Below are 71,850 nucleotides of genomic sequence, written 5' to 3'. Positions count from 1 at the left end.
TGCTCCGGAAAGACATCTTAGACTGGACAGTGGGCGATACGGGCCTGTGTGTGTCACAGCTGGTGATGTCAGCTCAGGGACATCCTCCAGGCAGCCTAGGGCACTTTCTCTTTCAGCAGACGGCACAGGCTCTCCTATGTCAGTGAACCAGGGTACAAGAGGCCAAATTCCCAGAGCCCGGCACACCCGGCGCCCCTGCTGTTTACTCCACAGTGCTGAGTGAGCTGCAGGGTCAGCCCCAGAAGACGCTGTAAGGGTGGAACCACTACACCTGGGCATGCTCAGACTTCCTCTGTAGCCACAGCAGAGCAAGTTTACCAGGTAGCTGGTGCCATGCCAATGCCTGGCTTTATAGTCACAACCTCACTGACTATGGGGTAATAGACTGTGATCATAGTCTATTGTTATACCCATTCACAGGGGAGAAGACTGAGGCTTAGCAGAGCTGAAGGACCTGCTCAAGGATGCATATCTAGCCGGTGGTGGAGCTGAGATTCTAACGCAGACAGAGCCTCCCTTCCAGGAAGTCTGCGTTCTCCCTCAGGCACCTGCATGTCTTCATAAATGTGATGAGGAAACTCCTTTCTCTGCAGGAGGCAGTTGTTGCAATGGAAAGAGATGGACAGACACAAGTTTCTGGCTCTGCCTCTTAACCTTTCTGAGTCTCAGTTTCAAATCTGTAAAATGGACCATGCTGCCCTGGGATGGTTCCAAGGATTTAAATGAGACTGCATAATAGGGACCTAGTAAAAATGCTTTGCCCTTCTTGTTCTAAGTTGCTTGCAGATCCCTGCAGTGGAATTTAAAAGCTATGTACACTGATAGAAATCCAGACTCAGCATGGGAGCCACACACTTAGATTATTCTGAAGTATTGTGTGACTAAAAAAAGAGAGCTGCCCTTGTGCTGTGCACAAGGAGTTAACCTGCTGTCTCCTATGAGTTGTGTGTGCGTGCGTGCACATACATCTTCAACTTCTCTTTTCTTTATTGTAATAAAAAACATTTTCACAGGGAATTCCCTGGTGGCTTAGTGGTTAGGATTCTGGGCTTTCAGTGTTGTGGGAAGTCATTCTGGCTCATACATGAGCTAACTTGAATTTTACGCTAAATAAAATAGCTTTTGTGTGCCTATCAAACATACATTGTACATCTGCTTTGAATATTTTTTAAAAAGGGCACATTGACCAGAAGTAAAGAATGTCCATGTTTAAAGTGTAGATTAAACGCTCCCCTTCCTAGGACACCAATGCTAATTCTCTGATGATAAGAGTCACTTCCCAGGTACCAAGGCCATACTGATTTGCTGTGTACAGGTTGGTCTGTGTTTTTATTTTTTTCTAAAAAAAACCTTGAAGAAATGTGACCCTGACTTGTTTAACTGTCTTATTCTGACGAGATATGAAACTGGTGAAAACTCTGCTTCTCTTGGGCAGTTGCTCAAGAGTCAACTGGGAAGCAGGCTTCTGGCTAGTCTTCAGTTTGGCTCAAATAAAACTCTTTTCTATTCTTACTTTTGATTGTTTATTAATTATTTTCATTGACAAGTGCTCCTGAGCAAGTCCATTCTGGGCAGGGCATTGCAGGGTCCGAGCCCAGCCTGGCCTCCCGGTGCAGAGAGACTCCTCTGCCAGGCTGGAGCCTCCAGGGAGAGCCAGGCTGGAGCCTCCAGGGAGAGCCAGGCTGCAGCCAGTCAGCCAGCCCGGGTGGGGGCCTTACACTTGGGTTCAGGGTGTGAGAACTGATTATTTTTACCCAGCCCCAGTGGGATGTGATGCCACTCTGGAAAGGGGGGCTGTCAGCTTCTCCAGAGAAGTGGCCTGAGGCTGAGCCATGCAGCCTGCCTCCCTCCCTCTGCTTCACACCCAGGCCTCCCCTTGGCACACAGAACTCTTGATAATCAGGGCGGGTGTGGAGGCTCCAGCTCTGGTCACGGGCTCCCTGAGCCATGGCCCCAGAGGAGTCAGCAGAGCTGGGCCTGCATAGACACCTGAGATGGGGCCTTCCTTAGGCTGCAGAGACTAAGTGGGGGATGGGGGACAGGAACCCTGGGTTTGTGTCAGGCCTGGTTGGCTTTTCCCCTGGGGACTCTGCCTGCTCCAGGCCCTAGGACCTTCTACCAAAGGCCAGCCAAGGTTCAGTCATCCCAACCTTGCATCCTGGGTTAGGCAACTCCCATGCATCAGCCTGCCCTGCCTGGTGCCCCAGTACTGTGAGCTGGGAGCCTGTAGCCCTCTGTTGGCCTGTCTCCTCACCCCTCAATCCCCCTGCCCCCCAGGCCTTGTAGGAGAGGGCAGCCTTGTTCTTCGAGGCCTCATCCTGGCAGGGAGTCCAGCTCTGCACCCCTAGCCTGCCGCCTGGGATGGGTGCTGCCTGCCTGCAGCTCGGGACTCCTTGGACCTGTGCACCCCATCCTCTCTGCCACCCCACCTCATGGGCCAGCTCACTCACCAGGCCAGTCCTGCCTTGGCTCGTAGCTTCTCTGAGCACCTCGCGCTCCCCATCTGCTCTGTATTCATGCCTGCTGTTTCCCCTCCTGCGCCATCCCTTCCACACTCCTCCTGCCAGTTCCTTGGTCTTCTTTTGGGTCTCACAAAGGTTGGCCCCTCTGATGCCTCCCACCCAGGGTAAGGACCTTCTCCATCCCATTTTCTAATTGCATCCTGTTCTTTCTCTTGAGGGAATGTATTCAGTTCAAGGTGATTAATCTGTTGACTTTTTTTGAGGGGGGGGCAGGTCAGTTTCCCCCACTAGACGAGAAAGATCCATGAGGCCAAGATCACGTCTGCTCATGGCTTCTCCACAAAAGGGCCTGATGCCAGGAATGGAGGGCGGGTGGGCAGGGGACGCGTACACAGCCTGTCCCACGGCCTCTGCAGAGCCTTTCCTTACCCCTGGGCAGTTGTGTGGTGCTTACCTTTCTGGGTCATCAGGTCAGGGCCAGGAACTCGGGGGCAGCAGGGCTTGCCTTTTCCGGGCTTGGCATGATGCCTCAGTTGCCTTCTCCCTGAGAGGGGACAGAGGAACAGAGTCCCTCCCTGAGCACACCTGGGGACACTGGGGACAGGGTCTGTGCAGGAGTGACAGGAGGGAACTTCGGGCCCCAAGGCCAAGGGCTTGGGAATATTTATTCAGGGAACCTCAGGATGGGTCAGGCTACAGGAGGATCCAGGGAGAGTGGGCCTTGAGGCTCTCTTTTCCATAAATAACAAAGTCAATGTGGGGAGATACTCTGCCCTCAGAATATGTCTTCCTCATCTTCCTGCCCAAGAAACAGTTCAGCACCATTACTCAGAAGTATCTATGCCCCTGGGACTTCCGTGGTGGTCCAATGACTAAGATTCTGTGCTCCCAATGTCGGGGACCCAGGTTCCATCCCTGGTCAAAGAACGAGATCCCTCATGTTGCAGCTAAGAGTGTGCAGGTGGCAACTGAGACCTGGTGCAGCCAAACTAAAAAAGTAAATGTTTTTTTAAGAATCATCTATACCTTTTGACATAGTAATTCTCTCCCCTGGGCAATCTAGGATAATTAGCTGAAATATAGGAAAGAAATAAATACTGGAGTGAAAAACACCCATAATTTCATTACTCAAGAATGGCCATGTTCAACATTTTGTTTATTTCTTTTCAGTATGCTTACAAGCATCTTTGTAATGGATATCTCTCTGTATGTTTGATCTTGTATCCGTTTTATTTATCACTGTATTATTATAGTCACCAAAAATATTTGCAGTTGAAATCTGGAAGCATTTACACCAGAATGTCAACAGCAGCCATCTCTGCCTGAGCAGTAGGATTATCGAAAGTATTCACTTTCTAAAGTTTCTGCAATGAACATTGCCACATATACAACATGGAGAACAGTGATTAGAGTTCCTATGTAGACCCATGCTTTTTACTGTATACGTAAAATAGCTCAAAGTTGTGAATCATTTAAATATCTAAACATGTAAATTCATCACAGTACATTCATGTAGTGGCAAGTTATACCTAAAATTATTTGTTAAATAACCCCATTTTGGGGAATCTGGTAGAGACATTCCTAGGATAGGAAGCTTAATGAGAAAAGACATTCATCTTCACTGAAATGTCAAGGCAGCATTGGCAATCTCTAACATGTCCAACAGAAGAGGTCTGATAAATCATCTTGCTATGGGCTGTGTTTATGAGGAACTCTAATCACTGTTCTCCATGTTGTATATGTGGCAATGTTCATTGCAGAAACTTTAGAAAGTGAATACTTTCGATAATCCTACTGCTCAGGCAGAGATGGCTGCTGTTGACATTCTGGTGTAAATGCTTCCAGATTTCAACTGCAAATATTTTTGGTGACTATAATAATACAGTGATAAATAAAACGGATACAAGATCAAACATACAGAGAGATATCCATTACAAAGATGCTTGTAAGCATACTGAAAAGAAATAAACAAAATGTTGAACATGGCCATTCTTGAGTAATGAAATTATGGGTGTTTTTCACTCCAGTATTTATTTCTATATCCCCAAATTCAGATAAATGTTAAAATAACCATAACTGTTAAAAAAAAACAAAAAACACACAGTAAGCAGTTTTTAGAGGGTTAGGCAAGAGAAAAAGTTCAAAATATTCAGCAATCTGAATTGAAAAAGACAGGAGCGCTAAACACTCATATCCGTAAAGGTGCAAGGGCCATGTGCCCCAGTTCTAAATGAACATGCCTCCCCACCACATTCTCACCCCATCTGCACAGGTGTTTGCGGGGTGTTCAGACCAGATGGTCTACTAATCAATTTATTCACTCGTTCAACACGGATTGACTGCATTATTCATGTGTATCAGAGGGGCTCCAAAACTTCCAGTGAGGTAGGAATTAGGCGCAGTAGAAGCAGCGTGCTCACCACACAGACCCAAAACCTCTTCCTTTTACTTAGTGCGTGTGTGCGCGGGGAGCTGGCACTGTGGACAGATTGCGGGGTTTAAGGCTTCTGAGCCTCCCTCTGGTGCTGCTGCTGTGAATAGAGGCACCATATGGGTTCATGGGTGACGTCTTTCAGGGCCCAGGACTGCCTGCCCTCCAACATTTCCTGATTCCCACCATCCCAGACCAGAGAATCCCTGCTCAGACACCGGCACCCTGGGCGGGACAGGGGAGAGTCCTACCTTCTGCGGAGAAGACGGACAAGCAGAGAAGCAGGATGCAGAGCAGGCTGGTGAGGACTAGAAGCCTCATGGTGGTGAGCCAGGAACCTCGTGACCTGGGGAGGCTGCTGTGCTGCAGAAGTCCTCCCTTGGGGCCACCTGGGAACTTTATAGAGCAGCAGAGACAGAGGTGTTTCCCAGTGGGTAGGGCACTTGGAATTCTCATAAAGGGTAAAGTCAGCCCCTCCCAAGAGGAAAAAACCCAAACCAGCTTTTCAAGAAGTTGAGAGCATTTCATGAACTGTAACACGCAAAGCTATAAATGCCCAGCCCCAGGAGGGAGCTCCCAGCCCTGGCTTCAGAAAGCTCCTCCTGGGAAGGAAGAGTCATTTCCTAGGGTTGAACATTAACTTTTAGTGTCAGTAATCATTCTATCAAACACAGATTTTCCTGTTTATTCCTTAGATGTGGCAGGGAGAACAGAACCATAAAACCCTTTGCAAAATCTCAGGGGAAGAGTCTTGAGCAGTGAGTGAAAAATAGGGAGCCCAGGGCAAGGAATCAGACAGCCTGGGTTTGAGTCCTTGGTCTGCCACATATCCATGGTGTGTCCTTGAACTTGCCATCAAATGTCTTTGAGTCTGCTTCCTATCTGTGAAATGGGTACACTGCTCTCTTTCCCACAAACCTGAACAAGGACATGTGTGAGGAGCCACCTGAAGCACGGGAGACGCTTGTACAGCTGGGAAGGAGATGGATTGGTGGCTGCACCTTGACTGGTATTTAAGATAGTAATGAAACAAAAGAACACGAGGGTTAAGGATCAATGTGAGAAAAGATGTGAAGGAAGAACATCTTATGACAGCAAGCATGGGGGAAAGTTGGTCAATGGTACCAGTGGCTTGAGAGTCACCTACTCACTGGATACACATCATGGGCTCGGTTGTGTACCAGGCCCCATGGACACAGAAGACACTGTGACCGGCTGGTCTCAGGGAGCTTCTGTTGGTGGAGGGGGTTGTGCAGACGCACAGAATTGGCATTTGCCCTTGTGATATCATGTCTCTCTGTCCTTTGCCTTAATAAGTCTGCCCTTCTAACCAAAGAGCTGGCTCTGGTTCCCAGCGTTGAAGGGCATGTGGACAGATGGTAGTATCAGGTTCAACTCTCTAGGATCATACTAGTTTCTGGCAGTCAGTTCAGACAATCCCCACTGCCTGGGACTGGCCCTCTTCTCTTGCTAGAGATTAGAGATTCAATTTAGATCACATTCTCAGACAGCTTCCTGAGCAAATTGCTCGGCCAGGGGATTTCTGACAGTCAGCCTGTATGCTTTGATGTGTTTTCAAAAACCTTTAAAACCAGTCCACACAAGGAAACTAGTTGGAGCCACTGGGCTCAAGGACCAAATGTCATACTACGTTAGTCACTTGCCTGGCCCCTGCCTGATTCCCTTTCCAGGCTGTGTTCTGAATCCTGCTGGCTGTGCTGAGTGGGCAGTGGCAGAGGGAGTGATCAGAAAGACCCAAGGGGTCTACCAAGGGTGGCTTCAGAGCAGGTGCCCAGGAGAGGCATCGTAGGAAGGAGAGGCCGAGAGAGGATGGGGCTGGTCTTGAGGCTGTTCTTAGATTGCTTCTTACAGGTTCCTAAACTCAGCAACATTTCCTGAAGATGCTTCCTAAGATTGAGATTACATCCATGACCCACATCAAGTACTTTACCACTATTTTATCTAATTCTTATCTGGGGTTACTTGGGGTGCCACCGAGTTCTCTGGGCAACAGCATACCTTTGGCTGCCACTCACCCATTACCTGATGAAATAGGTACTCTTTGCATTGGCATGGTTCCTTTTTCCTTTTGGCAAACCGTCATCAGAGGTGAAAAGAACAAGCCACTTGGCAGAGGGAGTAGAGACTGGCCAAGCTGAACTCTCACTGCTTAGCAGTGGTGCAGAAGTTAGGAGAGAGTCAACCCTGAATATTCATCGGAAGGACTGATGCTGAAGCTGAAGTTCCAATACTTTGGCCACGTGATGGGAAGAGCCAACTCATTGGAAACAACCCTGATACTGGGAAAGATTGAAGGCAAAAGGTGAAGGGGGCAACAGAGGATGAGATGGCTGGATAGCATCACTGAGTCAGTGGATATGAATCTGAGCAACTTTGGGAGATAGTGGAGGATAAGGAAGCCTGCTGTTGCTGCTAAGTCACTTCAGTCGTGTCCGACTCTGTGTGACCCCATAGATGGCAGCCCACCAGGCTCCCCCGTCCCTGGGATCCTCCAGGCAAGAACACTGGAGTGGGTTGCCATTTCCTTCTCCAATGCAGGAAAGTGAAAGTGAAGTCGCTCAGTCGTGTCCGACTCTTAGCAACCCCATGAACTACAGCCTACCAGGCTCCTCCGTCCATGGGATTTTCCAGGCCAGAGTACTGGAGTGGGGTGCCATTGCCTTCTCCGTAAGGAAGCCTAGCATGCAGCAGTCCATGGGGTCGCAGAGAGTCAGACATGACTGAGCGACCGAACAACAACAACCCAGGCTGGTGAAGAGATTTGTTGAGATTTACGCTCTAACTAAAGCCAGGACTTGGGTAATTTTCTCAGAACCCTCAGCCACTCAGCCAGAGAGTCAGAAATAGACATTAGGTTTTCAGTATGGCTTTTTTGTCACCATAGAACAGAGCCATGGGGGCACTGAACAGTTAAGAGCAAGAAAAACTGGCAATCTCAGGAGACTCTTACACACTCACACATACGATTCACAGATTCTCAGGTGTTCCTGGGACCATATGTTTAAAGAGAAGAGTAGATTCAGATGTCAGAATTCCATCTCCTTTTTAAATGCTTCTAAAAAATTACTGAAGCGATCTCTGATGCATTCATTTGAATAACACAGGGTATTAAGTATAAATTCCATCTGTAATCCCACTCCTCAGAGACAATTCCTGTTCACAGATTTATCACCTGCTTTTTTAACATTTCAAAGATAGCTGTCAACTTCTTTAAAAAAGGAAGAAACACCTCTGGCTCTTTAGAATATTTGAAATCTCATGTCGAACTGAGAGAGGTGAAAATGAGAAGCATTTTAACAGGAACACCTGTTAGTTTTTAAGCACATGAAGTTTGGGTACAAAAATAATCAAATTTGAGGCTTTGAATCCTTTCCAAAGATGAACTGGAACACTTGGCGGCCTTCCTGAGAAATAAGTCTCCGGAGACACACCTAAGACACAGGGAATTTACAAGGAAGAAAATATTTTCAAATTAAGTCTGTGATTTGTGAGGTCAATTAGGAGAATGCCTGAAGCCCTTTATGGTAAGAACATTCTGGCTCGTGTCCCTCACTTCACTCTTGGCCATCACGCTTTTCTTCAAGGATGCTTTATGGACCCCGTGATTGATCAGAATTGATCCTCCCTCTTTTATTTGCCCAGCAAATTGCAGGTCAGTTTATAATATAGGGAGGGGTCAGCATCTGGTGTGGTCCTTCAACTGTCTTCTAATTTAATTCTCCTCCCGCCTTAGGGATGCAGGCATTTCATTTCCATCTTGCAACAAGGGAAAGGAAAGTTTTCTTTCACCTGAACAGGTTATGGTAACCTCTCACTTGGAACCAGTCTTGTGCCTCCAAAGCTGAGGTTCTTTCCTGACTTGGTTCCACAAGAACTCGTTGGTTGGAAATAATCCACAATGTTAATGTTTAGCTTACGTGCCATCCTCAAACTGCGCCCAAACCTGATACTTTCTCTGTGTTTTTACAGCTAATCTGAACTTCCTCATCAGCCTCCAGCTCACTGGATCCTGCCTGCCTCTGGGTTGCTCTGCTGCTGGGGTCAGGACTGGTAAACCAGGGCCTGCTGCCTGCACCTCTGCCCTCCCTGGCCCCCTCGGTGCTCAAAGTTGCTGTGAATCCTTCCACCTCTCCTCTTGCCTCTCTCCCGCTGCCTGCCCCCAGTCACGGCTGTGGGCTGCCCTGGCTCACCATGGTGGCTGCTGGCAGACCTGTTGGCTCCTCCATGGGCACACGCCAGAAAATGATCTCCTCTCCCACACCATGAAGCCGCCCGAGGAGACTGGAAGGCGCCGTCTTTCCCATCCTCTGGCCGCTCCATGCTGGCGCTGCAGCACCCGTGAAGGCACCGTTGCTGAGTCTCTAATGGGACCAGTCCCTTGGCTTTCTGCTTTCTCACTGGAGTTCCTGGCCTCTCGCCTCCACCCCTTCACACCCACCACATGGTTTTAGTCTGGAGTAGGGGACTCAGGACACTTGCGATCGCTGTCTCCCTACCTTCCCCTACACTTGTGAAGAGCCCAGGCTCTACAGCCACGTGATCCAGGCTCTAAGCGGAGCCCTGCCGTGTGTAAGCTGTATGACTCTGGACAAGTTGCTCAACTCTGTTCTTCAGTTTCTTTACTCCTCTGTAAAACAGTAGTTGAAGCTGGAGAGGAAGAGATCCCTTTGATGAAAGTGGGATGGTAAAGCATCGTGTTATATGAAAAGAAGTTTTTGTTCCATGAGGCAGTCAGCTGCCAGCAGTGGAGTGCAAAGCTTTCCCTTCTTTTTTCAATAGCAACCTGTCTCCAAGAAATACCAACCTCCCACTTGTGTTCAAGAATGTACTATGCTTCAGTGCGAAATGATGACTATCTTTTCTTGCCACGATTCAGGGCTAAGAAAAAATAAGCACACTATAATTCAGGTCTAAATGACTGACCACAGACCCACTCATGAACGAGGACCTTGATGGGGAAGGGTGAAAGGACCAGCAGAACGGGTGCCAGGAACTTGGGCAGCAGGGAGGAGGGGGATGCCAAGATGTTCCGCTTTTGCCGGCGCTCGGAGCTGGAGGATGGCAGGGAGGGTTGGGATGGATCCTGTTTGTCAGCATCTGCTGTGCTTTGCAAGTTTGGCAGCAGGCTTCCCAGAAGAGAGGTGCCACCTTCCCTTACGCTCACCCCCACACCTAGCATCACCAGGACCGGTGGATGCCTAAGGTGCGGCAAGAGCTCTGTGTCCTGGGCTAAACTTCAACGCTGACATCACTGCAGACACAGCACATCAGCGCTTCAAGGGCCTTGAAGGCTCTGGGCCAGTCCCACTCAGGTGAGATGGTGCCAAAGGCCACAGGGTGGAGAGAGGTTCTGCTTTCCCACTAAGTTTCTAAAATCCGAAAAGCTTCTTTTAAAGTGTTTCAATGTATTTTCTCTGCCTATGGACTTTCCATTTTAAAAAACTATTTGTTGTGATATTTAGTTGCTAAGTCACATCTGACTCTTGGTGACTCCATGGACTGTAGCCCTCCAGGCTCCTATGTCCATGGGATTTCCCAGGCAGGAATACTGGAGTAGGTTGGCACTTTCTTATCAAGATCTTCCCGACCCAGGGATCAAACCCATGTCTCCTCCATTGGCAGGCAGATTCTTTACCACTGAGCCACCAGGGAAGCCCCCCAAAACTATTTAGGGGCAGATATAATATACTGAAAAAGATACTGAACACCCCATTTCCCTTCCAAATGCCCATTTTTCTGCCACTCAGAATTAACAAGAGTGAAAATCTTGTCATAATTTCTCCACCTTCTTTTTGCCATGCCTCAGGGCATGCAGGATCTTAGTTCCCTAACCAGGGATTGAACCCATGCCCCATGGCGTGGAAGCTCAGGGTCCTAATCACCACACTGCCAGAGAAGACCCCAACTTCTTTTTTAAATGCTTCTTCTACTTAAATGAGGTAGGTGATCGCACTTCCGTCTTCTCTGAAGCAGCCAGTACAATGGTGACATGACATGTGAGCACACAATTAGTCACCGACACATTTGGTTTGCAGGCAGAGGCTGCTGCTGCTGCTGCTAAGTCGCTTCAGTCGTGTCCGACTCTGTGCAACCCCATAGATGGCAGCCCACCTCCGCAAAAGAGGTCAGGATACTTCCCATGATGCCTTGTGTGGAGGCTGCCCCAGACATGCCCCTTCCCATCAAAGCTGGGGGCTCTCAACCCTTCTGTGGTACGCAGGACATGTGTGTTCCTGTGAGCACTTACATAATTGCTGTCTCTGAACTCCTGGCGCGATCAGTCTGGATAATGCTTTTGTAGTTTCTGAATAATTACTTCACAATTACCTTGGTTTGTTTGTTGCCTTTTCTCCTAACAGCTTGCTACCAAATAGAGTGACTCTCTCTTCACCTAACTTCTTAAAAAAGTGACGTGTAAAGATTAATGCTGTGGTGTACAGCCCTGAAATTTCCCACCAATGGTAGGTTTGTCTCCAGTGTCCCCTGCTTAAAGGTCACCAGGGCCAGGGCCAGGGCCAGTGGCTCTCTCTCACTTTGGGAGCTCTTCTGGCCACCACCCATTGCCTCTGCCCATCTGATGCTGTCTTCTAGCTGACAAGTTTGCAGCCAGGCTTTGACAGGAGGGCAAGAACGGGTCTCCTTCATCCTGGTTTGTTCCCACAGTTGGTGCCAGGAGGTCATTCCTTCAAGGAGTACCAAACTGAACCAACTTGTTAATTCCCTACTCTCCTTATGAACAGATCATACCAAAGCACAAAAGCTTTCTTTCTCAGCCACCACTGCCCTTTCTGTTCAGAAGTCATTCTGCATTGCCGGGAAATCAGTCCATTCAGCCTCTGTTAAGTACATGACTGGGTGGGGCTAGGCTGTTCTTACTTTTCTTGTGGAAGATTCCCTGTGAATCATCAGATCCCTGTTCTTACAGGACAATAAACTATGAGAAACAGAAAACAAATCATTGAGAACTACCATTATTTCTTCAATTCTAAGATGCCACTGATTTAAAGATAAGCGGTTTGGTTTTGCGGGGAAAAAATTACAAAATCAAATACACGTTTCAGAAATGAAGTGTGAAAAATACTGCATCTGAGAACAGGTAGCATGACTAACACGCCAATACATCAAGACATGACACCTCCTGGGAGATCATCATTAGAACCTCAGGTTACCAAGCCCTGTGATGCTATGTAAAACTGCCCTGGGGTGCACAGGTGAGCAATCCACCTTTCCAGGCACATGGAAGGTTAGGCTGGAAGGATGGTCATCTGACACCACACTTACTGGTCATCAGGCAGATTTTAACAAGCGCTTAGTGGAAAGCATTTAAATATTTAACAAATGTCTGAATTTGCCCAGTTATGAGAATGAATGTCAGGTTGGTCCTGCCAGAAAAAAATCAATCCTGTATTTCTGGGTGTAGTCACAGAGACCCTCCCTTCCCCCCCTCAAAGGCTTTCAGCTGTAGCCCCAAGATTGCAACACAACTTCTCAGTTGAAGGCAGAGGGCTGAGAGGCCCCTTTGGAAGGCTGATATTCCATTAGGTGAGGAAGCAACACAAGCAATGAGCAAAGCAGAGTGGCATGCTGAGGCTGAAGGGAACACACTGTGCTGGTCCTGCCATGTGCTAACTGGCAGCAGCCCTGCCTAGTACCAGCTGAGAATATAAACCTCCTTCCCCATCAGACTTTTCACTTACTTCATCTTTGCTGAAGATGAAAAGGAGACACAAAACGCTCCTTTTGCTATTTTTAAGTATTAATAATATTGAGAGGACTTTCTCCATCTTCCTGAGCTGTTTCAAAAAATACAAAGTGGTCAAGATCATAACTTTCATCTTTTCCTGAAAACAGCTTCCATTTTGAGTGCTAGTGAAACTGAGTACATTTAATAAGGAGGATTTCATCTTACTGATTATTACATCAACCTTCAATAAATGGCTTGCTTTGTAGCTCCAAGTGGACTGGGCAATACAAGAGAGTTTCTGGTCCTCTATATAATAGGATCTAGGAAGTAAAACATCGATTACCATCCATTTACCTTTCAATATCAATGCCTTTTGATAAACACTAAAATTCTAACGTTCTATTAAACCTCAACCTATTTAACTAGTACAGTTTCTGATTCTCAAATAGGACTTCAGCTCTACGGCATTCATCACAAACTTACCAGTATAACTGGTTAACTCTGCCACTTTATTTTTCCCTGCTATGACCTTGTGCAAAGACAACCTGTGGGCTTTGGTTTACTCCTGCAAAATGGGGGAAGCAGTGCTTGGCTCAAAGGAATGTTATGATCACACAAAGGATAGCATACAACATGGAAAAATATCAATTCAATCATTAGCTTTAACATGCCTGGATCCTCCTACCCTATTCCAACAATACAGATCTTGGGTGTATCAACTCCAGGGACTTTAATTGGGACACATCCTACACAGATGAACAATTTTAAGGAAATCATGCCTTTCTTCCCAGATCCTAACAATCAAAATGCACATAAAATACTCAGAAGTCCGGGGCCCTAGGCCCAGCACACACCACCAGCTGTGAGCAGGAAATCGGGCTTCACATTTTGCCGTCTGCCCCCGGTCTCTGCCCTGACTCCACTGTATTGCTGCTGTGTAAAATGCCCTACCTTTTTTATGTGCTGTAACTATGTTTACTCTTGAAGACTTCCTCCTTGGACATCTTAGAGACACACTTTGTTCACTTCTCTTGTACCATTCATCACCAATAGACTATGGTTGTTTTTACATGAGGTTGCTGTGCTTTAGAAGGCAATTTCTACTTATTATTGTCTCTCCTGGGTCCAGTTAGCACGGTGTCTGCTATATTCTCGCCCTCTGAATGTTCATTAGATACCATTCTAAGCAAACAAATAGGCCTTTATTACTTTGTGTGATTTTTTAAAATCATGTATCTCAGTCATCCATTAACACTGGATGTTTTAGAAAATGAGAAACATATTTTTTCCCCCTAAAGCTTATCAATCAGTAGGTCTCCACTCTTCCCTGTGAGTCATGTGAAGAGAAAAAAAAACCCGGTGGTATTGTTAACAGGAGCCAGAGAACTAGAGATTTTCTATTATCATTTTAGACTACTATTTTAATTTATAAGTATTCATATTTTACATCTCATTATATTGAAGTCTTATCTACAATAAAATGACCCTCCCCCGATTTTCTAGATAAGCCTTTGCCTGACACCCAGTGTTGAGATCCATCATTTTGCGTTGTGCATGACACCATGCAAACATAAGCATATAAACTGTGAATTCTAAAACATGACTGACAGCAGGACCTGTAAGATTACACTTTAAGACGTAGACAAGGGAAAACAAATACAGATCTTTCTTAAGAAGAAAAAAAAAAGCCCTTCAAAACCAGCCAGCAACAGCAGGTAAAGCTCAGACAGTGTTTACTAAGTGCCCGTACATTTCACCTTAACCCTATGAGGCAGTTCTGTTGTCATCTTCGTTTTACAGACGAGGCAATGGGGGGAGGGGTGAAATAATTTGCCTGCAGTCACAAAAGGAATAAACAGAAGAGCTAGAGTTCAAATAAATGCAGTTCTAGCTGGAAGTACCATGGTTATCATCATGACATACTGTAGCTCAGTGGTCAAGAACCTGGCTGCCCATGTAGGAAGATGCAGGTTTGATCCCTGGGTCAGGAAGATCCCCTGGAGAAGGAAATGGCAATCCACTCCAGTACTGCTGCCTGGAAAATCCCACAGACAGCTGAGCCTGGTGACCTACAGTCCATGGGGTCACAAAGAGCTGGACATGATTTAGCGACTAAACAACAACTACTACTCTATGTACTATGTCAGTAAGAGAGTCATTTGCTTTCTCAAACCCCTATTCAATGGTACATATATGGTTCAGCTGGAAAAATTACAGACCAATCACCATCTGACTAGAACCTTTATTATTCAGAAATAAACATCCTGAAGTGAGGTGGTTAGATAGTTTTTTCTGGATTACTGTAATAAATATTTGTCGACACACCATCTCAATAATCATACACTTTTTTCATTCTTAGGAGCTTCCAGAAATAACTCTTCTGTATCAAAAAACTTACAAAGGGCACAAGATAACGGTCTATGCGGAAGGAAAATTCTGGCGGGGGAAACTCTAATGAAGTGTTTTCTCCATTACATTTTTGATCGATACAGTTCAGGAAAAAAGCCTCACTTTGCCTTCCTTTTTGAATGCAAGAAATCAGATTAAAGGGAAAAACTTTCATAATCAAGTATAAATCACAAACAGGTTTTTCTGATAAAAGCTTTAAAGCTTGAAGAAATGAGAAAGGCAAGCATGCATTTCTTTAAGCATCTCAGTAATTTGCAAAATTTTTCAGCAATTATGCACATATTGTTTCTATACTTAAAAATGCAATAACATTCATGCTTTGAGTATTTTTTCCTGAGTGTTTTAAGGATACTTTGTTTCAGGTGATTCAAAAGTAAGACTTACAACATACACATTATATAACAGGAATTCTCCATGTGGTTAGCATTTTGAACTCTGCTAACAGCGTGAGACAGCAGGCAGTCAAGCATGACCCCATCTGTACTGTAAGGAGCGCCTGGAGAACCCTCGACGTCTTTGTGACCTGCTCAGTGTGTCTGGCGGCTCTGCGGAGATGCAGCCATGCCTCGTCTGCCCATGTGCAGACTCCCTGGCTTGCCGCGGCCATCGCCTCAGTGCTGAGCGTTCAAAGAAACACTGCAGGTGCCCTTTTGCTTCTCTCTGGTCCCTTCACCAAATCCTTTCATCACTTATGACATTACTTGTTAATATTCCACATTCCAAAAAGGAAACTGCAGGTACACAAGTTTGTGAACTTTCACTAAGCCAAATAAATTTTAAAATAGATAAAACACTCAAATTCCTGAAAAACAAACCTTGGTTTTCACAATCATTTGAACATTGTAGAATTACTCAGACACAAGAATTGAAAATGCATGTGCTATCTGGAAGAGAACTACTGAATTTATTCTCCAGGAGAAAAACAGACCTGAAGCATCACATTACTGGAACGTTTGAAACACGATGGCAAGTTCTTATCTTCTAAACGTCAACGAAAGCTGCTTGTACAAACTATTTAATGAATATCTGCCCCTATTAAACAAGCCAGATATCTGATGTATTGAGGATATCAGAAGCTGAGTCACTTCACTTCTTCCTGTTGCCTCCAGTTGCTAGAATAGTAGCAACACGCATAAATATGTTTAATGTATCCATGTAGATTCCCAGCATCCTAGAAAAGAAATTATGTCCATTAAATATGATGTAGTTCTTATAACAATGACAAAAACTATTCCTTAATGAAGTAGAGAAAGAGCAATACTGATTATGCGTCCTGCTGCTGCTGCTGCTAGGTCACTTCAGTCGTGTCCGACTGTGTGTGACCCCATAGACGGCAGCCCACCAGGCTCCCCTGTCCCTGGGATTCTCCAGGCAAGAACACTGGAGTGGGTTGCCATTTCCTTCTCCAATGCATGAAAGTGAAAAGTGAAAGTGAAGTCGCTCAGTCGTGTCCAACTCTTAGCGACCCCATGGACTGCAGCCTACCAGGCTCCTCTGTCCATGGGATTTTCCAGGCAAGAGTACTGGAGTGGGGTGCCATTGCCTTCTCCAGAGATTATGTGTCCTAGGTATATGAAATGGAAATTTTAAAAAAGATGTCAACTAAAGAAATCCTGGGCTTCCCTGGTGGCTCAACGGTAAAGAATCTGTCTGCTAATGCAGGAGATGCGGGTTTGATCCTTGGGTCTGGAAGATTCCCTAGAGAAGGAAATGGCAATCCACTCCAGTGTTCTTGCCTGGGATATCCCAGGGAGAGAGGAGCCTGGCAGGCTATAGTTGGTGGGGCTGCAAGAGTTGGGACACTATTTAGGGACTAAACAACAAAAAAGGAAGTCCTAGACTAGCAAACTGTCAAGATTTTCTTTTGGCAGATTAATCTTTGTTTAAGGGCAGTTTTTAAAAAATCTTTATATTCTCTGGTACTCTGAGTACAGTTATTTTGTTAAAAAAAAAAAAAAAGAAAGGGTGATAGACAATGAACTAATCAAAACAAGACCAAAGAAACACCTTTACAGAAATATGTTAGACACAAGTCTGGCATTTTAAAATATACTTCCTCATTGCCTCCCTGCATCACCTCCAAAGAAACTTGCTACAAATCTGTAAGCATTATAGGAACACTTTAAAAAAAAAATCATTATATTAAGTTTTAAATAAAGAAAAATAAGTTACTTTTAGAAATGTCACAGACACTGTGAAACTCATGGAAATTAATTACTTTGGTGGAGACACCAAGGAAACGAAACACCATCATTATACAACAGTTAACATCAGCGTGTAAGCTGAATATTTCCAAAATGGAATTTTCAATTTTTAATAAAAAATTTTAAATTGAAGTGTTCTCAATTTTTAATAAAACTGGCTTTTCTATAAAAAATTAGGTCAATCATGTACACTCGCCAAAAACAACACTTGACTAATATATCTTTTCTTTACTTTTAAAGTCTGTTAAATATAAACTACAAAAATAATTTACCGACAAGAGTTTTATAAGGCTAATTAGCAAAAATAGGTACAATACTCTGAATTAACTGAATACACACCTAATTATCACACTTAGTTGCCATATAATCAAATGTTTCATATACATATAGCTTACTAAGGACAGAGACCAGACCAAATGTTAATAGTAATAAAATACTAAAATTCAACAAAGTCATTGTTGGAGGCTGAACTCAAAAGATATGTTCAAGTCCTAATCTGTGTGAATGTGACCTTATTTTCGGGTCTTTGTGAATGTAATTAAGATGTGAATTAAGAAGAGGTAGGACTGGAGAAGGGTGAGTCCAATATGATGGGTGAATCCAATTGGATGCCTTAGTCCAATATGGCATCATTATGAGAGACATAATACTCTGGGCAAGACTGACGGCAGGAGGAGAAGGGGACGACAGAGGATGAGATGGCTGGATGGCATCACCGACTCGATGGACATGAGTTTGAGCAAGCTCTGGGAGCTGGTGGTGGACAGGGAAGCCTGGCGTGCTGCCGTCCATGGGGCTGCAGAGTTGGACACGACTGAATGACTGAACTGAACTGATGAGAGACAGAGATACAGGGAGAATATCACATGAACACAGGAGCAGAGGTCAGAGCGACAGAAGCTAAGGAATGCCAAGGATGGCTGGTCACGACAAGAAGCTAGGAGAGAGGCATGGACCAGATGCTCCCCTGGAACCCTCAGAACACACCAGCCCTGATGATACCCTGATGTCGCACTTCTGGGCTCTGGAACAGAATAAACTTCTGTTGTTGTGAATCACCCAGTTTACATAATTGTTACAGCAGCCCTTGGAAACTAAGAGTCAGAAAACAAAATAGGCCAAACCAACACAAACGTCCTTATGCAACGAAGACAGGACATTCAAGGCTACTTACGAATTGATGGGATCGTATTTCTGAACTCCATACATTGGTACTACTTCTGCACGCTTGATTACTTTCTGTGTATCATATAGAAGAAACATGCTGAAAAGAACTAATCCACCATAAACCGCCACTGAGTACAGAGTGGCACCAGCCACAGTGGTAGGTGGAAGAAACATCGATCCTGAAATCAAAATGGGAAAAAAATTGTTTGAAAGGATTTTTCTGTAACTGGGATTTGTAATCAACATTACTCACAAAACTTTTTCTTTGGTATACTGCACAGGTAAGGAAACATTTGAGTAAGCGCACTGTCTAATTTTAAATACATTTAGTTCAAAACCCATTATACTCATTCCTGCAATGGGTCATCTGCCCCCATAATAGGAAGGTTCCTGCATCAGAGCAATTTTCATGTTCTTCAGACCAACTTTCTCATTTTAGATGTATTTGGTTAAACCAGTAATAATGGTCTGCCATTATGCCAAATGAGTAAATCCAGTCAAACTGGCATATATCTTTAAATCAACTTAAATGACACTGACTACATTCTCTCCATTAGAATACCAGGGTATGTTAGATGATTTCAGGACACCAAGAACCAAGTGTCAAAGCATAGCGGCTTACCTAGGGAGGACACAAAGACGACACCGAGGCCCACACCCAGGGGAGCCCCCATGTTCAGAAACTTCTCGCTGGGCGCACACATGGCCACGGTGGAGAGACCTCCCACAATGCCCGCCGTGTACCACGCAGCTCTGAGGAGAAGAGGCCCCCCTAATATCGTCAGAGGGGCCACCACAGCACCCATCACACCTGGAGAAAGAGCAAGGGGGCACTTAAGCATTTACCACACAACCATCAAAAGGAAGATGCTTCAACTAACCTGCCTTGTGAACAAATTAGAGCTTACTGTTAAACAATAGGACTACAAAGTTTTCTCCTTATTTAGCTAACAGTAGCCACAAAACTCCTAAGCTAAAACTTACACCTATCCAATTTCTAAATCACAACAGTAACACCATTTCTAGCCAAATAATCAACACTCACAAGTATAAACACTAGTCTAGATTTTTATAACTGTCAAATTCAATGTAGCTCACTATTTGGGTCTGAGTCTACCAAGTCTTTATAACAACATTCACATTTGGAAGAAATGAGATGAAGAAAAGGCTTAAAATAACTTTTTTTAAAAAGCAGCAAATGCATACTATGTTATAAATAATTTTCTTCTTAAAAGCAGGATACTGGTATTAAAAGAAAATACTGGGATCACTGCCCTCCCATCCACTAAAGTTCCGTCCTGTAAAGCTCCATGGAAAATACCTATGGTTGAATACCTAAGACCTAATGGGAGAGAGACCTGAAAGCCAACGTTGGGAAGTCACGCTGTCTCATATACACCCAAAGACAGCACATGAATATAAATGATGTATTTCACACTGGAAATGCATCATATTGGGTGTCCAAAGCCTAATTTCCATGTACTAACCCATGTTAAAAACATTTCAGTCTCTCTCCCTGGAAGTTTCATGGAAACGCTTATAGAATTTGTCTTATTTTGTGGCAGGGAACACGCATCTAAGAATCGTTTTGGTTCTGCACCTGCTGGCTCTCTACTCAACCCAGAGGCAGATACTTGCCATGGAAAATACTTTTTGTAAGCAAGCCATGTGCCATTCCATAATTAAGGAGACTATTACAAGTACCTCAAAGAATATTAAAACTGTTCCAGAATACCAGGGTTGGACAGCCTCTGCCTTGCCTTCAGTAACTTTGTGTCAAGATCTATCTAAATATCAATCCAGCTAATGGTGTCACATTAGCTGTACAGAAGTACAGCTAATTAGAAGTACATTTCCAAAGATCTTTTTGATTGTTTTCTTCCCTATATTCTACTGCAAAAACCTCTGCTCTTATTTTTACCTCCTCTGTCCCTGGTGGAGACCTTTAGTTTTTTATTTTCCAAAAGATACACAGTAAGAACAATTCTCAAGTGATGTGTACCAGACCTGAAATCTTTCTGGTATTATACAAAATACATAAAAAGAAACCTCTGCCTACCTAGACTATTACCAGAGAATAGTGTACCACTGGGGCCGTCCATGGTCTCAGTATCAGAAACATTAACTCGCCAGAATGGAGCTCTGGCAATAATACAACCAGGAATAAGTGCAGGATCAGTGTTTAGTAGACCAGAGGCTTAATTAAACTGTGTGTGTATCATTTACAACTGTGAAGAGCCACCAAAAAAGGTAGTATTTAAGACTGTTTAATAACAATTTTAAACAACATACCAGAATGTAGTAACCAAGCAAGGTGCTTTGGGCCTGGACTCTGCTCGTATGATATTGACTGTACCAGCATTCCAGCTCCAATCATGGCTGCAAAGGTTGCACCAATAGTCTGCAAGACATGTATTACTAAGAAAAACGGATCCTCACACAACAACAAGTAGAACCCACAAGTTCCAAGTTCAGTTAGTCCTTCCAATAGACTATGCTTAAAAAGATGAAGAATAATAAACAGAATCCTTTATTTTTCTAGCACATTAAAAGGCCTTGTGCTTACTTCAGTTTGATCAAACTAGCAAGAGTGCCCCCTACTGTCATACATAAGGTATTGCAGACAACTTTAAGTAAATGAGTTTTCATTCTGGGCTTCCCTGGTGGTCCAGTGGTTAGGAATCCACCCTGCAATGCTAGGGGACACCTCTTTGATCCCTGGTCCGGGAGTATCCCACATCCCACGAAGTAACTAGGCCTGCACACCACAACTGCTGGGCCTGTGTTCTAGAGCCCAGGAGCCACAACCACCGAGCCCACACACCTAGAGCCCGTGCTCCAAAACAAGAGAAGCCGCAGCAATGAGAGGTCACGCACCGCCAACTGGAGAGTGGGCCCCACGTGCCGCAACAAGGACCCACCACAGTCAAATAAATAAATGTAAAAATAAATCTTTAAAAAATTTTATTCCTGTTAGACACAGGTGTAACAAAACCACTTTAACAATCCCAGAACATTTATTTTAGATTATATTTATTTTGGCATAGCACTAACATTAAAAACAATTAGTGATGATATACAAATTAGAACATATATGGCACACTGCCTTAAACTCTATTCTTTAAATGAAAACTTGAAAAATAGGAGCAAATGAAAAGACGAGAAATAAAGTCTTCGCTTCTATCCTCCCAGTTTTTTGGCTGAATTGGCCCTCATCCCTCTTCTTTGCCTATGTTAAATTTCCACTGTTATACATTTATATATTCTGTGTGCACAAAAAAGAAATGTTTGTAATGCAAGAAAGATGATAATCTTCAAGATTTTTAAGGCAGAAACTGCATACTTGCAGCCCTATGGCAAGATTAGGCAGCAGACATTTTGTTTGGCCAACTATTCAAACAAACAAACAGAAGTGAATTCATTTAGTTGGGAAGGCTTTCTCTGGTAGCTCAGACGGTAAAGCATCTGCCTACAATGCAGGAGACCTGTGTCAGATCCTTGGGTCAGGAAGATCCCCTGGAGAAGGAAATGGAGACCCACTCCAGTATTCATGCCTGGAAAATCCCATGGACCGAGGAGCCTGGTGGGCTACAGTCCATGGGGTTGCAAAGAGTCGGACACGATTGAGCGACTTCACTTCACTTCTCTAGGTCCCAATAATCCTGTGTAACATACCAGGCCTGCCTCATTCATCTGCCTCATCTGCCTGAACCAAGGACACCTGAATGGTCAACCCCTGTGGTAAAGTACAGGTAAATGTAACAGCTATTTCTGCTGAGAACGGGAAAGCCTTCACTCCTAATACAGAACAGCACACTGGATTCTACTCCAACATCTTCCAATGGATAAACAATTACTAAAAGCTACTTCATGGATCTCTGCATTTTCAGGATATTTAACACAATTGTGTATTTTTCTTTTAAAATCCTTCATGACACAGGTCCATTTTTTGCCTTTTACCTTCCCATACTGTACACTTCAGCTACACTGAACTGGTATACTGCAAATACATCCCAGTTTCATGCCTCTTTAATTCTGTTTATTGTGCCAAAAAATACCTGTCTTCCTATCTGGCTGACGTATTCAAGGATTCCTTCCTTGAGAAAGTTTTCTTAGTAAGTACTATGGCTGTTATAAGCAGTGTCAGATGTCTCTACTCTGTTTCAAAAGCAGAAACTTTGTGCTTGGTACTTTGACATCATGCGTATGCCTGTCACCTTCCAAAGGCTTCTTCATCTCTGTAGCACCTGTCTGGCTTTCTTAACTATTTTACTTAAGCAGCCCTAACAGCAGGTGAGACTAATCTTATGCCTACAGGCACCTGAGAATATGGTTCAAGCACAAAACTTCCTTTAAGTCTTATATTTTAGGGATTAAAGTCTTTTGTATATTTTAATCTTTCATGTTTGCTTTATTATAAAAGCACTGCTTTAAACTGTTTATCTCATTAAAACTGACATACCTGATGAGAATGCAACAAGCTGATTTTGTGCCTTCAATAACCTCGAGGCTAGGAGATCCTTACACCCATCTGAGAAGCAAGACCCTAATATTCAAGCGTCCAAATGGCTAGATAACTGCAAATGGTTCTCTTTTTGGAAAGTACAGTATAGTGGAAATACTACAGATTTGGAAGTCATGGGGATCTGGGTTGCCAAGAGAAGAATGGAAAGAATCAGTGGGAAATTGCCATGAGAAGTCTGTAAGTGTATTAGATAAACTTTCCCATCTCCCCTTCCTTTCCAGTCTCACACTACTGCTTTAGTTTGTGCTCTTATCATCCCTTGTTTCAGACCTCGAAGAGACACAGCTGGTACACTTGCTTCTCATCTCTTCCACATCAGCTCTTAAAGCTCAAATACACATCATACTTTTGCTGTTCCAGTATCTGCAATCGCCTCTGTTAGGCACTCTGCTCAGCTTGGCAATCAAACACACCCTAATTGTGTCTTCTTAACACCCCAGACCTCAAATACTCAAAGTTCACTTGAATGGGATTATAAAGTCACTTGTAGTGACTACGTTCTCGCCTCTTTCCAAACTATTTTACAAAACTGGACTACTCTGTCCTCTGAACTGAAACTCTCATTGAATATAAAGCCTTATATAGGTTCAAGGAGAATTCAGAGTAACAGCAGCAGTATTATTCTACTCTTAGAGTAGCTTGGGTTTTTGTGACAGCTATTTTCCTTGATCTCTAAGATGGATTTTCATCTGCCTTATTTTTTAGTGAACTTCTAGAAAATAGAGCTGTGTTAAATCTGCTACTAGGTAAGTAGGACGTTCCCTGTAAGTTTAAGTTCCAACACCTTTACTGCTACTAAAATACATATTCAACATGGAATAATACCTGACTTGCCTAAGAATGTATATCCTACTTTGTTTCAGCTGCACCCACAATTCATATATTACCTGAACAAAAACATATTTAATATAGTAAGCTATTCTTTCCACTTAATACCCCTCCTCCAATCGTTTTCATCTAATCTTTTGCTATTTAGTGGCAAAGGAAAACAAAAACAAGCCGACTTACTATCCAAGAGCCTCTCATCATGAAGTTCATGAGGGCAGGAGTTCTGCTCACTGCCACGGCAGACAAAGCTGTTAAGCCAATACTTCCTGCTAAGTACATGTAAGTGGAATGAATTCTATCCTTCACATACTGAGGCCAAATTCTGTAAGAAACACAACATGGTTAATTTACAGGATTATGAATGTGAATCTTGGTTGAATCATTTACTGGCTGGGAGACCTGGATAACTGCTCCAAATTTTATTCCATTATCTAGGAGATAATGATGTGTATGTTGGAGTTACGATAAAAAGTACCAAAATACATATAAGCACTTGGCATACATACAAAACAACACATTTTCTCCTAGCTTAAACACATATAACCATGGTAAAGATTTCTATTTACTTTGAATAAATAGGTGCAAAGGAAATAAGATTGTTTTTATTCATGTATATCTCCACACAGTTAGAACACTGGACATAAAAGATTCCAAAAGTGGCAAAAGATGAGAAGAAAACTGGAAGCTTTAAGGCTAGACTTGTCTGGGAACAATTTACTTACACAGCTTTTTCAATAGCTCCGATCTCATTAGACATTCCCAATCCATAGTAGCACAAAGCTCCAAGACCAACTGCAGCCCCTCCAGCAATAAACCATCTTCCCATCTGATCAACTGCAGAACACAGGAGGAGATGCACAGTAATTGTTGTCTTGACTAACATGATCAGACTTAATTCATCTGTAATTTCACTCTAACAAAATTTGAGGACACAGTGTTATCTGCAGATGCAGGGGTACTTCTGTGATACACACTATTTTATTCATAAGAGATGCATATTCTCATGGCACTCTTAGAAAGTAAAGATGAGAACATTTTCAGTCAAATGTTATACAGTGCTATTAACAAAGATGATTAAGAACAAAAGAACCAAAGAAAAATGTAATTAGTGTTTATGCAGCTGAATCAAGGGAGAGGGTGCTCTTGTTTTCAAGAGTACTGAGAAAGAAACAATTTATCAACTCTTAACTGGATGGAGATATTAACAAAGAGCCTCTTACTCCCTTTAGTCAAAGTCTGTTCACTAACAATGTTACTATGGACTGAGATGACTCATATAATTTGGTTTCTAGGGCCAACTGACCAATAGAAATGCCCTGAGGAATGCCACATAGGGCTGTCTCCCATTTGTATACAGATGGTCCCCAACTTAAGATTTTTCAACTTTACAAAGATGCAAAAACAATATGCATTCAAGTGGAAACTGCACTTTAAATTTTTAATGTTGATCTTTTCCTGGGTTACTGATAGGCAATATAATAGTTTCCTGTGATGCAGGGCTGTGACAGTAAGCCACAGTGCCCAGCCAGCCAGTTGACTGTGCGGGTAAACAACCCATACACTTATAACCATTCTGTATTCACCCAACAAGTTTTTCACCTTCAGGATTCAACAAATAACAGGAAAGAGTCAACACTTTATAAAATAGTTTTGCCCAACTTTAGGCAAATGTTATATATTCTCAACACATTTAAGGTAGGCTAGGCTGAGCTATGATATTCTCAAGGTTAGGTATATTAAGTGTATCCTGAACTTCAAAACATCCTCAACTTATGATGGGTTTATCAAGATGTAACCCCATTTTAAGTCAGGGAACATAGGTATTAACCTTTTGCAAGGGTGTTAAGTAGAGTTCTTTGACTTTGGGTAGATGACCAATCAAGATTCTGAGGTTGCAAAGCTGAAAGCCAAGCTGTGAACTAAGCTGACTTCATTAAGGTATTGCTTCCTGAGAGGCCCTAAATGGGCCCTTCTTGAACAACCAGGTTTTTATTAACACCTATGTTTTGGTGATTTATTCTTGGCCTGAAACATATTCAAATATTATGTCTGAGTAAGAGTCTACACAACTTCAAATGAACTTCATTAACAGATTATAACTTAAAATTATAGCATAATAACTAATAATCCTTAAAAAAAAAATGGTGGAAGTAAAATTTTTTTCTGGGAGAAATCTGACTGGGAACCACTGAGCCCAGAGCCAAGTAGCAATCTTTCCAGGGTCATCAGATCCCTGAGGATGACTGCCCTTCTTCTCACAAGATGCACATACACACACGTTTGCACACATTTTAAGGAGGTTGTTCAGGGGCCTCTTAAGAGTTTACTAAAGGTTGCTACCTACTTTTAAATATTTTTTCCACCGATGGTTCCAAAGCTGCCTCCTTGAGTTCTTGGGTTGTTTTTCCACGTCGAATCCCAATTCTTGTCTTGGTAGCATATTCCTGACATAAATGAAAACAAAGACACATACCACCCATATAAAAGAATGTTAACAATAAAACAGAGGATCTCGACACTCCAGGTAACTCTGTAAAAAGTAGCTTGATACTTTTTATGTGTGTAACTTCACTATGAATGAAGGTTAGCTAATCTTTAAAAAATTAAATGTAGACCCCACCTGTACTCTAGCTTTGAAGTGATTCACTAATTCATTACAATATAACTTCTGAGTTCAAGTTTCAGAATTACTTATTTCATACACTATAAATTTTATTTATACCTCTAGACTTATCATTTTAAACACTAACTTTTAAAAGATATGCATTCAATAAGTATTAACTACATTTCTCTTATGGGAAATGGGCTCAATTTTTCCCTCAAACACAAAGCCAAAGGGAGAGAGGACTTCTACCTGTATTTCAGGTTTTTCAACAGTGAAACAGTTAATTTTAAGAAGAAAAAAGTTGTCCCTCTTAGCTTCTGTACATTTCCATCTACCTCACATTTTAAAATTTATTCTCCTAATCTGAATGCTAGAGCAGAAATGTAGTATAAAAGGAAACGGGTTTCTCTTTAACCTGACAGATTTTATTTTACCACTCTCTAGGCAAGAGCTGAAATGACATGGTTAGCAATTGGTCAGCCAGTAATATTCCCAGGGTCTTAAGCTTTTGACAATAGGATCCACGATTTCTTTGTTGAACCATATAGCTCTCAATCCTTCACAAATTACTCTAAATTCTCTGAATGAGAAACTCCAAGAGCTGTAAGTAAAGGACAAGTCATAGGGGTTCTTTTTCATATGTGATAAGGACGGAACAGAATGCTAAGAAGCCAATAGAGAGTGCTGATTTGGGGCTTTTTCAGGGTTGTTTCAGTTAATCACTAATGATAGAGTCGGGAGCTTCATGCTTTGTCCAAAAAAAAAAAAAAAAAAAAAAGGCCCAGGAGCATAGAGACAGACAGACAATACAAAAATATTATCTTTACCCTGCTGGGTGTTAAAAGCCATTGATTCTTCGTGATGGAATTCTTCACAACAGGGGAGGCCTTGGTGAAAGCTGGGTGGAAAACCCTGGAAGGCAGTGCCCGGAGACACACAAGTCTTGCGGCCAGCATGGTGGTGCACCAGGTTTACCAAGCAGATCTGAAATGCTAGAGACAGACAAAAAATAACCCATTAACCAACTGAAGGAAGGACGTAGAAGAGATAAAAGCCAGTCATTTCCTAGTGGAAAAGATCAAGCGACGTTTTAAAACGATAATAAATACTCTGCTTGTTTCTTGTTAGTTCAAGAAACCCATCTCACAAAAAGTTTGAGATAGATCACCAAAAGGGGCTTAAATCTCAACAGGAACAGTAACAAGAGAAATAACTTGTTTAAGTTATGTGGCTAACAGAGAATTAAAAGGGTGTGTGATGGATTTTATAAACGTGGTTTTGGCTGAGGATTTATACCAGTATTCAGCGGGAAATTATAAAAGAGCTAATAACACCTTTGAGCAGAGGAAAAATGTCATCCTAACAAGAAATGATTAACTCTTCAAGGTCATATTACTTTTTAAGGCTATAAAAAACATCAGTGGAAACCAAACATGCCAGGTGTTGTTGTTTAGTTGCTTAAGTCCAAGGGACTCTTTTGAACCCCATGGACTGCAGCATGCCAGGCTCCTCTGTCCTGGATTTCCCAGGCAAGAATACTGGAGTAGGCTGCCATATCTTTCTCCAGAGGATCTTCCCCACCCAAAGACTGAGCCTGAGGTTCCTGCATTGGTAGGCAGATATTTCATCACTGAGCCACCTGGGAAGCCCATGCTAAGTATTACTTCCCTTGGAAACAAAACATAAAAATATTCAAGGTACTAAAACCACCTGGGATATATCTTAAAAATGTAGATTTCTAGGTCTAACTCCTGTTCTAATGATTTAACCCCTAGAAGACAGCTAAGAATCCTTGCTTTTAAATATATAAATATATTTCCAGATCTGTCACGGGATCTGCGAGGTGCACAACACTGACAAATATCCTTTGGGAAAATACCATGTCATTTTAGCACTTCCACGCCATTACATCATCTCAGCCTAAAGCTGCTATGCCTCTCAGTCCTCAACACACCTACAGAGGCACGCCAGTTCAGTGGCCTCCAAGGCGGCAATTCTGCTTCTACCCTAAGAAAAAAGTGGCCTCGGGCACAGGTTTGTTCTCTGAAACTCAGGTGCCTTAGCTACAGAATGGGTAATGTTATCGAGCCCTTACGCTTCCGTGCATATTCATGAGCTCCGGCGCTTGATCCTCAAAGAAAGTTCACCCTTATCAGAAGACTCGGATAAGAGCCGGGCAGCAAAACTCGCACCACTCTACAACACAGCAGACTCGGGATCCCCTTATCTACCAGGGCGGCGGCTGGGGGCCGCGGAGATGAATCAGCACCTCGCTGCCCAAGAAGAGGGCAGAGAGGGCGAGCCCCTGCCCGCCTATCCCAGGTCCCGCAGCCGCCACCCCCTCCACAGGGTCACCTGCAGGAGAAATCTGACGGGCCGCCAGGCCGTGACGCAGTCTGCAGCGCCGCAGCCTCCGACCTTCCCCACACGTCGGCAGCGGCCCCAGAGGGCCGACAGTCAGTGGTGCCGAGTACCGCGGTACCTGTAGGCCCGGGGGAGCCGTACCTCAGTCCCTGGACACCTCAAGCGCGCAGTTCCCCTTCCGGGCCGGTGAAACTCAAGCACCCAAACCTCCCGCTCCCTCCGCCCACCTCTTACTGACTGTGCGCGCAGTCTCTTTAGCTCACGGCGTGACGCAGCATCCGGAGAAGCCGCAAACACTACGACGGACAGCCAATCATGAGCGGAGCCCTAACGGAAGGGTGGGCATAGTAGGGAGGAGGGGTTCCGGGTTAGGGGGCGGGGCCAGTGGAGCAGTGTTGAGAGCGTCACAGTCAACGTCCATCGTGGGTGTGGGCAGAGAAGGCGTTTCAGCCGTCTTTGCCGAGGACCGCGGAACGTTCTTTCGTTCTTGTCTTAACGGCAGGAAGTACAGAAATTATGATCTGATCTGATCTGATTTTAAAATTGAAAGAGGATAGTATGAGAATATTATTCTTTCGCCGCGTTTCTTTTCCCTTGTTGCGTTTTTGCGCCTTCTCCAACGTATTGCGACATAGTGTGCCAAATTGGGTTCAAACCGGAACCAACCGGTGTCTTGGGTACGAGGTGAAATGTGCAAAAGGGTGTGAGTCACACAAGGTCGGAGAGCGGACAGGCAGATTTTTAGAAGTTTATTTCATTGTTTTGTGACTTACCCACGACATATGTTCAAGGTTCAGCGAATACTTGAATAATAGGTTGGTACAACAGGCTCTGCCTCTTATGCAGGGTTGTTCTGAGAACTGATCCTATTCAGATAATTTGTAAATTGAAAAACCTTTTTTTGGTTACGGGAGGAAGACTTGTTTTCTCCTAGCCTATTTGCTCATTAAATATTTACTGAGGCTAACTTTGTACCAAGCTCTGTACTAGGGATACATACAAATAAAAGATAACGTACCGTTGTTTTGGCAAAACAAAGGTACTATTGGCGTTTATTCTGGTGGAGACGAAAAATTGACAAAGTATTTGTTAGTGATAAGTACTAAGAAGTACCAGCTTCCCTGGTAGCTCAGACGGTAAAGCGTCTGCCTACAATGTGGGAGACCAGGGTTCGATCCCTGGGTCCGATCCCTGGGTCAGGAAGATCCCCTGGAGAAGGAAATGGCAACGCACTCCAGTACTCTTTCTTGCCTGGAAAATCCCATGGACTGAGGAGCCTGGTAGGCTACAGTCCATAGGGTCGCAAAGAGTTGGACACGACCGAGCAACTTCACTAAGAAGAAAAATAAAGCTGCGTAAAACACTACAGGGGCGGTATTTCGATAAAGGTGATTTAACAACATGTAAAATTTATGAACCTTATCTAAGCTATTGTTAATTGTGATTTATGATAATTCTCTAGCCATGTAAATCTTGAGACAAAGATTTGCATTTTAGTGGGTAATAAAACTGGCAGCTCACACACAGTTCTTGTTTCTTTACCCTGAAAATGGCAGGAAAATACTGTAGAGAAAGCTGTCACTTGAGGTTGTGAACAGATCATGAATAATCTTTAGGCTAGTATTGTTTCCAAAGATGTTAAGTGTTTTAAGGAAAGCAAGTTGCCTAGGCACATCACTGGGAAGATGTGCTTAGTGTGGCGTGGGAGAGGTTTCATTGACTTAGAAACCAGTTAGGAATCTATTGCAATTATTTAAGCAAAAAGGGACCGACGTTGGCATTAAGGCAGTAGAGCGACAGAGGGGGTTTATGACAGAGGTAAAAAAGTAAGGAGGAATTGACAGGTTTTAATGACTGATTGTAGCTGATAAGGATGAGGGAGGCACTCAACATAATCCCTCTGTACTGAATGGAGTGAGATCAGCTGGATAATTGCACCATTAATTTAGAGGCAGGATACAGGAAGAGCTACAAATGTGGGGGAAGTAGATAAAGCTCAGTATGAAGTGTTCCAATGTACGTTCTCTGAGTCTAAGACCTTGGCTGCCGGGGTCCAGCCCCGGCTGATCCAGGGTATTCGAAGCGGGGACAGCGTCGGTGAGGATCAGGATACAATAGCTTCAATTAGATATTAATTAGAGATGTAAAGAGTAATAGAATGAGGATAGCTCAGTAGGAAAATTCAGTGGAGAAAAGAGGCTGAGTAGCTTGGTTTACGCGGGAGACCAATAAAACTTCAAGACAAGAAGTTTGCACCACTTACGTAGGCCGCAGGCGTCCTTCCGTTCTCCCGAAGGAGAGGAGACGCTGAGGCCGCCCCGGTCGGATCTTAGAAGCCCAGGCATAATTAGCAAGCATGGCGGGTTCCGCGCTCCAGATGGAGACTCAGCCAGAATTTGAGAGAGAGAGCGACATGGGGAGACCAAGTTTCGGTGAACAAGGCCCGCACTTTATGTTCCAAAGTAGTTTTTATACCTAAAGTTGTGCATAGAGGATAATGGGGGAAGGGGTGGAGTCATGCAAGGACAGCAGTTCCTGGTCCTAATCGAAGCCAGGCTTTCAAACTTATCATATGCAAAAGTTCAGGTGATTTACATCATCTTCTGGCCAGGAGGCCTGTTAACATTTTAAGAAACTTATCTTTCTCTAAAGGTGATTATTCCAAAGTCAGGCACCAGCCTCCAAAAAAGCACTGGCTAAAGCTGCATTCCTATAGGGCAAAGGTGAGGTGGGCTCAATCAAGAAAAGAATTAACTCAAGGGTCCAACGTTACAAACATTGAGGCTACTACTTACATTTCTATACACCCATTATATCAATCAATACACTGCCAAGGACACAGTAGGTAAGGAGTATGGAGACTTAGCAGCAAACATTGGCCCAATAAGTGAAAAACCCTTCACCAATACAATTTCTAATCAATCTTTTAACTATTCAAAGGAATCTGTGTTTAGACAGTTTAGAACATCTCCTGCCTCTCACAGTTGGGAGGCTCTGAACAATAACATGTGGCCGGAAAAACCTATTCAGGCAGGCTAGAGGATTTCCAAAGGAGTTTGTAGGTTAAACACTGTCACACCCAGGGATTATTAACTGGAGCTGTAAGCTAACTCTTTTTTCAGAGAGAGGTAGTGGGGGACAGCCCCCCATAAAGTCAGAGGTGTAGGTGAAAGCACAAAGCAGAAAGTAGGCAGACTCTGGTTTTGGGGGTAGATGCTCGAGAATTTCCAGGGGGACTCCTGAGGCTCGAACCTGCCTTTGCGTATGCCGAGCCTCTTTCCTCATGACCTTTGCCATGGGCGGAGTGCCTCATGCTGGCTCCCAGCAGTGATAGAATTCTAGTTGAGCTATTCCAGATCCTGAAAGATGATGCTGTGGAAAGTGCTGCACTCAATATGCAATTTGCAATGTGCACTCAATATGCAATATGCCGGCTCCCGGCACTTGGCACTGTAGGACAGATAACAGAAAAAGTCATTAATCATTAATCCTAATGTAGGTACACTGTGCTCAGCGTGTCCCACTCTTTGCAGCCCCATGGACTGTAGCCTGCCAGGCTCCTCTGTCCATGGAATTTTCCAGGCAAGACTATTGGAGCGGGTTTCTGTTCATCTGTTGATGGAGGTGTCCATACTTTGGCAATTGTAAGTAATGCTGCTATGAACACTGGGGTGTATGTATCTTGTCAAATTAGCATTTCTTCCCCCGCCCCCAAATATCTCCCAAGGAGTGGAAATTCTGGGTCATATAGTAGTCCTTTGTTCAGTTTTTTTGAGAAACCTCCATTCTGTTTTCCACAGTGGCTACACCAATTTCCATTCCCACCAACAGTATGAGAGTTCACTTTTTCCCCACATCCTTGCCAACATCTGTTGTTTGTGTTCTTTTTAATGATAAACACTCTGACAGGTGGGAGGTGACATCTCATTGTGGTTTTGATTTTGCATTTCCCTGATGATTAGCAATGTTGAGCATCTTTTCAGGTGCCCATTGGCCATCTGCAGTTCTTCTGGAAAAATGGGAAAACTGGGCAGCTACATGTAAAAGAATGAAATTAGAATATTCTCTAACACCATACACAAAAATGAACTCAAAATGGATTAAAGACCTAAATATAAGACTACTAGATACTGGAGGCAGGGAAGGCAATGGCACCCCACTCCAGTACTCTTGCCTGGAAAATCCCATGGACGGAGGAGCCTGGTGGGCTGTCGTCTATAGGGTCACACAGAGTCGGACACGACTGAGCGACTTCACGTTCACTTTTCACTTTCATGCATTGGAGAAAGAAATCGCAACCCACTCCAGTGTTCTTGCCTGGAGAATCCCAGGGATGGGGGAGCCTGCTGGGCTGTCGTCTATAGGGTCACACAGAGTCGGACACGACTGAAGTGACTTAGCAGTAGCAGCAGATACTGGAGGAAAACAGGCAGAACACCCTTTGACATAAATCACAGTGATATTTTTTGGATCCGTCTCCTAAAGTAAAAGAAACAAAAGCAAAAATATTCAAGTGGGACCTAATTAAACTTAAAAGCTTTTGCATAGTAAAGCAAACTATGGACAAAAGAGGTAACTGACTTAATGTATGTGTGTTGTGTGTTATTCGCTCAGTAGTGTCCAACTCTTTATGACCCCGTGGACTGTAGCCCACCAGGCCCTTCCTTTGTCAGTGGAATTCTCCAGGCAAGAATACTGGAGTGGGTTGTCATTGAGGGGATCTTTCTGACCCTGGGTCTCCTGCATTGCAGGCAGATTCTTTACTGTCTGAGCCACCAAGGAAGCCCTAACTTACTCAATGGGAAAAAATACTTGTAAATGACATAAGGGATTAATACTCAACATATATAAAGAGCTCATACAACTCAACATCAAAAACAAAACAAAACAGCAGCCCAATTTAAAAATGGGCAGAAGAACTGAATAATGTGGCTGTTCTAATCCACATGGGACCCAGGAGAGGAGAAAATAGTTTGAACTCCAAGGTTGGTGATAGGTTCTAAATCTGGGCTGGCAAATTATCAGACTGTCCTGAGCTTCCCAGAATGGAATAAACTAAGCTATCTGCTTTAGACTGACTGAGGACTCGAAAGCAACATTGATGCCAGACTAAGGGAAGATGTAGCTCATTTTCATTCTCATTTTATTGGCAACTTTTCAGTGTCTACTTCACACAGAGATGCAACCAAATACTGTATATGGGTCAAAGGGGAACACCATTAATGGAATAGTATCCATGGAGGTGCAGAACATTGGAGAAATCCCGAGAATTGTCTCATACTTCCTGATAAGATTGTAATGAGTAAACTAAGATCCAGAGATGATCGTAAACTTAAGAAAACCTAACAAGATAATGGTGGATCTGGGTCTAGAATGTACATTCCCGAATGAATGTGAAAACTGGTTCTCAAAGGGTGAAAAAAATCTTTATTCACAGACAGACTTTAGAGATATTGTGGGTTTGATTCTGGGCTACATCATAAAGTGACCGTCTCATTAAAAAGAGTTACACAAATATTTTGATTTCCCAACACATGTAAAAGTTATGTTTACACTATGCTGCACACTATTAAGTGTGCAATAATAGCATTGTGTCTGAAAAAACAATGTTCATATCTTAATTAAAAAATGTTTTATTGCTAAAAAATACAAACCATCATCTGAGTCTTCAGTCATAGTAGTAACATCAAAGATCACTGACCACAGATCACCATAACAAATAAAATAATACTGAAAACATTGGAAATGTTCTGAGAATTACCAAAATGTGTCATAGAGACACAGTGTAAACAAATACCGTTGGGAAAGTGGCACTGATAGACTTGCTCACTGCAAGGTTGCCACAGACCTTTAATTTGCAAAAGATGTATCTTCAAAGTGCAATGAAGTGCAATAAATGAGATATGCCTGGATACGTATAAAGAATCTGGTAAAGAATCTGCCTACAATGCAGGAGATGCAGATTTGATCCCTGGGTTGGGAAGATCCCATGGAGGAGGTCATGGCAACCCACTTCAGTATTCTTACCTGGAGAATTCCATGGACAGAGGAGCCTGGTGGGCTACAGTCCATGGGGTCTCAGAGAGTCAGACATAAGTGAAGGAACTTAGCATGCATGCACACGCATGCACATACACACACACACACATCACAGCTATACATTACACACAGTACACGTGCCAGTTTATCTGTGACATTAAAATTTCATGGAGGAGGGCAATTAGGAAAAAAATGCTTGAAAAGACTCCTTAAAGAAGAAATCACGAAAAATTGGCTGAGGAAACTTTAGTATAGAATCTTGGACTCCTCTGACATGGTGGTCCACTCTGGTGGCAGGCCTGCTCAGCAGAAAAGTTTTAGTTTTCCATCTAAGATTCTATCAATGAGATGTTGTTTGAGGTAGTTTTATGATCTCTTGGTAAAAATTCAGTGTTCTCTGTATTCCAGTATCTTATTTCTAGCTGCTCTAGGACATCTCTATCTAACATGTCTAAAACCAAGTTATACTAAGATGTGGTCCAGCAGATTGCATGTAAAAGATGTACTCCAATATTCCTTTCTCCCTGAGCCTTCAAATTCTTTTATGGTAGTGCTTTTCAAGTGTAGGGCTTCCCTTGTGGCTCAGCTGATAAAGGATCCACCTGCGATAGGGGAGAGCTGGGTTTGAGCCCTGGGTTGGAAAGATCCCCTGGAGAAAGGAAAGGCTATATTCTGGCCTGGAGAATTCCATGGACTGTATAGTCCATGGGGTTGCAAAGAGTTAGACAGGATTGAGTGACTTTCACTTTTACTCCAAGTGTAAGGATTAATAGGTTCTAGGTGGCTCAGAGGTTAAAGCGTCTGCCTGCAATGCGGGAGACCTGGGTTCGATCCCTGGGTCGGGAAGATCCCCTGGAGAAGGAAATGGCAACCCACTCCAGTATTCTTGCCTGGAGAATCCCATGGACGGAGGAGCCTGGTGGGCTACAGTCCACTGGGTCACAAAGAGTCAGACACGACTGAGCGACTTCACTTTCACTTTCACTTTCTTTCAGATCCTTGTGCCAGACGCAGTGGCATCACCCCTGAGCTTATTAGATATGAAAATTCAAGGTCCCCCTCAACCTACTAGATCAGAATTTCTGGCTCTAGGGCCCAGGAAACTGTTTAACCAAATTTCCAAGTGATATTTCAGCATGTTAAAAATTAACAATCACTTTTTGACAGTATTCTAGAGAAATTTTGGCATCTCATATACCCTCATATAGGGTACTGTTTAATCCAAGCTTCAGTTGTGGTGTGCTTAGTCCCTCAGTGTATCCGACTCTTTGTGACCCATGTGTCCGACTCTTTGTTGGACTGTAGCCTGTCAGGCTCCTCTGTCCATGGGGATTCTCCAGGCAAGACTACTGGAGGGGATTGCCAAGCCACCCTCCAGGGATCCCAACCCAGGGATCAAACCCAGGTCTCCCGCATTGCAGGTAGATTCTTTACTGTCTGAGTCACCAGGGAAGCTCAAGCTTTAGTTAATCAACTAGAAAATTATAAAGGGACTTCCACAAGCTTACGTGTGTGTGTGTGCTAAGTAGCTTCAGTCATGTCCAACTCTTTGCAACCCCATGTTCTGTAGCTTGCCAGGTTCCTTGGGCCATGGAATTCTTCAGGCAAGAATACTAAAGTGGGTTGCCATGCCCTCCTCCGGGGGATCTTCCTCACCCAGGGATCGAACCCATGTCTTCTACATTGCAGGCAAATTCTTTACCACTGAGCCACCAGGGAAGACCTCACAGGCTCATAGTAATACAATTTAAATCCTGAATTCCAGGGGAGTACATTTGTATTGATAATCAAACTATATATTTAATTTTCCTTAATACCCTTACATCCTACATCCTTATGTGCTAGCCAGACTACTGATGATTCTAATTGGTGAGATCTTATAACTCCTTGGTATGTTAAAAAAAAAAAAAAAACCTCCAGAAGCAGCTTTCTCCATCTGGGCTATGTTGAAATCTGACTCTTATCTTGGACCTGGAGCCAGTGAGTGGTGGTATAGGTGATAAGATTCTGCATCTTTTATGAGTAAAGTGCTTTAGGTATAGCTGTTGAATTTTAGTTTTTTAAATGGAGCAAAGGCAAGGTTTCCTTGTGGGGGGAGTGGCAGGCATTTGTGTGTGTGTGTGTGTGTGTGTGTGTGTGTGTGTGTGACTACTGCTGCCAGGAAAGAATACTAAGGGACACTTGGGGGTTCAAAATTCTCAACCTCATTAGGATCTGCCCAAATGTTGCCACACCATTCTGTCTGCACCGATGCCCTCACCTTAGAGTGAGATTTGGCAGATTTTCCTAGATAACTCATGCTGAAACTTTATAATCCTTCCAATCAGGCCCCAAGTTTGATTCTCAACTACATCTGTTCTGTGGTCACAGGAGATAAGAGATTGTTGTCATAGTGGTGTTTTTTGTTTTAATATTAAATAAAAAAAATTAATTAACTTATTTTTTGGCCACACTGTGCAGCTTCCAGGATCTTAGTTCTGTGACCAGGGTTAGAACCCATGTGCCCCACAGTGGAAGCCCAGAGTCCAAACCACTCGACAGCCAGGGAAGTCCCATAGTGATATTTTGATTTTACACCCATTATTTGAGTTTGGGTTTCAAAGTTTCAGTGTCGTCTTCCCTGTACAGGATAGTCAGAAATAGCCAGCTGGCCCCACATGTTTGTAATGACCTCTGTTGCTTTAACAAATAAGTGCCACGTTTTTGTCTTAGCAACTAAATGCTACAACTCTCAACTCCCTTCCCTGGATCCATGCTGCACCCCTTTCTATACCAGTAATAATCTGAGTCATTGTGTTGCCACCACATGTCTGGGAAAAAGGTTATCTGTGCTGTCATCAAATATGTGAGCCATTTCAGAATCCTGTTTTGAGAGCCTGTATCTCAAAAGGATTATCTCCTGGGTACCACTGATTGTATTAGCATCTCATAGAAAACAGATGGTACATTAAAAGGAGACAATTGAAGAGTCTAATGAAGTCACTATTTGCAAGTGTGTGTGCTATGATAACACACACATGGGAATAGTAGAGCATCCTAGAATTAGCAGCAGTGAGAAGCTGTTACCACCTTGGGCACAGAGGGACAAGGGGAGGAAACAGTTAGTGGATCCTGGCAAGAGTTTCAGGTGTAGGAGAGAGATCATCAAACAGGAGCCATGCATGACCATTATTAAGCCTATGGCATGGCAGGATGGGAGCCATGGGGATAAATATCCCAACTTCCCATCCTCTAACCTCCTGCTGGTGTCTCCCAGTGGCTGAGCTCAACTCAAGCCAGAGGGAGCTGCAACAGTGCATCCCTGAGGTCAGTCTTCCAGAGCCCATGGCAGCGTGGATGAGTGTTGAGAGTGGACTCAAGTTCTTCATTTGTTATAGGCAGAATTATGGTCCCCTTCTCCCTCAGTCATAAGCTGAAGCTCTAACCCCCAGTGTAACTGTGTTTGGACATGGGCTCTTAAGGAGGTGAAGTTAAATGAGGTGGTAAGTGTAGGGCCTTAATCTGATAGGACTAATGTCCTTGTTAGAAGAGGAATAGACACCAGATAATCTCTCGTACTCTCTCCCTCACTCTCATCTGACACACAGTGAGAAGTCAGCTGTCTACAAACCGGGAAGGGAGGTCTCACCGGATGCCAACCCTGATGGCACTTTGATCTTGGACTTCGAGCTTCCAGAACTGTGGGAAAATAAATTTCTGTTGATTAAGCCATCTGATCTGTGGCATTTTGCTGTGGCAGTCCAAGCAGTCTAAGACATCATTTATAAGATGAAGATTGGAATACATGGCCCATGGAGTTCCTAGAAGGAATAAATGATGTAGCATGTATGAGGTTTCTGAGCCGAGTAAATGCACAATAATTAATAACTCATTTAAAAATATTTTATTGCTTTATTTTGGCCATGATGCTTGGTATGTGGGATCTTAGTTTCCTGACCAGATGTCAAATCTGCACACCCTGTTTTGGAAGCACAGTGTCTTAACCACTTGACTGCCTGGAAAGTTCAATAATTCTTTATTACGTTTAGTATTGGTATTAAGAGTTAAGTAGTGAGTCTCATTTTTTTTTTAGAAACCATTTTTTTTTTGAGCTTCAGTTCTCTTTCTTGAGGTGAACCAAACAGGCTTTCATACATTATATATACTATGTGGTTTGGGATACACTTTTTAATGTATAATGTAATCTGTTTTTGTTAATATCTCACTCCCCTCCCCAACCTCTGTAACCCTCTGGATTAGTGTCTCCTTTAGAAGTTTATAGTGTCTTCTTTACTGGTTTATAACAGATGGTTCTGAGCTCATTACTCTATAAATATAGATTATATTATTATTTTTTTCCTGAGTGGATTACTTTTATCAGTCTCTGATGAAGTTCACCTGCCACATTTCAAAATGTTCTTGTCAAATAGCAAGCCCAACACTATTTTCATTTTCTATCTTCTATATTTTACATCATGTCTTGCTTGTCTTTTTAATACATAAATGCTTATGGGCAAAAAGCACTCATTTTATATCATTTTATATGTCAGTTTCAAGAATCAAACACACTGATAGTTTTGGAAAATATAATGAAAATCTTTTCAGGAAAAAGAATTCGTATCTTAGAACTTGATTTATTTAGATTTATAGGAATGGAAGGTGTACTTGTACTAAAGCGTGATCATCCAGATATTTTAGGACAGGACTAGGCCACATGGTCAAAAACCTGAAAGTGAGGGGCCCACATGGATCTTTAAAGAAAAGATAACAATAGTGCAATAGTTTGTTAGCTATTAGTTTAATAGTTTAATTAGTTTAATAGTTTAATTAGTTTAATAGTTTAATTAATAAAATAAAATAAAATAATAAAAATAGTTTAATTAGTTTAATAGTTTAATTAGTTTAATAGTTTGTTAGCTATTAGGATTATACTGCTTTAAAAATAATACAGAAAGTAGGCCGAAAGAATAGTTTAATAATAGATAAAACTTATTGAATTCTACTATGGGCAGGCATTGCTAATTGTTGGTCATTTTATATTTATTATATTGCTTTTATTGACTTTGCCAAAGCCTTTGACTGTGTGGACCACAACAAACTCTGGAAAATTCTGAAAGAGATGGGAATACCAGACCGCCTGACCTGCCTCTTGAGAAATCTGTATGCAGGTCAGGAAGCAACAGTTAGAACTGGACATGGAACAACAGACTGCTTCCAAATAGGGAAAGGAGTACATCAAGGCTGTATATTGTCACCCTGCTTATTTAACTTATATACAGAGTACATCATGAGAAACGCTGGGCTGGAAGAAGCACAAGCTGGAATCAAGATTGCCGGGAGAAATATCAATAACCTCAGATATGCAGATGACACTGCCCTCATGGCAGAAAATGAAGAGGAACTAAAGAGCCTCTTGATGAAAGTGAAAGAGAAGAGTGAAAAAGTTGGCTTAAAGCTCAACATTCAGAAAACGAAGATCATGGCATCCAGTCCCATCACTTCGTGGGCAAATAAATGGGGAAACAGTGACAGACTTTATTTTTTTGGGCTCCAAAATCACTGCAGATGGTGACTTCAGTCACGAAAAGATGCTTGCTCCTTGGAAGAAAAGCTATGACCAACCTAGACAGCATATTAAAAAGCAGAGATTTGGTTTGCCAGCAAAGGTCTGTCTAGTTAAAGCTATGGTTTTTCCCGTAGTCATGTATGGATGTGATAGTTGGACTATAAAGAAAGCTGAGCGCTGAAGAATTGATGCTTTTGAACTATGGTGTTGGAGAAGACTCTTGAGAGTCCCTTGGACAGCAAGGAGATCCAACCAGTCCATCCAAAAGGAAATCAGTCCTGACTATTCATTGGAAGGACTGATGCTGAAGCTAAAATTCCAATACTTTGGCCACCTGATGCAAGGAGCTGACTCATTTGAAAAAGACCCTGATGCTGGGAAAGATTGAAGGTGGGAGGAGAAGGGGACGACAGAGGATGAGATGGTTGGATGGCATCACCGACTCAATGGACATGAGTTTGAGTAAACTCCAGGAGTTGGCAATGGACAGGGAGACCTGGTGTGCTGCAGTCTATGGGGTCGCAAAGAGTTGGACATGGCTGAGCGACTGAACTGAACTGAACTGAATGAAGGCTTCCTAGAAAGTCTCAGAGGCTTGACCTTGCCCTATACCCTGTTACCCACCCCCCAGACTCCCCCAACTTGAGAATCTAAATCTCTTGATTGGATTTGACCCAGGATGGGACTTTTTCAGGTGAGTGTGTGGGTGGTCAAAAAGGGCAAACAAATGAAGGATTTTCAAGGTAGGGATTATAATGATGGATTATTATAATCCAAGATCCATGGATCTTGGCTGGGTCAGATGGATGTGGGAAAGATGAAAGAAACTAAAAGCCTGCTACCGTTAACGAGTTAGAAGTTTCAGAATTTGCATTATTTCTAGAATTGGTGAGTTCAATGAAATGAGGTTGTAGTGAAAAAAAACAAAAAACAAAAAACGGGGTATTTGAAATTCAGAGTTTGGAGCAAGTGTGGTTAACGGTAATGGCAAGGTCATGAGTATGACCGTGAGATAAGTGACTAACGTATGGTAGAAGAAAAGATGATTATTAGTGACAAAGAACTGAGAGGGCCAGGTGTTGGACAGATCTTCCAGTGGATGCTGATGCATTGAGAATGGTGACAGGAGTAGAGGTGGAAGGGAGGGTGGGTGTGTAAATGCAGTATTGGCCCCCTTAAAAATGCCCATGTTCTAATCTTTGGACCCTATGGTTCCTTACATGGCAAAAAGGACTTTGTATATATGTTTGGGTTAAGGATCTTCAGATGGGGAGTTTACCCTGGATTATGGGGCTAAGGGGAAATTTAGTCACAAGGATCATTATAAGAATGAGGCAACAGGATTAGAGTCAGGGAAGGAGATGTGATGACAGGTTGGAGTGGGGGTTATGGCCCAAGGAATGTGGGCAGCCTCTCAGAGCTAGAAAAGGCACAGAGATAGATGCTTCCCTTCTGGAAGCCCTACAGTCCATGGAATTCTCCAGGTCAGAATCCTGGAGTGGGTAGCCTTTCCCTTCTCCAGGGGATCTTCCCAACCCAGTGATCAAACCCAGGTGTCCCATGTTTCAGGTAGATTCTTTACCAGCTGAGTCACAAGGGAAGCCCAGGAATACTGGAGTAGTCTCTCCCTTCTCCAGTGGATCTTTCTGACCCAGGAATTGAACCAGGGTCTCCTGCATTGTAGGTGGATTCTTTACCAACTGAGCTATCAGGGAAGCAAGAATATGGAGAATATTACAGTTCATGGAATTATATAGGCCAGAATACTGGAGTGGATAGCCTTTCCCTTCTCCAGGGAATCTTCCCAATCTGGGGATCGAACCCAGGTCTCCCACATTGCAGGCAGATGCTTTGCCAACTGAGCCACAAGGGAAGCGCAAGAAGGAATGCAACCCTTTCTGAAACCATTTTAGATTCCACAACTGAAATATAACAAGTTTGTGTTGTTTTAAGCCAATAAGTTAGTGGCAATCTGTTACAGGAGCCATAGGAAATTAACACAGCAGGTACCAGAGTCATTAATGAATTAGGGAGAGTGATGGTAGTGGTTAGGAGAGGAGGTGGTAAAGGACAGAATTAAGAGGGTAACACCTGACACATACATTCGAATGTTGCTGAGGTTTTAGATGGAGGAAGGAATTTTACAGGTGATGTATCATGAGGTCTAGGGGTTATGATGGAAGGTTTAGAAAATAGGATCAGATTAGGAAGGATCCAGATCACTATAAGGATATGTTGATGAAGAACCTGGAGATCTGGGGTTTCTGTGGCACCTGGATAGATGAGGAAGAGAGGCAAGAGTCCAGAGGTCTCTTGTCTCAAGGTAGTTTCATTTATTTATTCAAGACATATTTATTCTGAGGAGCATCTGTTATGGGCAAGAATGATTTGTTGACCCACAGGCAAGTTAGTGCAACCTCCTGGGAACTCCTGGGGATTGTTCTTCTGAATGCTAGAAATTTGAGTTGCTCTAAAAAGTTCCTTTCTCTGTTCTATGGGCAAAGTGGTATGGCAGTCTGGATGGCTGAGGGGAGATGAGAAGGAAAGAACATTGATGGCAGTGATGTCTTATTTGGAATAGGAAGCTTGGGACTTTCGTTTTCTCTGGTGGCTTGACAGGCCGGAGAAGAGAAAGCCACTTAAAATGGAAGAAGAATCAGACTGGCATCAGATTTCTTATTCACAACATCAGATGCTAGGAGTCAGTGGAGCAATGCCTGTGAAGCTCTAAAGAAAAAGGACTTAGAACCTGGAGCTTTGTATTAAGCCAGAACACAAATTGACTATGAGTATGGGTGAGATTTTGCTCTGGGGTAGATTCCTTGCCTTTTCCTCTGCCATGCAGGGGAGTTGTTCCAGAGACTGCGGCTCCCAGGCTTCTGTTTCACTGGCTTCTGGCTGGGTTCAAACAGCAAGAGCACAAGAAGAATGAAGAAACTAGGTTTTAATTTCTCCCAACCCCTCCCACCCCTACCCCTCTAGAGGAGTCTGATCTTTGCTGTGTGTTCTCCTGTGGCTCCAGCTTCTCCTGGATGATCTGGCCCAAGGCTGGCACCTGCAAACACGGCCTCTTGCTTTGTCCCTCCAGCCTAAGGATGACTGTGAGTGTCTACTCTCCAATAACTGGGTTGCCTTTCTCCTTGCTTGGTGTCATGGTTCTTCCATTATTTATGTAACCAATTGTTGCCATTAAATTTCCTGTTTGGATGCTTATAATGGTTTTACTTTTCCTGTTAGGAATTTGAGTGATGTAATAGCAAGATAAAGTTATTTTTTGGAAATTCATGGATTCGGAAAGTTTTATCTCTGGCATAATCCTTCTTAGGAAGTTTTATGATGGTAAAAAGTAAGGGAAGAATTCAAGAAAGAGGCTGGATCCACTCCAAGAGGACAAGAGGGAACAGTAGATCCAATTCTAGACAGCAGTGAAGGAAAATCCAGGATAAGAACTGTGCCACAGGCCTATAGCCCAAACACATCACCTTGAAGCAGTTCAGATCAGATCAGGTCAGATCAGTCGCTCAGTCGTGTCCGACTCTTTGCGACCCCATGAATCGCAGCACGCCAGGCCTCCCTGTCCATCACCAACTCCTGGAGTTCACTCAGACTCACATCCATCAACTCAGTGATGCCATCCAGCCATCTCATCCTCTGTCGTCCCCTTCTCCTCATGCCCCCAATCCCTCCCAGCATCAGAGTCTTTTCCAGTGAGTCAGCTCTTTGCATGAGGCGGCCAAAGTACTGGAGTTTCAGCTTTAGCATCATTCCTTCCAAAGAAATCCCAGGGCTGATCTCCTTCAGAATGGACTGGTTGGATCTCCTTGCAGTCCAAGGGACTCTCAAGAGTCTTCTCCAATACCACAGTTCAAAAGCATCAATTCTTTGGTGCTCAGCCTTCTTCACAGTCCAACTCTCACATCCATGCATGACCACAGGAAAAACCATAGCCTTGACTAGACGAACCTTTGTTGGCAAAGTAATGTCTCTGCTTTTCAATATGCTATCTAGGTTGGTCATAACCTTCCTTCCAAGGAGTAAGCGTCTTTTAATTTCATGAAGCAGTTCAGAGGGCTCCAAAAAAAAGGCCATTTCAAACCTCTCTCCAAAATAAAATCTATGTAAGGCCACAAGCTGTTATGATCCAAACTTGAAGCAAAATAAAATATACAATGATTTTAAGCATAATTGATAGGATATAAGAAAACTCATTTCACCTTGATTCAAGGAGCTTTCTTCCTGCTATGGCCTGAGGCTGTGGTATTGGACTTGTAAAGAAAGGGTATATAATCATAGCATTCTAATTGGCTTTGCAGTAGAAAATATTGAGTCATATTAATGTAAATGCTGTTTATTGCTTTTTTAGCTCTTAAAGTCAACCTAAATACAAAGAAAAGAGGACTCAATTGTGGTTGCAGCAGAGAACGTAAAAGTTAACAACCGTGGTACTATAAGCAAAAGTGCAGTTGCAGGAGGTCAAGAGAAGAAAATTGAAGGGAAATATGAGGCATTAATATTCTCACTTTGTGAATGAAAGAATTCTAAAATTGATAGAATAAGTAGAGGATGACTATATAATTTAAAATGACTAAGAAAACCAAGAGTAGACTTATGAGCAGAATGGTAATTGTCAGATGTTATGAGATACAGGAGTAGCATTCTTGGTTTCTATAAATACTCCCTCCAGTTGTCGGCTTGAGAGAGGCTGTTCTGGGGTTGCGGGCTGGGAGCAGGGATGATAGGGGTAGGTTGGGGCAGGCTATGTTGCTTTCCATCCTCAGCTCTCTTTTATTCTTTAATTTGTGTCCATGAGGTTTTAAAACATGTTGGAATGAAAAAGAAGGGCTTCCCAGGTGGTGCTAGTGGTAAAGAACCTGCCTGCGAATGCAGGAGACATAAGAGACACAGGTTTGATCCCTGGGTGGAGAAGATTCGCTGGAGGAGGGCATGGCAAATATACTCCAGTATTTTTGCCTGGAGAATCCCATGGACAAAGGAGCTTGGTGGGCTGTAGTCCATAGGGTTGCAAAAAGTCGTACATGACTGAAGTGACTTAGCGCACACATATCCATGACAGAGAAAAAAGTTAACAGCATTTATCTCTGGGAAGTAAAATTGTATTTCCTCCCTTCTTTTTGCTTTATCCTTTGAGTTATCTATATGATTTCTATTTACTTTTCTATGGAAGCAGTTGTTTACTTAAAAAAAAACCCAACAAACCAAAAGCAAGTGTTCCACTTTTGTTCATCCTGGAGAGAATTAAGCGCAAACTTCATATTACCAAGAGTCAATAGTGGGTGGTCGTTCTGAGCATGGTTGAAATCTTACTGGCTATGTGATCTCAATCACGTTATATGACCTTACTATACTTCAGTTGCTTTCCTGTGAAGTAGAGATGTTAAATATAGGTCCCACCTCTTTATGACTGTTCTGAGGATGACATGAGTTAATCTACAGAAAACTTGGGGACTGGAACTTGGGACAGTGCAGACACTATACAAGTGTTTTCTATTATATTTTACTTTGCTGTCACAGATTCTTTATGATCTGGCTCCTTGATACCCTTCCAAATGTGCCTCCCTTTCTACTTTCTTTTTGAACTGTTTGCTACTCTTCATACATAACTGTATTTTCCCACTTTTCCCTTTTGTTCTCTTCATTTCGCACTGCTTTTCTATCTAACTTTATCTGATCTTCCAGCTAGAAGTTCCTCCTCTGCATACCGCCGTTTTCATCTGTGCTGTGAAGAATTTTACAGTATTGAATACTTCCTAAGCTGTATTCTGATATTTCTGTGCATATGTATATATTTTTCCAGTTAGGTTGGATGCTTCTGGAGGACAGAGTATTTTATTTTCAAGTGTCTGGCAGAAAGTAGATGTTTCCAAAAATGTTATTTTGAATGTGTATTAACGAGTCAGAGAAGAAAACGATGAGCAATGTGATATCTTAGTTAAAATAAAAAGCTCAAGAGAAGGAAATGGCAACCCACTCCAGTATTCTTGTCTGGAAAATCCCATGGACAGAGGAGCCTGGTGGGCTACAGTTCATGGGGTCACAAAGAGTTGGACATGACTCAGCGACTGAGCACAATAAAAATTTGGTTTCAAATTATTATCTTGTGGTAAAATAAAAACTAGAAATTTGTAACCAGAACTTTAAAAAAAAAAAAAAAAAAAAGCTCAGTGCTTTCCCCCTGTGGTAGAATTGTTGTGCTTGTTTCAATTTTTGTTTTTCTTTTGTAATAGGCTGGGGTAAGACTCAGAAACAGCCTTGATAATAAACCACATTTGGCAATGGCACTCCACTCCAGTACTCTTGCCTGGAAAATCCCATGGATGGAGGGGCCTGGTAGGCTGCAGTCCATGGGGTTGCTGAGGGTCGGACACGACTGAGCGACTTCACTTTCACTTTTCACTTTCATGCACTGGAGAAGGAAATGGCAACCCACTCCAGTGTTCTTGCCTGGAGAATCCCAGGGACGGGGGAGCCTGATGGGCTGCCATCTATGGGGTCGCACAGAGTCGGACACGACTGAAGCGACTCAGCAGCAGCAGCAGCAGTAGCCCTTTAGTAGCTCCATGCTGAAGCTTATTAGAGTAAGGCCTTTTTGTTTACTGCACAAAGGCCACTGTTTTTCACTAAAGTGCTGACTCATTCCTTTATGACGTTTGACCTGGTTCCGTTTTTGCAGAAACAGCCTGTTTGCCGCCAGCACGATTTTTCACTTTTGTTTCCATAGGTGGCGCTAGCTGTGTGTGTTAAAGCCACAGACTGGGGTGAAAATTGATCTTGTTCAGAAATAACTGAGTGTCCATTTGCTTTTCATTCTTTCTCCCAAGCTTCTTGCTTCTTTGTATTTATTTACTCTTAAGAGAATTTCCATAAGCAATGTTCTGGAGATGCTGCTCTCAGACAGGTCGTTAAAACAGGTCCATTAATCAGGTTGGGGTCATCTTCAACACCTGTGGGTAATTCAGGTTTTAAGGAAAACATTAATAATAATAATAAAAAAACTTAAGTTATTTATAGTGATTCTGAATCTATTATGCTATAGCATTAATTTAAGCAAATCGTGTACTTAATCATGCCTAGCTCAATACAGAATGCTAATTTATTAACATTAATGGAAATATTCTTAGCATTTCATACTTGATAATATTTCTATTCCTAACCTTCCTGAAGCCTTTTTATTACACCCATAAGTAATAATGCTGACACTTCTCCTTTCAATATTCTTTTTATATTATGAATGGGAGCATTTGATGTTATTATGCTGAAAGCAATATTTTCTGTTTGGAAAATAATTTACAGCAAGGATTTAAAGGTGAGCATCTTGTGCTTTGGCCCATGATTCTAAGGTCTGAAGAAATCTAGTAGTGAGCTCATTGAGATGGAGTTAATGAGAGTCACACACACATATGTGCATGAACGCACATCGTGTGTAAGAAGTTGACTACACTAGCTTAATGAGAAAGGAGCAACATCAGGAAAATCACAATGAATTCATGGAGGGAAGTGTAGCCAGTCTTTAGGGCACTAATTTCAGGAGAAGGTGAGTAACATTTCTGTAGGCAAGGATGTCTTCATGGGCCTGTGATCTCTATAGTCACGCAGAGCTATGTGCTTAGAAAGATCCAGTGCTTGGTTTAATGTTCTGCTATTACTCTCTTGAAAACATTAAAAAATTATTAAGAACTACATCTTCCCTTGGACCTCCCACATCACATATGTGGTCCTGTCTGTAGGCTTAATAGCTTTAAAAACAGTTGCAGGGCTAGAGAAAAGAATTTGTAATAGGCATCATAAACCTGTGTGACTATCTTCATGGCTTTGAGATTGAATGAAATGGCGAATCAACGAGATTCCCTGGAAATAGCCCCAGCACGGGTCATTGTTAATGGGCTGTGGGGGAGCTGTCTCTGTGGAGCCGTGAGCAGAAAGCTGAAAACTCTGCAACTAGCCTTCCTTACCCAGATTTCGAAACATGCAGTCAGGATTCTCATGCTGAGAACTTTTTAAAATTAAGAATTTTCGATACTTTTCCAAAAATATTCCTATCACCTCTCATTGTATTCATTTCCTGAATGGATGTCTGAAATATTTTTTTTTTCTAGTAGGTGGAACATGTTTCCTTGCCAATCTTGCTAAGGAAGACAATAAAAGAAGACAGAGCTAAGCCACCTATATATTTAGTCTAGGGCAATGGTGGCACACCTATTATCGCATTTTCAACTAGGGTGGTTTTGAACTTTGAAACTGAAACTCATAACTATATTGCTGATATCCTTTTGCAGAGAGAGATGGCTTTTATCAGCTGTTCACTTGCTTATGCAGAAAATAAATGAGTCTGTGCTTAATATAATTTCTCCTTGGAGTGAACTTGCACTGAAGTTTTAAAAATTAGATCTGGGGGGAAATCTGAGCATACCATGGCTTTGCCTCCTGCTCTGCATTCTAGATGCCTTTCTCCTTACACTGCAAAGGGTTTCAGGGGCTTATTTATTGCAGCTGCTTATATTAATACTATGGTATCTAGTTAATAAGAGCATCTTCTCTGTTCTAGCCTTTACAATACACATTTCAGCAGGGACAAATGGAGGGAGCATTCATATCTCCACAGACTGGGGAGCAGAGTTTCTGAGAACACACCTAAACATTTAGCATGTTGGGTTCCTGACCCTTGACATCAAAAGAAACTGAACTAATATTTAGATTCAAATTCTTTTTCATGTAGAAGAATTTATGTTCAGCGTGTATTCATTCATTCATTCTCCATTTACTGTTTATTCTTAGTTCTTGATTTAGAAATGAATTTGAAGCTTGCAGGTTTATGCTGAACAAAGACTCTAATGTTGAGGCCATTGACAGTGGGAGCTAAAGAGATTTTAACATTCTCTACCATGACCCTTTCAGAGGAAGAAAAGAATTTGTTTAAAGCTGTAGGTTTATTAGTGTCCACCTGAAATATACATCTTCCTTTTAGGCTAATTTCAAGGAAGGAAGTCATCACATGTTACAGAACTATCAAGTTTCTGGGCTTTCCTGGTGTCTCAGTGGTAAAGAATCTTCCTGCCAATGTAGGAGACATGGGTTCGATCGTTGGTCCAGGAGGATCTCATGTGCCCCAGAGCAACTAAGCCTGTGCACCACAGCCATTGAGCTTGTGCCATCTAGAGCCCAGGAACCACAACTGCTGAAGCCTGTGCTCTGTAGCAAGAGAGGCCACTACCATGAGAAGCCCACGCACCACGATGAGGAGTACCCCCTGCTTCTACAACCAGAGAAAAGCCTGCGCAGCAACGAGGACACAACGCAGCCAAAAATAAATAAATAATTATATATAATTATTTTTTTTAAAAAGTACTATCAGGTTCCCTATAGCAGAGAGGAGCCAACCAGTTTTCACCTTTGCCATAAAATCTGAGTTATTAAGATAGCGGGGATATAGCATTTGCTTGCTGTTGCTAGTATGTGAGTACCTGAATCAGCACCTCTGAGTGGTAGAGTTGGGCTTTTTGTTCAGAAGTCCTTAATGACATCCACACTGAGGACTCAGATTTCTGAAGAATTTTACCACAGAGCAGTTCTTTATCTTCCCATTTCTGCAAGACATTTCCATATTTATTATACATTTTTAAAAGTCTGCGATCAGAAAAGGCAAGTTGGAAAAAGTATCAACTACAGTTAATTTCAGGTGTAAGTTAACACACATCTGAAATAAAAACTAGGGTTAATATTTTCTTCCTAATTTAGTGTTTTATAAATATAAGATATAATGCTGTTCCTACAGTAAAGCAATTTATTTGAAAGTTTTATAGTCTCGTTTTTATAGTCTTTCATTTTCCAAGGAACTATGGAAATATTTGAGAGTTGTCAGGTATAGAAATATATGCTAAAATTTTATTCTTCTTTTCAATAAAAGAACTTAGCAAAGTACTCGGATCCCTTTGATTTTCTTTGTCCCCTCTTTAGTTCTCTGTAACAAATTCCTAGGTCCAAGAGGAATATTTTGGTTTAATCTTTTTTCTAGGAAGGATGCTGTCTAGAGCAGGGGCTTCCGATGAATGACCAAGGTTACCCTAGAGACTTGTAAAAAGTAAATACCCAGCAAAACAACAACAAAACTGCAACCTAGAAAGCATATTCAAAAGCAGAGACATTACTTTACCAACAAAGGTCCATCTAGTCAAGGCTATGGTTTTTCCTGTGGTCATGTATGGATGTGAGAGTTGGACTGTGAATAAGGCTGAGCACTGAAGAATTGATGCTTATGAACTGTGGTGTTGGAGAAGACTCTTGAGAGTCCCTTGGACTGCAAGGAGATCCAACCAGTCCATTCTAAAGGAGATCAGGCCTGAGGAGATCAGTCCTTCATTGGAAGGACTAATGCTGAAGCTGAAACTCCAATATTTTGGCCACCTCATGCGAAGAGTTGACTCATTGGAAAAGACTCTGATGCTGGGAGGGATTGGGGGCAGGAGGAGAAGGGGACGACAGAGGATGAGATGGCTGGATGGCATCACTGAGTTGATGGATGTGAGTCTGAGTGAACTCCGGGAGTTGATGGACAGGGAGGCCTGGCGTGCTGCGATTCATGGGGTCGCAAAGAGTCGGACATGACTGAGCAACTGAACTGTACTGAACTGATGATTCCATTTATATAAAACTCTAGAAAATGTAGACTACTCAAAAGTGATAGAAAGCCAATCAGTGGTTGCCCGGAGAGGGTGGAGGCAGGGAGAGGCGAGGAAGGGATTACAGCAAAGGGACCTAAAGAAACTTCTTGAGTACCAGCCATGTTCTTGTCTTGATTATGGTGATGATTTCATGTGTGTTCATACATCAAAAATTTCCAAATTGTACACTTTAAATATTGTGCAGTTTCTGTACATCAATCATACTTCAAAATATATGCAATTTTTTGCTGTCAATTCTACCACACACAAAAAAGCAAGTGCTCTACAGATTAAACATAAGAAAAACAAAACAACCGGTAATCCCAGTAGTCAGAGATAAGCACTGTTTTGTTTTTGGTTTTTATTTTGGCTGCACCACATTGGAGATGGGGGTCTTAGTTTCCCAACCAGGGGTTGAAAGCAGAGTCTTAACTACTGGATCACCAGGAAAGTCCCTGTAAACACTGTTAATGCAACAGTTTTGTACTTCTAGAACCTTTTCTATGAATGTAATCACTGCTGGTGTATCCATCTATCTCTTTCAAGGATCTATAATATTTTCCTGTTCCACCTATGTATGTATATATAGGATATATGTACATATGTATATATATGTATATATAGGATATATATATATATATACATATATGCATAGGATATATATGTATATATATATAATTTATGGAGAGTGAAAAAGTTGGCTTAAAACTCAACATTCAAAAACTAAGATCATGGCATCTGGTCCCATCACTTCATGGCAAATAGATGGGGAAACAATGGAAAAAGTGACAGACTTTATTTTGGGGGGCTTCAAAATCACTGCAGATGGTGACTGCAGCCATGAAATTAAAAAACGCTTGCTCCTTGGAAGAAAAGCTATGACCAACCAAGATAGCATATTAAAAAGCAGAGACATTACTTTGCCAACAAAAGTACGTCTAGTCAAAGCTATGGGTTTTCCAGTAGTCATGTATGTGACTCCTGTGAGAGTTGGGCTATAAAGAAAGCTGAACATCAAAGAATTGATGCTTTTGAACTGTGGTGTTGGAGAAGACTCTTGAGAGTCCCTTGGACTGCAAGGAGATCCAACCAGTCAATCCTGAAGGAAATCAGTCCTGAATATTCATTGTAAGGACTGATGCTGAAGCTGAAACTCCAATACTCTGGCCACCTTATGTGAAGAACTGACTCACTGGAAAAGACCCTGATGCTGGGAAAGATCGAAGGTGGGAGGAAAAGGGGAGGACAGAGGATGAGATGGTTGGATGGCATCACCAACTCAATGGACACGAGTTTGAGCAAGTTCCGGCACTTGGTGATGGACAGGGAAGTCTGGGGTGTTGCAGTCCAGGGATCGCAAAGAGTCGAACATGACGAAGCCACTGAACTGACTGACTGATTATATATATATATATATATATATATATATATATATATATATATCAGTTTGCCGCTTTTAGGAAAATGACTATTTTCGGGTGTTCTGCTGTCCTCTCCCTCAGAGAAGAGATGCGGTGTTTTTGAAAGTGAAAGTGTTAGTTGCTTCAGTCTGGTCCAACTCTTTGTGACTCCATGAACTGTAGTTCGCCTGGCTCCTCTGTCCATGGAATTCTGTAGGCAAGAATACTGGAGTGGGTAGCCATTTCCTTCTCCAGGGGATCTTCCCGACCCAGAGATTGAACCCGGGTCTCCCAGCTTGCAGGCAGATTCTTTACTGAGAGATTTGTCAGGGGTGCCCGAATCTTCCCTTCATCCCTTCGCTGCCATGTTTGAAGTGTTTGCCCATGAATGTCAGCCTGCCTGAGAACTGCCGGTGTCTCACATCCGTGTCTGCAATCCACCTCAGAACTCTGCAAAGCAGAAAAGTAACTGCTGTCTTGAAAGGTTGGACTCCTCAGACATGGCACTCTCGAGTTTTCAAAAGTGGTATTTACCTGATTGGGAACAATTTCTAGAGTGGAGTACATCACTAGCCTTGGGCGTAGTTGCTGTGATTCACTCTCTCCAGGCAATTTTGTCTGGTTCTACTGGGATTGCAGTGGTGCTCTTCAGAACCCCAGGAAAAAAAGCTTTCAACGGCACTGCAGTCCTTTCTGACCCACAATGGTTGCTTGTCTGCTCCTGTGGCTTCTATTAGCTCTTTCCCTCACTTGAATAAGAAGTTTCCCCTTCTGCTACTTCAAGTTGATATTCTTAAAAAAAAAAAAAAAAAAATATATATATATATATATATGTGTGTGTATATATATATATATATATATGTTGGTCATCCTGTACCTCTGCAACCAAGATAGAAAGGAAAAAGAGAGCAAGATTGAGAAATTGCTGTCTTCATTTCTTTTATTTCAGAATCCTTTACTTATGGCCGGGCCCATCTGTCTGCACTCTCTGCTCTCTTTACTAAGGCTTTAGCTTTTAAAGTTCTCAGGAAAGGATTTTGGGACCCAAAAAAGTCAATAGGACTCCAAGAATTGTCAACATACTTATACACAGAAGCTAACCAATCTCAATAAACCTCAAATAAGCACGGCTAACACTTGTCTATAAAGAATAGCTATTTCAACTGTTTGCCAAAGCATAGATCTATGAGCCATTTTATTTGCCATCTTCACAGACACAGTGTTATTAAAGTCATTCACCTACTGGAAATATTTTCCAAAAAATTACTGCCCCATGGGAAATTATAAAAAATTTAGAACAGTACATTTTAACTACTGAATATTAATGCAACCTTTTCTAACTACTAATAAAAGAATCAAATCCCTGTTTGTGAATATATTAAAAAGTTAGACCAGGCTGTTTCATATGCACCAGTAATTTTTTCACTGTGACATTCATTTTCACTTTAGAATTTAGACAGGATTGTAATGGGACTGATAAAAGCAGAACTGTACACTTTGAAATATGTGTTAATTGTGCCCATTTTTGTCTTCATGACAATTGATTGCAGTGTTTGCATTCGAGATGAATGAGTTCAGAGTCTTCAATTCCATGTGTGACATACACCATTATAGGGTATTGCTGCTGCTACTGCTGCTAAGTCGCTTCAGTCATGTCCGACTCTTTGCGACCCCATGAATCGCAGCACGCCAGGCCTCCCTGTCCATCACCAACTCCCGGAGTTCACTCAGACTCACGTCCATCGAGTCAGTGATGCTATCCAGCCATCTAATCCTCTGTCATCCCCTTCTCCTCCTGCCCCCAATCCCTCCCAGCATCAGAGTCTTTTCCAATGAGTCAACTCTTCCCATGAGGTGGCCAGAGTACTGGAATTTCAGCTTTAGCATCATCCCTTCCAAAGAAATCCCAGGGCTGATCTCCTTCAGAATGGACTGGTTGGATCTCCTTGCAGTCCAAGGGACTCTCAAGAGTCTTCTCCAACACCACAGTTCAAAAGCATCAATTCTTCGGCGCTCAGCCTTCTTCACAGTCCAACTCTCACATCCATGCATGACCACAGGAAAAACCATAGCCTTGACTAGACGGACCTTTGTTGGCAAAGTAATGTCTCTGCTTTTGAACATGCTATCTAGGTTGGTCATAACTTTCCTTCCAAGGAGTAAGCGTCTTTTAATTTCATGGCTGCAGTCACCATCTGTAGTGATTTTGGAGCCCAGAAAAATAAAGTCTGACACTGTTTCCACTGTTTCCCCATCTATTTCCCATGAAGTGGTGGGACTGGATGCCATAATCTTCGTTTTCTGAGTGTTGAGCTTTAAGCCAACTTTTTCACTCTCCACTTTCACTTTCATCAAGAGGCTTTTGAGTTCTTCTTCACTTTCTGCCATAAGGGTGGTGTCATCTGCATATCTGAGGTGATTGATATTTCTCCCGGCAATCTTGATTCCAGCTTGTGTTTCTTCTAGTCCAGTGTTTCTCACGATGTACTCTGCATATAAGTTAAATAAACAGGGTGACAATATACAGCCTTGATGAACTCCTTTTTGTATTTGGAACCAGTCTGTTGTTCCATGTCCACTTCTAACTGTTGGTTCCTGACCTGCATTCAATTTTCTCAAGAGGCAGATCAGGTGGTCTGGTATTCCCATCTCTTTCAGAATTTTCCACAGTTTATTGTGATCCACACAGTCAAAGGCTTTGGCATAGTCAATAAAGCTGGTGCAATACTAATAACTAAATTATAGACTTCATTTAGATTTTTATCAGTTTCCCACTAATTTTTTTCTTCTGTTCTAAGATCCAGTCCAGAACACCACATTGCGTTAGATTGCCATGCCGCTTCAGTATTTTCTTATCTGGGATTGTTTTGCAGACTTTGTCTTTCCTGACCTTCACACCTTCACATGTCTGCAATGTGCTGATCAGGTGTTTTGTAGCTGTCCCTCAATTTAGGTTTGTCTGAAGTTTCCTGAGGATTAGGTTGAGGTTTTGCTTTTTTGGCAAGAATAGTGCAGAAGTTGCCCTTCTAGGTGCCTCATGGCAGATGGTGCTTGGTGTTGATATGTCATTATTGGTGATTTCAGCGTCATTTGTTTGGCTAAGGTGAAGTATGCCAGGTTCATCCACTGTGAAATAATTCTTTTTCCTTTGTGATTGTTAAATATTTTGGGAAGACATTCTTTGGCATAGTGCTAATGTCCTGCTTCTTAATTTTCTGCCCACCAATTTTGGCATTTATAAGTGCCATTTATAATAACGGGGCCATTATTATTGTAGTGTTTGAGTGGTGGTTTTCTATTTCCATTATTCCTGCTGCATTTATTAATAGGAATCTCCTGTAAAGAAGAGCCTTGGCATTATTTTGAGGAATGATTACCCTGATGCTAATATGTGGATGACAGATTGGAAAGAAGGAAGACTGGAGGCAGGGAGACTACGAGTTAGGAGACTGTTAGGATAATTTAGGAAAGACAACAAGAGCGTGAACTGGGGCAAGTGCAACGCAAGTGGGTGATTAGTATGAGACCTATTTCAGAGGCAGACTATTGTCTGAACATGATGACTTGGTAGAGTGAGCAAGGAAGGCAGGCAGGCATCAAGTATGGCAACAGGTTTCTTTCCTGGAGATAAGGAATATTGGAGGAATAGGTGATTTCGGAAGAAAAGAGCTAAGGTATATTTAAGTATGGACATGCAGAGTGGAGGAACCTTTATGAAACATCCACAGAGGGTTGTGCAGTACGTTGGTCATACAGAAGGCTGGAATTGAGAAGAAAGGTCTGGCACAGAAATAAAGAACTGAAAGTCATCAGTAGGTTGCTGGGAGTTAGAATCCATGGAAATGCACGACATTGTCTAAGAAAAGAATGTGGAAACTGAAAACTCCTCGCAGGCTAAGGATCACCAACGTAAAGATGGGAAGAAGGAAAGGAACTCACACAGAGAGAATGAAATTGGGCACCTGTAACAGTAGGAGGACAAGTAACACGGTGGGAAAATGCAGGCCAAGTGAGGAAAAGTTTCATGGAGGAAGCAATGCTTCGCTGCCAGCCGGGGTGCAGAGAAGTCAAGTAAGAAACAGGCTGGAACGACGGGGCAGCTCCGAGTGCATTTCGTCAGAGCAGCTTCAGCACAACAGTGAATATATTACGTACTCTTCCCTTTTCATGCCCATAAGTTATGACCGTAAGTATATTTATTTTTTATTCTTTAGCATGGGCCATTCCCCTTATTTTTCTGAGTGCTTTTTTTTTTGGCGGGGGACGGGCTCACCCCTCAGCTTGCGGGATCTTTATTCCCTCACCAGGGATCAAACCCCAGGGCCTGGTAAAAGCACCAATTCCTAACCACTAGACTGCCAAGAAATTCCCTGTCTGGGTGCTTTACATTAAAATACACATACACATTCACACACACACACACACACATTATTATCTGGGGGCATTCTAGATAATTCATCATTCCACTGAATGACTGTGCTTCACTTGACTGGCACAGAATTACCTACAAGCATTTCATTATTGTATCTCAATTCAGTGCGTGTGGATTGAGTATTCGGCCAAGGTCTCAGTGTGCTCATTGGACAGGTCAATTCGCTTTGCTTGGCCAGGCTCCTGAGCACCCCCTGTCCCCAGCCTCATGAATGTGTCGCCATCAGCTGAACAGAGAGCAAGGTGAAAGGAGAAAGGATGGTTCAGCTCAAATCCATCCCCACGAGGGAAAAAGCAATTCAAAACATATGCCCTGCTCACAGAGGAGCAGAAGCATTATCTTTGTATAACATCACTTCAACATAGAGGTCAAACTTTCCTCAGTAAACTCAATTACTCCCTTTATTCTCTCTGGAAAGAAAAATATTTGCCTCTAGAACAGCCTTCGAGCATGAGAAATTAACCCTGGACTATGAATCATTTTTGGAGAAGGAAATGGCAACCCACTCCAGCATTCTTGCCTGGAGAATCCCAGGGACGGGGGAGCCTGGTGGGCTGCCTGCCGTCTCTGGGGTCGCACAGAGTCGGACATGACTGAAGTGACTTAGCAGCAGCATGAATCATTTAAGCTAAAAGTACAAGATATTCTGGAAGCTGAATTTGGCCGTGTAGCTATTTATTAACATTTGTAAGAAACTTCTTTTGATTGTAAAAACAATGTAATAATATAACAGAAAGTCAAAAAGCAGAAAAGAGAACCACTGCTAATCTTATTAGCATAGTTACTATCCTTTTTGAGTATTTCTATATTTCTTCTATATGCACTCATATTTTTGCATAATTACAATCATACAGATTATATATAGTTTTATCACTGGCTTTTTTGGTTGACTCAAGCATTGTTCTGAGTTGCTAAGTAGCCTTTATAATTATTCTTTTTAAATGATTGCATAATATGCCATGGAATATATAGGCCATAAGCTAATTAAATATTCCTCTACTATAGGACATTTAGTCTGTTTCTAATTTATCACTATCATAAGTAAGGCTGTATTGCAAAATATTGTATGTGTGACTTTATCTCTATATTTTATATTGTGTTGTAGGTTATATTTTCAAAAGTGGGATTACTGAGTCATAGAGGATGAACATTTAAACTTCATATTTATTTCCATATTGCCTTTTTAAAAGAGCTTACTGATTATGACATCATCAATTAAAGTTTGCTAAGTGGGTTGATGTTGTCCAGTTGCTCAGTTGTGTCTGACTCTTTACAACCCCATGGACCGCAGCACACCAGGTTCCCCCGTCTTTCAATATCTCCCAGAGTTTGCTCAAACTCCATTAAGTCGGTGATGCCACCCAACCATCTCATCCTCTGTTGCCTGCTTCTTCTGCCCTCAATCTTTCCCAGCACCATGTCTTTTCCAATGAGTTGGCTCTTTGCATCACGTGGCCAAAGTATTGGAGCTTCAGCTCCAGCATCAGTCCTTCCAATGAATATTCAGGGTTGATTTCCTTTAGGATTGACTGGTTTGATCTCCCTGCAGTCCAAAGGACTCCCAAGAGCCTTCTCCAGCACCACAGTTCGAAAGCATCAATGCTGTGGTGCTTAACCTTCTTTAAGGCCCAACTCTGACATCGGTACATGACTACTAGAAAAACCATAGCTTTGATTATATGGTCCAAAAGGCTAGAGCAGGGTCAGGTAGAATGACTCTCCCATGTGGAAACAGGTTGAAGGCCACTGAGAGTTCCATCTAGGGATTTGCTGACAGTAAAACTTAGTGAAGCTGAAATTCTGCTGTGAACTTCAAGTCAGAGGTAGAATTGTAAGTAGGAGGAATAAAAGGAAATAGGAAGTAAAAAAAAAAAAGAAGAAAAGGTCAAAAATCTGATGGACACTTAAAAGATTGAAGAAGCAGTGGGGCAGAAAAAGCCAAGAAGGCGGGGCGGGCAGGGTAAAGTACAAGGTTTGAAGCCTGTATTGGTTGTGTATGTGTCAACTCACAGGAAGTGTTTCAGACACACACAACGACACTGGAGTCAGCAATAATTAAAAGTTGATTTTTACTGTCTAATGGATACTTTAAGTTTTTAAGGGACTCCCTCATTTCATTTTCATTACAGCATGAATTTCGGCCACATGATGTGAAGACCTGACTCATTCGAAGAGATCCTGATCCTGGGAAAGATTGAAGGCAGGAGGAGAAGGGGACGACAGAGGATGAGATGGTTGGATGGCATCACCGACTCAATAGAAGTGAGTTTGGACGGGAGCTGGTGATGGACAGGGAAGCCTGGCGTGCTGCAGTCCATGGGGCTGCAGAGTCAGACGCGGCTGAACTCAACTGACTGAACAGCATGAACAGGTGCTATGACTGCACCCATTTACAGGTGGCAATGGCAAGGCTGAGAGGTGAGCTGGCCAGGGACTGTCCTAAGAGGCACAGTGGTCATCTGTCAGATGATCTAATGCTTTTTCCTCTGCCCCACCGTGCTCTGCTGACATTTCAAATTTTGTAAACACACTCTGGGTATTAATATACCTCATTCTTCTTTCAATTTCTATTTCTCTGGTTTCAAGTTATGCTCAATATTTGAATAAGACACTTGTAATATAAGAATTGGGAAGAGAGATTACTTCATACAGTAATAGTAATAATATTTATTTAACCATTTGATACCCCACTGCTAGAAGGACATAAGCATTGTTTTAGTTTACTTAAAACATTTTTTTTTTTGGCCGCATGCTATGGCATATGGGACCTCACTTCACTGACCAGTTCACTGGAGATCACTGACCCTCTGCCCCCTGCATTGGAAGGTGGAGTCTTAACCACTGGACCACCAGGGAGTTCCCTTATTTCACTTTCGTGGTACTCAGCAACTGTTGTTGAATTGTCAAAGGGTTTTCATAAAAAGGTAGAAGAAAGTTTTTGAAATGTTAACAGTTGTCTTTCCATGGTAAGAAAATGAATAATTGTTTACACCCTACACTTTGCCATTTTCTAAATGATATAAAATTGCTATTTTCTTTGAAATTAACAAAAAAATTTTAAAACAAAAGAATTGGAAAGAGAACAAAAGGGTCACTTACATATCTGGAAAAAGTAGCCACGGACAAGGAGGTGGACATATTCTAAATTGATATTGAGTCAGCACAAAACTAAGCAATGGCATTCGACTTTCCAATTCAGCAGTGTTTGCCCAACACCAGCGCTTCCTCGACCAAGGGTCCCCAGCCTCTGGGATCTAATGCCTGATGATCTGAGGTGGAGCTGATGTAATAATAATAGAAATAAAGTGCACAATACATGCAGTGTGCCTGAATCATCCCGAAACCACCCCCCACCTTCTCATTCCATGGAAAAATTGTCTTCCACGAAACGTGGTCCCTGGTGCCCAAAAGGCTGGGGACTACTGTCCTAGATTATGGCTGTGATTTATCATAACTATTTCATATTTAGAAATGAAAAGGAAACACAGTTAAGGCTTATTATTCCAGTGTCCTGGCCACATTGTGCATGGGATTATATTGTGTATTGATAAGAAAAAATTGTCTTTGGAGTACAGTGAACTGTACTGAGGATGAAATCAGGATCTTCTACTGCCGGGGTCCAGCCCCAGCTGATCCAGGGTATTCGAAGGAGAGACGGCGTAGGCGAGGGTCAGGGAACAACTGCTTAATTAAACGTTAATTAAGGATATAAAGAGTAATAGAATGAGGATAGCTCAGTAGGAAAATTCAGTGGAGAAAAGAGGCTGAGTAGCTTGGTTTACGCGGGGGACCAATAAAACTTCAAGACAAGAAGTTTGCACCACTTACGTAGGCCACAGGCATCCTTCCGTTCTCCCAAAGGAGAGGAGACACTGAGGCCTCCCCGGTTCGATCTTAGAAGCCCAGGCATAATTAGTAAGCATGGTGGGTTCTGCGCTCCAGATGGAGACTCAGCCAGAGTGAGAGAGAGACATGGGGAGACCAGTCTTTCGAGGAACTGATCCCAATTCTTTATTTTCCATGGTCTACTTTTAGACACTGAGATGTTATGCAAAAGTCACGCGGGGTCAGCAGTCCTGACTTTTATTAAAGTCAGGTGCTTCATACAAATGTATACAGAGGTCTTAGGGGTGTTACATCATCTTCTGGCCAGGGGGCCTGCTGACAATTTATGACCCTCTCCTTGTGACAGCGGTCAGTCAACCAGGACACTTATTTCTCCAGGGGTGATTATTCTTAAACAGATGCCACCCAAATAAAGTTACATTCCTATAGGGAGAGGGTGTAGTGGGTTTTAGTTAAGGAAAGAATTTACTTAGCCTAAGGTCTAACGTGATTAATATCAAAGGTTAATACTTATTTCTTCTATATATTCATTAATGAGTGTAAGGGCAGGGGATGTGGAGACTTAGCAGTAAACATTGGCTCAATAAATGAAAAACCCTTCACCAATACGATTTCTAATCAGCCCATTATACTTATACTAATAATTTTCTAACTTTTCTAAAGAACCTGTTTTTAGAAGGTTTAAAGCATCTCGTGCCTCTCACAGTTGGGAGGCTGTGAGCAATCACATGTGGCCGGACAAGCCTGTCAGGCAGGCTAGAGAACCTTCAGAGGAGTTTGTAGGTTAAAACACTCTTGTCACGCCCAGGAGTTTTTATTAACTGGAGCTCTAGGTTAACGCCTTCTCTGAAAGAGGTGGTGGGGGACAGCCCCCCGTAAAGTCAGAGGTGTAGGTGAGAGCACAAAGTAGTAAAGTAGGCAGGCTCTGGTTATGGGGGTAGATGCTCGAGGATTTCCAGGGGGACTCCTGAGGCTCGATCCCGCCTTTGTGTATGTCGAGCCTCCTTCCTCATGACCTTTGCCATGGGCGGAGTGCCTCTCGCCGGCCCCCAACATTCTACAAGAAGGCTGTGGATATCTTGAGCAGAAATACCAAATCCAAATGTGGCCAAAATTCAGTCTCTATACCCTGGTGCTGGATTAAATCCTGTAGAGCTTCGGGTGAAGTAGAAAGAAATGTCTTTATTGATTGGTTTGCCAGGCAAGGGGTGCCATAGTGGGCTAATGCCCTCAAGACTGTGCCTTGCCCCACAGAGGGTACTGAGGAGCAGGGTGTGATCAGTTCATGGACATTCTTCTGATTGGCTAGTGGTGAGGTAATTGGGAGTCAGCATCATTAGCTTTCCGGTTCTGACTAGCCTGGGGTCTATGTGCTAGTGATCAGCATATAGTTAACTTCTTTTACCTGGTGGGGGTTTTGGTCTGTGTAAAATAGCTCAACGGAGCTATTTTTGAGCTTACAATATTATCTATAGCCCTTGGGTGCCTGTGTGCTAAGTCGCTTCAGTCATGTCTGACTTTGTGACCCTATGCACCGTAGCCCTCCAGACTCCTCTGTCCGTGGGATTCTCCAGGCAAGAATACTGCAGTGGGCTGCCAGTGCCCGCCTCTAGGGGATCTTCCCAACCCAGGGATCGAACCTGCGGTTCTTACGTCTCCTACATTGGCAGGCAGGTTCTTTACCAGTAGCGCCACCTGGGAAGCCCAGAGGACATGTTGCTTCCCTGTCAGGAAATCAAACTCTGGCCTCCGGAGTGACAGGTGGGGATACCTGTCACTATGCTAAGGAGGACAGCATAGTCCTTGAAGGAGAGCTAAAGGCCCTTAACTTTGTTTAATGGCTAAAGTATTATTATTTTGTCCTGCTTGACTGTTTTTGCATTTTCTCACTTCTCTGATTAAATTTATTCTTTGACTAAAGTTTTCTACAGACAAAAGGCAGGCGGAGGACATGGGTGGGGGCCTATCCTGGGAAGGCATCATAGGGTCCTGCTTCGTTACACAAGTTTTCATCTTAGTTCTGGTTTTTTTTTTTTTTATTATTTAAATTTATTTATCTTAATTAGAGGCTAATTACTTTACAATATTGTATTGGTTTTGCCATACATCAACATGAATCTGTTTTTGAACAGAAATCCTGAGCAAGATGCTTGAGGAAGTGGCGTGGATGGTCTTTGGTTTTGAAATGACACATGAATCTGGCTTTATTTCTGTTGATAACTTTCCTTTATGAAACTCTGATGTTTAGATTAACATTGAAAGGATTTCCAGGGATTTCCCTGGTGGTCCAGTGGTTAAGACTCTGCCTTCCAATGCAGACGGCATGGGTTCGATCCCTGGTCAGGGAACTGAAGTCCCACATGTTGTGGGGTGAGGCCCAAATATTTTTTAAAAAAGGACTTTCAATTCAGCTTCCAAATGTGAAGAGCTTGGAATCTGTCACTCCTATCCTTACAACAAGAAAAACTGGACAACCTGAAAACCAGTGACTTTTCTTGGCTTTATTATGGGAATGAGGATGCAGGGGAAACCACCATCCTGAAACCTTGGGTAGAGAACAAGTTCATTAAAGAGAACAAGCACTGGGGCTTCCCTGGTGGTTCTGTGGTTGAGAACCCACCTGCCAATGCAGGGGACACGGGTTCAATCCCTGCTCTGGGAAGTTCTCATGTGCCACAAGGCAACTAAGCCCCTGCACCACAACTACGGAAGCCCACGTGCCTAGAGCCTGCTCTCTGCCACAAGGGAAGCTAGGCCAGTGAACAGCCTGCAACCAGAGAGCAGGCCCCGCTCTCCACAACTAGAGAAAGCCCTCTCACAGCAGTGAAGACCCAGCACAGCCAATATATAGACAAGTAAGTTAAAAATAATTTTTTTTAGAAATGCTTATAAAAAAAGAGAACAAGCACTGAAAATTAATAAAGAAAATGAAAATTGGCATAAGTTTTTTTTTTTTAATCAACAGAGTCCTAGACTGGGGTTCAGGGCCACCTGGGCATATCTGGAAGGATTACAGTGTCTCCTAGGAGAGAAAGCCACCTAAAGGAGGAAGAAATCACGGAGACGTTTTGAACCAAACAGAGCCAAGGGGATGTGGTTGGGAGGACTTAGCAGTGTTTGTTATTCCAGTTTGTGCCCAAGTTTTTCATCCTGGGGTTTTGTAGAAGACACTGGAGTCCCTTGGAGAATAAGTACGCTGTACATACTCTGACAAGGCTTTTTCTCCAGGCCACTTGGGCATGAGCCACACAGCTCTGACACTCTGAAACAGAGCATAAGACATGGGGAGAGGGACCACCGTGCACTGTTGGTATCTTGGGGGTTTGGAGCTCAGCTGCAGTGGGAGAAGGGACATCTGGAAGGAAATAGAGGGACAACAGCAGCACTCAGATGAGTGGACATGTTCGTGGATACCCCTGAGACACACCGGGACTCCAAGAAACACTTCAGTGGCCCAGGAGGGCCATGACCCACTGAAAAATGAATTATTTCTGCTAATGTCACACTGGTAGCTCCCACAGGCTGTGAAGGGCGGGGCAAAATCTCATTACCTGCAAGAATAGTTTTGTGTCATCTCTCATTCTGGACATTCCTTCAACTAGCCCTTTGGTTGGCTTGCAGAAACATCTGGAACTCATCTAAGAAAATGCTTAGGAAGCAATATTATGTAGAATAGTTTTCTTGGTTCTGTTTCTCTGCTTGATTTTATTGTAGAAAATATGACTTTCATTAATATCTCCTTGAAATGGATAATGCGGGCCAGCCTATTGGTTCAATTCTTTGTGCCATCTAGGTTTTATCCTCCTTCAATAATAGAATTTAAAATTAGTTGAACTCTAAAGGACCCAGGTTTCTCGGCTTTTTATCTCACATTTTACAGGTTTCCCCTAAGAACACTGTATTTGCTTCTCAGGACTTTGGTTGTGTGCTTTATTTCGTCTTTGGAAAGACCCCGGTAAAGTTTAAATTACAGTTAATTGACAGAGGCCATGGAGGAAGATTGAAAAATTTAATTAGTTTCCCTGCAAAATAATGTGTATTAATCTGACTTTCCACACTAGAGACTAACATATCTTAACTTAAGGGGCATATAAAGTGTTCTGTTTAAATATACAGGGTCTGAGTCATTCTCCCAGCTTATTTTCTGTCTAGACAGAGGAGAGAATCAAATCCCTTTTAAATTATAAAATTGTTCTGTGATTAGATATCATGGCTGTCTCCTGAGGCACTCACAGGACCTCATAAATAGTTAACACCTGTTAACACTTGATTATGTATTAGGAATGGAGCAGACCTGTTGTTGGCCCATGTTGTACACCCTAAGCCCTCCTTGGCCTCCAGCTGTGGTGTGGTGGGAGCTTTCAATGCAGACCACCTCCCTTCTCACATACTCTCAGGACTCAGCTCTCTGCCTTACCGTCTTTCTCCAAGTGCAAGGGGCTTACTCAGCCTGTGTGTTTGGGCCTGGAAGTGTGAGACAGGAGTTGGTGCCCCCACAGTAACCAGCATCCCCTGGGGGCAGGAATTGATGGATAAATAACTCCAACCCAACCTTAGACCCATGATGCCAACCCAACCTTAGACCCAAGTTTCGTTTCTGTGTATCTTCCCCAGCAGGACTGAGCAGTAATCACCAGCTCAGTCAAACAATTCTTTATTGGGTTTTCGTCCTCCCCTCTCTTGCCAACTTCTCTGGCCACTCTGAAAGGAACTACCTGAGCCCTCGTCCTTGTCTCAGTCCCTGCTTTTGCAGAAGCCAAACTAAGAGGTGGTTAGTTTGGAGGGTTACATAGGCTGATCTTGAACATACGTTTGACTAGCGCTTGCCTGCTAGTCAAGGCAACTATTCATTCAATGAATACCTTTGAGAGCCTCCTGTGTGCTAGGCAAGGATTTTTGGTGTTGAACAAAGCAAACAGAACATCTGCCCTCACGAACCTTCCATATTCCTCTTTTAAACTTCACAACAACCATGTGAGTTAGATGCAATTTTTACCCCATTTCATATTTAACTAATATGGTTGAGGATTCTCAGCTCTTTGGGGATATGAACATGTTTAATTTTTCTAAAAATTCTAGCTTTTCTCTGTTGTTCCAAGATTTCTTCCCAGTTTTATAAATCTTCAGCCACTTTTTCTGATTAATGATCCTATTCCAGTTTTATGACTCATACTGCTCTTTTTTTTAAATTGAGGGACCATTGATTTATAATGTTGTGTTAATTTCTGCTATATAGCAAAGTGATTCAGTTGTACATATATGTATATATGTGTGTATATATATATTATTTTTAGAATTCTTTTCCATTTTGGTTTATGACAGGATATTGAATACAGTTCCCTGTGCTGTACGATAGGACCTTGTTGATTACTTACTCTCATTTAGGTTACACCTTCAACGTCCTAATCAATTCTAAAGTGCCCATTCCTGTGCCTTTTTTCTATGCTTGAGAGGGCTTAAAAAATCCACTTGGAAACTTGTGTGAGGCGTCCGTGGGGGGAGTGGTTTTCGGTCTTGGCAAACAACTCAGATGAAACTGTTGGAGGGGGTCATGTGATTGCTGGCTGATTCCAGAGCTCCACGGGGCAACTGGAGGCTCTGACCCCATCCCCTGTCTTTGGGATGGGAGTTCCGCTGGCTTTTCCAGAGTTGGAAGCTGCCTCACACCTAGTCTTGGGAGAGTAGGTGTTCTCGAGATCATCTGGACAGTATGTTTGACTGAATCCAGTTAAGTCCTCTACAGAAACTTCCAAGATTTCGGCAGGTAGGAATGGAGAGCTACTCGTCTTGTGACCACCCAGGGCCAGCCTCGTGAGTACGTCCCCTTTCTTACTAAACCTGCCACCTACCAGTCTGGAAGTGGTTTGCCTCTTTCTTCAGTCTGTCCCTGCCCTCCGTGTCCAGAGGGCCAGTTTCGAATTCAACCCCTGCCCACCCCCGCGAAGCACCCAGGGTTGGAAACTAACAACTGGGGGGGCAGCTAGGAAACTGAAGAATGGATCTTGGGAGACACCCAGGGGGGAACTCCTGACTTGGCCATTGACCCCTCTCTGTGGAGAGGGGTGACCTGTACGTCAGATGCTTTGGGCACCCGAAGAGTTCAGGGGCACCTGGAAAATGCCGACTGGTCTAACGCGCGTGTTTGAGGAACTGTGCAGAGCGCCAGGAGGCATGGGAGAGAAACACGGGGCTGCGCGGTGAACTGGGCTCTGTCGTCCAACTAGATCAGATCAGATCAGTAGCTCAGTCGTGTCCGACTCTTTTCGACCCCATGAATTGCAGCACTCCAGGCCTCCCTGTCCATCACCAACTTCCGGAGTTCACTCAGACTCACGTCCATCAAGTCAGTGATGCCATCCAGCCATCTCATCCTCTGTTGTCCCCTTCTCCTCCTGCCCCCAATCCCTCCCAGCATCAGAGTCTTTTCCAATGAGTCAACTCTTCACAAGGGGTGGCCAAAGTACTGGAGTTTCAGCTTTAGCATCATTCCTTCCAAAGAAATCCCAGGGCTGATCTCCTTTAGAATGGACTGGTTGGATCTCCTTGCAGTCCAAGGGACTCTCAAGAGTCTTCTTCAACACCACAGTTCAAAAGCATCAATTCTTTGGTGCTCAGCCTTCTTCACAGTCCAACTCTCACATCCATGCATGACCACAGGAAAAACCATAGCCTTGACTAGACGAACCTTTGTTGGCAAAGTAATGTCTCTGCTTTTGAATATGCTATCTAGGTTGGTCATAACTTTCCTTCCAGGGAGTAAGCGTCTTTTACTTTCATGGCTGCAGTCACCATCTGCAGTGATTTTGGAGCCACTATGGGTTGAGCTCAAATCAGGAAGTTGGAAGAACTGAGGTTGGAGAGGATGTGCAGGAGTCCAATGCTCTGCTAAGTTTGGGGCTGGTGGATAAATCGGGAGCGCAGGAGACAATACTGGAGTCCTTAGCGTGCAAAGCCAGGAGGGCTTATGCAAGGCTGATCAAGTTCCGGGAGCTTTGGACAAAGCTTCTTTCTTTGGCCTCCCATTGCCCACCAGGTATGTGGACTAGTCTCAGATTTCACCCGAGGAACTCCCGGGGTTACGAAGCAACAGATACAGAGATACAGTTCAACAAAAGGGATTCTAAAGTCTCTGGTCCAGGGAGACTCTCCTGCGGTGAAGTTTTCTTCTGAGGAGTTTCTGATATTCATACCAAACATAATGTATATGTCCTTTGTACCTTTGCCACTGGGAAAAGAGAGATGGAGAGGAGAGAGGGCAGATACAATTGCCTTCATCTCATTTATAATCATCTTAAAATTACATGATCTTTTAGGAATGGCAGATAGTCCTGTTTATTCTACTTTGCTTGGATTGAAATGGAAAATATCTTTTAATTCCTGGGTCAGCTATGTTAGGCAGTGGTTGCCTGGAGAGCTGTGTTGAGAAGGAATCTGAGGCCATAAGCAGGTGTAACAGGAAGGTCATTAATTGGTATAAAATTAATTATCAAAGTCACAGGTGTAGGGAGGGAGAAAAGCTACACTTTTGAAATGTGTTTGGCATTCTTGGCCTGGTTTCACGTTAACAAGTTGCACTTACTAGATGAGGCATCCTGAAAGTCTTCCAGAATTTTAACTTCTGCTGCTAAGTCGCTTCAGTTGTGTCTGACTCTGTGCAACCCCATAGACGGCAGCCCACCAGGCTCCCCTATCCTTGGGATTCTCCAGGCAAGAACACCAGAGTGGGTTGCCATTGCCTTCTCCAATGCATGAAAGTGAAAAGTGAAAGTGAAGTTGCTCAGTCGTGTCTGACTCTTCACGACCCCATGGACTGCAGCCCACCAGGCTCCTCTGTCCATGGGATTTTCCAGGCAAGAGTACTGGAGTGGGGTGCCATTGCCTTCTCCGTTTTAACTTACTAGGTGTTACCATTAAGGTCCAGGGCTTCAAACTACAGGAAATTAGGCAGAAAACAAAATGTACTATAGGATATTGGAAGTTCGTTGACTCTCCAGGAAGGCTGGAGAACCTAGCTCATAAAATTGGCAGCAACCAAGATAACCTGGGGGCTTGCCTATGGCTCAGCAGTAAATTCACCTGCAGTGCAGGAGACATGGGTTTGATCCCTGGATCAGGAAGATCCCCTGGAGGAGGGCATGTCAACCCACTCTGGTATTCTTGCCAGGAAAATCCCATGGACAGGGGAGCCTGACAGGCTACAGTCCATAGTGTCGCAAAGAGTTGGACATGACTGAAGTGACTGAGCATGCACACAAGATAATTTGGGCCATAGGCAGGCACCCTTGGTATTCCTGGGTACTTATCACTGCCTCCAAAACCACCACTGCTCCAGGACCTTCCTTGCAACACTCATGGGCTTTTAAAAAAGTTTTTGAAACTTTACAAAAAATTTTAATGTTTCATATAAAACAGTATAATGAAACTCCATGCATTCATTCCCAGATTCCTTGATTATTACAATTCTGTCAGTCCTATTTAATCTATCCCCCATTTAAAAATATTTTTTTTGCTGGAATATTTTGAAGCAATTCTAGACATCATAGTAAGTCACTTGTAAACATTTTATAGTTTTCATTCTCAACTTAAAAAAAACTTTACTTACAACACAATTACACTAATTCAGGATGCCATCTATAGACTAAATTTTTGTTGGACTTTGCCATTAATTGATCCTGTATTACTTTGTCAAGTTTCATCATTTCATGCCTATACTCTTGTAGCCCAGGAGTTAGGCTGTCCCTTGGTCATCCACTATGGGAAATGGCCAACCATCTTGGGATTATCAATACTCTCAAATAAGAAGGGTGTATCCAGTCTGGGCAGATACAATGGTAGATGAGGCATAGAAGAATTTGGAACGTGGTCACACAGTCATTTAAGTAGCCACTTGTCAAAATTGTCATTTATGTTTCCCAGTTGTCTTTGACTTATAGCCTAGCATTCTTCTGTAATTTCAGAAATATAATTTGATAGTCATTGAGTTTTTATTTAAAATGATATGGTTTCTACCTGGTTGGAAGGCTATTTTCTTCCCGGGAGGGTTATTAGCAATTATGTATGTAAATCTATGCATGCTTTCTTTTGATACATTCTCTTGGGAAAAATTACACCAAGAAATTATTAAGGTACATGAAAACAGCAGTTAAAATTTCCAGAGGAAAATTGAGGCATTGAATATATTTACATATTTTAAGTCATCCAACCAATATCACTTGAGGGTGACAGGGTTGAGGAAAGAATGTTAAAATAATAATTTTCCCTGTTTTGACCAATGAATGTGAAAAAGAATTAAAGTTATGGACTATAGAGTTTCCAGAAGTAAGATGGAGACAACTGCAGGCTCTTGGCTTTATCTGATAGGATCCTTACTTAATGCAGATTTCTGAGGTTTCCTTATATGGGAAATGGGATGCATAATTCTTTATCTTCTTGTTTTGAATCACATATTCGCCGTCATTTGCACTTCCTTTGACTTTCATTATTTTTTATCTTCATCATCACTAGGGATCATGAGTGCTAATCACAATCTAATTTCTACTGTCAGCCATCACTGGGGACTACAATTATCGAAATAAATTCAGCAAATACCTATTGATTGGTATTGATATATCCATTATGAAGATGGAGAGCCTAGCAAGGTTTTGCAGCCTCAGGAGGATCAGGGAAGATGAGATGCAAACCTGTAAATAAAGGTATCAGAAAGGAGCTGAAGTAAAAAGCTTTTAGAGTTTAGAGAGGGAAAAGATTAAGTTTATTTTTGCCTGGAAAGATCAGGGAAGGCTTTCTGGAGTATGTGGCATTTGAATTGGGCTTTAAATACTGGCTTAAAGCCATTTAATGTGGAAGAGGCACATTCAGAAAGTATAGGCAGGCTCTAGGAATTGCCCAGCTTAAAGGTGTGTGCACAAGTGCATGCATGCACGCGTGTGTGTAAAGGGAACAGTGTAGATGAATCCAACAATCCCAGTTGGATTCTGACCGAAAACAAGACATTTCAGAGTTTATTAGTAAAGTCTATAAGAGAAAAGGGTTTCCAGGTGCTTTAGTGGTAAAGAATCCTCCTGCCAATGCAGGAGACGCAGGTGACTTGGGCTTGATTCCTAGGTCAGGAAGATCCCCTGGAGGAGGAAATGGCAACCTACTCTAATATTCTTGCCTGGAAAATTCCATGGACAGAAGAGCTTGGCGGGGTGCAGTCTGTAGGGTCGTGAAGAGTTGGATACAAGTGAGCATGCACACATGAGAGAAAAATCATTCAAAGTTAGTAAGAAAAGCTTTACAGAGAAATGTCACGGTCATACAAGCTCTTCCTAGTTGGCAGCACCCTAGTGGGGAGCACACCTGTACCAGGCTGGCTCTGTGGGACAGGCTGCCACAATGGCACAAAGCCCGCCTGGGGAGGTGCCCTGGGTGACCAGTGCTCCCGGCTATACCAGCAGACCTAACCCATGCTTCTTGGGGCTTTACATATGTCACCTCCTCATTGTGACTCCTGCTCTGCCTTTCACTGGTGGGGTAGCCTGTGTGCCCTGATACTGAACTGAATCTCAGAGACACAGTTTTGGGTGAAGTAGAAAATAATAGCTTTATTGCTTTGCCAGGCAAAGGGGGGACACAGTGGGCTAATGACCTCAAACCTGTTTGTTCCAGCCTGAAAGTGGGCGTGAGGCGTTGTATAGTAATGGTTCAAAGAGGAGGGTGTGATCAGCTCATGGACATTCTTCTAACTGGTTGGTGCTGAGGTGAGTGGGAGTCAGCATCATCAACCTTCTGGTTTCTACTGGTCTGGGGTCTCTGTGCTAGCGGGCAGCATGCAATTAACTTCTTTCACCTGGCGGGGCTTTCGGGCTCTTCAAATCAAAGGTGCTGTTCCCTGTATCCCTCGAGGGGAAACCAGGATCCTGCCCCAAAGCTGCACGATTGTTTTTTGACACAGCCCAGCTTGTCTCAGCATTCCTCTTCCTTCCCTGATTAGCAACTCTGTGAACCTGCCCTTTGGAACTCAGGGAAGGTCACGTAGGCTGAATGAAGCCTATTTCCTGCCAAAAAGAAACTCAGGGGATAGAAAGACTTTTGTGCCCAAGAGCCCCACAATGTCCTGTTTGGCTTCGGTAGGGCTAGGCACCAATCCAGGACGGAGAGAGAGAGTTTTGCAGTTGAGTCTTGCTTGTGGTTTTATGCTAAAATCAGCAGAAGCTAGGTCAGGAGATCA

General features: G+C 42.9%; 1 protein-coding gene and 2 long non-coding RNA genes across 7 annotated transcripts; 2 read left to right on the top strand and 1 right to left on the bottom strand.

Annotated features, from left to right (window-relative positions):
* Positions 1-14,820: 14,820 nt before the first annotated feature.
* GHITM (growth hormone inducible transmembrane protein) lies at positions 14,821-28,989 on the bottom strand. Of its 3 annotated transcripts, none has more exons than XM_055537881.1 (9): positions 28,842-28,989; positions 27,164-27,328; positions 26,076-26,175; positions 24,454-24,565; positions 23,912-24,053; positions 20,671-20,779; positions 19,001-19,189; positions 18,386-18,557; positions 14,821-16,178 (listed from the first exon to the last, which is right to left on the bottom strand). In XM_055537881.1, exons 2-9 carry the CDS (start codon positions 27,290-27,292, stop codon positions 16,094-16,096), a joined length of 1,038 nt encoding a protein of 345 aa, XP_055393856.1. In that variant the 5' UTR covers positions 27,293-27,328; positions 28,842-28,989; the 3' UTR covers positions 14,821-16,093. The 3 variants fall into 3 exon arrangements, with proteins under 3 accessions (XP_055393856.1, XP_055393872.1, XP_055393862.1); XM_055537897.1 differs by having other exon boundaries at positions 28,928-28,948; XM_055537887.1 differs by lacking the exon at positions 28,842-28,989 and adding an exon at positions 28,692-28,829.
* Positions 28,990-37,813: 8,824 nt separating this feature from the next.
* Positions 37,814-38,631, top strand: LOC129641852 (uncharacterized). The gene is made up of 2 exons (XR_008709486.1): positions 37,814-38,045; positions 38,327-38,631. It is a non-coding gene; the product is annotated as an uncharacterized LOC129641852 (long non-coding RNA).
* A 2,434-nt stretch (positions 38,632-41,065) lies between these two features.
* LOC129641851 (uncharacterized) lies at positions 41,066-50,424 on the top strand. Of its 3 annotated transcripts, none has more exons than XR_008709485.1 (3): positions 41,066-41,172; positions 43,267-43,385; positions 49,268-50,424. It is a non-coding gene; the product is annotated as an uncharacterized LOC129641851 (long non-coding RNA). The 3 variants fall into 3 exon arrangements; XR_008709484.1 differs by lacking the exon at positions 41,066-41,172 and adding an exon at positions 41,837-41,964; XR_008709483.1 differs by lacking the exon at positions 41,066-41,172 and adding an exon at positions 42,293-42,431.
* Positions 50,425-71,850: the final 21,426 nt, after the last annotated feature.

The sequence above is a fragment of the Bubalus kerabau genome, chromosome 1, assembly GCF_029407905.1.
Source record: "Bubalus kerabau isolate K-KA32 ecotype Philippines breed swamp buffalo chromosome 1, PCC_UOA_SB_1v2, whole genome shotgun sequence".
NCBI lineage: Eukaryota > Metazoa > Chordata > Mammalia > Artiodactyla > Bovidae > Bubalus > Bubalus kerabau.
Note: the sequence above shows the minus strand (reverse complement) of the source record. Positions and strands in the feature narration are given on the sequence as shown.

Excerpts from the sequence above, each read along its gene's own strand:
- GHITM (XM_055537881.1), bottom strand. The coding sequence starts at position 27,292 with ATGCTGGCCGCAAGACTTGTGTGTCTCCGGGCACTGCCTTCCAGGGTT. Across the intron at positions 20,780-23,911 it reads TGATGAGAGGCTCTTGGATA|ACTATTGGTGCAACCTTTGC; the intron begins GTAAGTCGGCTT and ends CATGTCTTGCAG. Across the intron at positions 19,190-20,670 it reads TGCTTGGTTACTACATTCTG|GTGTGATGGGTGCTGTGGTG; the intron begins GTATGTTGTTTA and ends CTCTTTCTCCAG.